Source organism: Juglans regia, chromosome 10 (genome assembly GCF_001411555.2).
Source record: "Juglans regia cultivar Chandler chromosome 10, Walnut 2.0, whole genome shotgun sequence".
NCBI lineage: Eukaryota > Viridiplantae > Streptophyta > Magnoliopsida > Fagales > Juglandaceae > Juglans > Juglans regia.
Window position 1 is genome coordinate 13,459,467 of NC_049910.1, and position 72,089 is coordinate 13,531,555.

The 72,089-nt window shown below is 34.6% G+C and overlaps 3 protein-coding genes across 10 annotated transcripts; 1 reads left to right on the forward strand and 2 right to left on the reverse strand.

Moving 5' to 3' along the window:
• Positions 1-3,814: 3,814 nt before the first annotated feature.
• LOC108981196 (histone-lysine N-methyltransferase ATXR3-like) lies at positions 3,815-17,680 on the reverse strand. Of its 8 annotated transcripts, none has more exons than XR_004802616.1 (23): positions 17,416-17,680; positions 14,896-17,211; positions 14,667-14,732; positions 13,053-14,231; positions 12,035-12,405; positions 11,395-11,949; positions 11,198-11,298; positions 9,723-10,767; positions 9,513-9,584; positions 9,293-9,403; positions 9,093-9,193; positions 8,751-8,850; positions 8,564-8,659; positions 8,072-8,239; positions 7,846-7,971; positions 7,583-7,636; positions 7,174-7,421; positions 6,970-7,078; positions 6,574-6,876; positions 5,817-6,106; positions 5,417-5,563; positions 5,109-5,244; positions 3,815-4,070 (listed from the first exon to the last, which is right to left on the reverse strand). XR_004802616.1 is itself a non-coding variant. In XM_018952288.2 (20 exons), the coding sequence occupies exons 2-20, from the start codon at positions 17,084-17,086 to the stop codon at positions 5,930-5,932; spliced, it is 7,173 nt and encodes a 2,390-aa protein (XP_018807833.2). In that variant the 5' UTR covers positions 17,087-17,211; positions 17,416-17,680; the 3' UTR covers positions 5,681-5,929. The 8 variants fall into 8 exon arrangements, 5 of the variants coding, with proteins under 5 accessions (XP_018807833.2, XP_035550918.1, XP_035550919.1 ...); XR_004802615.1 differs by having other exon boundaries at positions 5,417-5,586; XR_004802617.1 differs by lacking the exon at positions 3,815-4,070 and adding an exon at positions 4,900-4,972 and having other exon boundaries at positions 5,417-5,586.
• A 21,666-nt stretch (positions 17,681-39,346) lies between these two features.
• Positions 39,347-40,169, reverse strand: LOC108983293. The gene is made up of 2 exons (XM_018954881.2): positions 39,787-40,169; positions 39,347-39,631 (listed from the first exon to the last, which is right to left on the reverse strand). The coding sequence occupies exons 1-2, from the start codon at positions 40,110-40,112 to the stop codon at positions 39,574-39,576; spliced, it is 384 nt and encodes a 127-aa protein (XP_018810426.1). The 5' UTR covers positions 40,113-40,169; the 3' UTR covers positions 39,347-39,573.
• A 12,405-nt stretch (positions 40,170-52,574) lies between these two features.
• LOC108983294 (scarecrow-like protein 32) lies at positions 52,575-54,475 on the forward strand. The gene has a single exon (XM_018954883.2). The coding sequence runs from the start codon at positions 52,876-52,878 to the stop codon at positions 54,136-54,138; it is 1,263 nt and encodes a 420-aa protein (XP_018810428.1). The 5' UTR covers positions 52,575-52,875; the 3' UTR covers positions 54,139-54,475.
• Positions 54,476-72,089: the final 17,614 nt, after the last annotated feature.

Below are 72,089 nucleotides of genomic sequence, written 5' to 3' on the forward strand. Positions count from 1 at the left end.
TGGGTCTGATCTGATATATAATTTTGTCCTGATCCAGTGATCTTAACCCCTATTGATCTTGTCTTCATACAGTTTGTATTATTTTAGCCACCACTTTCCCACTCCATATTTCTCTTTCAATACTTTACCTACCTGCCTTCTTTCTCCATTCACAATGCTTTATTCATCATTTATGTTAATTTTGCTCTATTATTATTATTATTATTATTATTATTGGTTCATGTAATTCTGGAAGTACTGTAGATCTAGTGGACGGCCTTTAACTAAATTAGTTATATGATGTTATGGATAGTACTTTGAGGTGTTATATACCGTAAAAATGTTTAGTCTGGCCTTCTAAAACCATTGAATTGATTTTTATAATTATCAATCAGTTTAGGGAAAAATGATAATAACTTGATCTTTGTGGAAATGGAAAGGTTGATGCAGCTTCAGTGCACATATTAGGGGATGATCCCCAAGTCTTCCAACACTAATTTACCACTGAGAAAAACACTCCATGGTAGCTTTGACTTGCTTGTCCTAAACAGTTTAATGGAGATTTGTTTCTTGTTTCATCTCTTCCAAATCCTATTGACATTTGCATTTATTTTTTTATCTTGTTTGTTGACCCACTCATTGGGTGGTATTGCCATTTTTATACTTCTCGATTTCAATTAATTGGAGAGTAAATAACATGTTATCAATACAGAAACAGACCTGGCCAACCTTTTGAAGTGCACACTTGTTTTAGAGATATTATTTGAAGAGACTAATTGATGCATATTTTTCTCTTATATAAACATAAACATATGGGTTTAGAGTCAACAAGCGTAGAAGAGGAAGAAGGATCCATTTCACTTTGAACCTGCTGAAGCAACAGCTGTGAGTTATTATTTCCTTGTTCATGGTGTGCAGATTTTTTTAAGATTCCAATGTATTAAATCGAGATGTATATTACCTTCAAATACAGTCATTCATTTGTTTGTTAACCTTTTATCTTATATTTTGGTTGTAGTTTTCCAAGCAGCACCATTTCAAACTGAAAAATGGAGTTGTTCATGTTTACACCAGTAAACATGGTAAGCATTGAAGTATTTATAGTTCAGTAAAAGTAACTATGCTTTATTGAATACTTGACGATTATCCACATTTTGGGAATCCAATGCTTAATTTATTTTTTTTTTTTTTAATAAGAAAAACATGGGATTGTTTGCTACCCTCACTAGCTAATCCTAAACCATTTCACCTAAATCAAGCATTGCCATAGACCCACTGTAATGGCAAGAAAACTAAATCCCATGTGAAAACAGAGCAAATGAAAAATAATATAAACCAAACAAACAGAGTATTACATAAAAAAGTGATTAAAACTAAATCACATGCGAAAAACAGAAAAAAAAAAAAATCCACTAATAAGGTATCGAAATAAGCTTACAGAGCAATGGAAAATACCTTAAGAGCTTAGAGAGAGAGAATATGGATGGTAGCCTCCGCATGTCTCACCCAGATGCACAAAGCACTTCGAAGTTTTTGTTTCTATGTTTCGGTGAGGTCGAAAGACTTGAGAGAGAACAAAGCCTTGAGAGAGAAGACCAAAACGGATTCGGGGATTGGAAAAATTTGAGAGAGAAGGCCAGAAGGGACTTCGAGACCGAGAGAGAAAGTGGATTCGAGAAGACGTCAAGACGAGAAGGCAGATTCGAGATGACCCGGTTACAGATTCAAGAAGACGAGAAGGCAGATGCAAACCCTAATCGATGCGATGCGAGAAGACGATTAGAAAGGGGCGAATATTTTCATTTTAAATGACCCGATTACGGATAATCGGATCACATAACCAGATCCGGGATATTATTAACCGCCCGGGTGTAATCCGAGCGGATAACCACCCGGATGCACCCGAGTTTCCAGGTTCCAGACTGGACAGGAAAAAAAACCGGTCCAAATGCACACCCCTAGATAGAACCAAACAAACCCCTATTTGTATCAAATCAATCAGGCTAGACATGCATGCATACATCAAAAATCACCTGCTCAATGCATGGTGACATTTAATTAGCAACAACACCAAAAGAAAGAACTAAATAAGTTTTTAAGGATGTTTGCAATTAATTAAACAAAAATGTGTAATTAAGTTTGGAGCTAATTAATGTAATTTTCTAAACAAACATAAAGTGCTTTTGTAAAGGCTTACCATCAACAAAAAATAGATTATTTGAAAATAAGGACAGATCAAAATGAAGGACTGTTTAACCAGAAACCTATATCTTAACAACCCATTAATAATGATACAAAAAATCTTATGAACATTCAAATATTAATATTTAAAAGAATTAACAAATGTTTCTAAGTAAATAATGATTGATATGAAGGCATTCTCAGAGCCAATAACAAGATATATATATATATATATATATATAAACAAAATGTGGCAACACAGAACATAATAGACCCAAATAAAGAAAGTATTGAAGAAATAAGTTTTTCTTCCATTGTTCTCAAAACTTCTATCATTCTTTTCCTCCAAATCACCAAACCAAGTAGAGAGGCACAGTTCTAAAAGCTCCAAAACTAAATACTCTCTTCATTACCTTATTAATATGATCTACGCCATCTCCAAAAATCCAGACTTTAAGCTTAAAAGCAACTTATAAGACCCATATGCAGTCTGGGCACATAGAATGAGAAGCAAGCACACAAAATCCATCTAAACAAACATTGAATGTCACCAATATCTCTCGTGTGTAGGTATAATTTTCTCCAGAAACGCCCAATCCACACCGAGAAATAAAAATAACAAGATACACATGTGCAATAGCGCAAGGATAAAAACTAACCGATTCAATCATAGAGCAAGCAAAATAACACAATAATATGAGGGCAGAAAATGGGGAGTACCATTTCTTTGCGTGCGGCTTTCTTTTGCTCCAACTCTTCGAGGGCGTGGGAGAGGGCACGGCGGGCTTCGAGGGCCTTTGGCTTCAGTTGTGCTTAAGGGAGAGCTTTTTGGCTTCCTTGGCCCTCTTCTTGTGGTGCTCCTTCACCTTCCTTACAATATTGTATTCAGCGATACCATTTTGCTCTTGCTCTCTCTAACAAACAAAAATAAAACCATCTCAATGGATGATAGCGGTTCCATTTTAGCAAGTCTAGAAGGCTCGGATGGATGTCAATGAGAGATGGGTTTGAGAGCTTGATGGGTATGAGTGTATTGGTGGGCGAAGAGGTGTACTGTGATCTAGGGTTGGCTAGTTTGGCCGAGGAAGAGAAGATTCTCAAAGCAAAGCTTCCGCAAGCCACCAGTGAGAGTGTACTCGAATCAGCTACTCCTCTCCAACAAGTAACCATCTAGATCATCACGACGGCGGCTAGAGTTTCATAGAATCGTTGCTAGGCTTGAGAGAGGAGGGGGAGGGGGGAGTCCGGGGTCACGGGCCGAAGGAACGAGATTTTTTTTTTACCTTTTATACAAATCCGGTTATACCGGGTAATGAATACAAAACCTGGGTTTCATACCCGAGTCCGAACCGAATATATCCGGTTTTTATAATATATCCTGTTTTTATAATACGGGCCGGAACCCGATTATCCGAATTCTGGACCAGGCCAGAAAAATTCTGGCCCGGATGAACAGTCTTAACCAATGCCTGCTTCCGCATCATCGAGTTAGTTGGTCGCTTAAGAACAAAGCATATATAGTCCTCTCCATTTGGAAGATGATGGATTAACAAACAAAAATAATAATAATTTCTCATAATGGCCATTGTAAGATTGATTCCCCCCTTAATTACAAGGGGAGGAAGAAAAAAAAAAAGCATTCTCACAAGGACCCTGATGAAAACATTCAATCAATTAATCAATATACTCGTTTCAGAATATACCCTTCATCTTCCTACCTTGATTCTCAACATCAATGAATTGAAAGCTTTTTCTTCCTGAAATGTGTTACACAACCCATTCCACAATTTTCCGCACATGAAGATGAGTTTCTGAAAAAAGAAATTCCCCCTTTGTTCTTTCCTTTGCCGCCATAAACCTAAGCTGCTCAGCCTTGCAGGTACGTTCATGTTCTCAAATTTGCCATTGTCCTACCAAAAAAAGCAAAAACAAAAAAGAAAAGAAAAGAAAGAAATACAAACATTTTTCACACGCCTAACCGCAATAGCCAAGACATGCAAAACGGAACTATGAAGAACTGAACAATTCAATTGAAAGTTTCTAAACATGCATTCTTTCATGCCTATATCAATGTAAATTTAATGTATCTATTTCAAATATAAGGGCCGTAAAAAGAGAGGTGAACTAGTAAAACTGACCAAACCATGGGTCCTGTTCTGATTTCTAATGATCAAAACCGGTTAGAAATCGGTCCGGTCCCGATTTTAATATTTAGAACACCGGTTTGATCTAAACCGGTAGATATATATATTTTAATTTTTTATATTATACATAAAATATTTTTTAATTAATTTTTTTATATTATATGCTAATTACTAATTAATATAACATGAAATTTTAATCTTATTATTCATGTCTATTAATCTTATAACATAAAATTAATATAACATTTTATTAAGATATAACATAAATTAATCTTATAATTTTTAATATAACATTTAAATTTTGATATAATATATAAATTTGAATTTTATAACATAAATTAATATAACATAAGATGAGGGATATGGGTCAATCACTTGCTAAAGTTTTGTTGGAATATGATTTTGTTTATCCAACCGGCCTAGACCAAAACCGGAAATTCTAGTTTCGGTGGTGAATCGATTCTTAAATTTCCAAAACCGATGTATACTAGTTCGGTTATAAAAAATTGTTTAAAACCGGACCAGTTACACTCATAAATATAATAATCATTTTCTTTATCGGTATATCCCACCCCCCAACAATCAGTCAATCATGGGACAAATCTTGAATTACAACCATGATAATTAACCGAAACACATGCCCAAACTAATTCAGCTACCTCTTCCCACTGCCAAAAACGGCAAAACAATAAAAACAAAAACCAAAAACAAAATGAGAGATAGAGAGAGTGACAGAAAGAGATCATAAAACAGCAGATACTAAATCAAGGTTTGTTTACCGAACATGTTAGTTTAGGATCTTACACAAAATAACTTCTGATCCTCGCAAACCAAGCAAGTGCCAGGCTCTTTCCAATTTCCATCGTGCTCATCTTTAGCAGGTCGGGCAAACATATGGAACTTTAGAAGTACAAGGTAAGGGTTAAAGTAGGTTCCTCACCTGTGAACATGACAGAAGAATCATGACATAGCAGATTGGTGCCACCACATCAAGCCAAGTGGTAAAGGCCTTGGTTTTGGTGGTACGCTCTCTACAAAGTCTAATGTTCGAATCCTCGAGTGTAAACAATCTCTAGAGGTCATCGTACTGGGAGTTTTTCTTCTTGAATTACCTGAGATGCACTTGTGGAAAACTCCTTGTCGAAGGCCTGTGCACCTTCGAAATTAGTCAGGATGCTGTTCTTGGACACCCGGTACCAATTAAGAAAAGACAACAGATGGGCGCCACCACATCTAGCCAGATCTCATTCTGTGATGTCCTGTGAAAATTACAAGCCTTACTCTAGCAAGAAAGAAATGCACAAACCAATTTAGAAAGTGGGAGACAAAAAATGTCAATTAACAGCTAATGCCCCAGACGATTTCTTTCTTTTTCATTTTTTCATCATAAATTAGATAGGAAAACAATGCTACTAACTGGATAATGAATTAGAAATTATAGAGGTGAGGAAAAACTGTACACGAATGAGGAGAAAAAACAGTACAAAATGAATGATACTTTGGAATGATTACCAACTTCCCACATTAAAAGGGCAGCTGTGAACAAAAATTGACTAATCATTCCAAAACCATTTCACAAAGTGTAGCCTATTGATGCCTGCTGCTTCCCCAATCTCAGCAATCATTCACCGATCCCACATGGCCTGAAATATGGCAGGTCGGTGCTTCAGCCATTGCACCATTTCCCTGTCTAGTGGAGAATTATTTAGAATGCCATCCAACATCGGGCTGCCAAAAACTTTTGGAGAGCTCTTGAATGACCATATTCGATCCTTGGGCCACGGTCTCTGGGGCTGCTTCTCCTGGAAAACATTAAGATTGCAAAGATAAGCAACCAAAAGCAAGCTGAGAGAAGAACAATTGACACAGGAAAATAACAACCAAATTGAAACATGTTCTGCTAGTTTCCCACAATGATAATCGTTAGTCCACTTCAACCAGTGTTCCCTTCGAGTTCATTATTCATGAAAGCAAAGTATAATTCAAGATAAAGTGCAAGTTAAGTAAAGCCAACAGCCATATGAAACCAATGTAATTACAACTTAGTAGACGTTGCTACTGGCTCCGTTAAGAAGGTATTTTGGTAGCGTCAACTATACTCCAAAAAGAGTCCAACATTCCTCACGATGCTTAAAACATAAACATGCAAATAGGTAGTGTTGCTTACCCAGTCTTTTCAATGGGCCAGGTCAGGGTAGAGTAGGGTCAGATATTATTATGTAATAAAAATAACCAAGTGCTAAAACTAAATACAAGAAATTAAACTCACCATTCTTGCCAGCATAAACCTCAGTGTCCTTGGGCCATAAACGCGATGCCGTGATGGTTTCTGAACCTTGGCATAGAAGGAACCAATCTCAGGTAACAACAAGCAACCCCTACTAGCTCTAGCCAGGCTACAATCTGGCTCCGCATTGGTCTGGTTATACCATAAAATCAGCTGTCCCAAGCAATAATTCTCACCGTAGGTCTTGCAATACTCCTGAAAACCTAACCCCAATTTATCAGCGTACTTGGGGCCCAAGTCAAGTGGACTAATGTAAACTGGTGGCGAAGTTACAGCCTTATATTCCTGTATGTAAAAATGAAATTTACATCAGATCAAAGGAACTACACATGGTAGTTAGCAGAGAAATTCCAAGAGTTCTATATCTGTAAGGCATACCCGTATTCTAAAGAAGCACTTTGTATATGCATAAATATGGATCAAGTCAGCTGCAGCATCATGCCGAGACTTGTAAGTACATGGAAGATTTCGGATCTCATCCCTCAACCTTTAAAATACAGAAAAAAAAAATTAATGTTTTAACAGTTGAATCATCGTAAGTTTGAAACATACTGAAACAAAACACAAGTGCAAGCCACTCGCCATAATAGAGATCTCCGAAGTTCGTTTTGTACATCGTCAGAACCTGATGGATCATGAGCGTGAATCTTGGACTTAAGATCATTTAACATGGATTCTTCCAGGTGAGGAGCCATGCATTGGAGAAGCTCGTCTACAAATGATCCCTGCCCTTTCCAGATAGAGGAAACTACTGCTTCAGGACTCAGCTTCTCGAGAGGAGGTGGTGCAATCTTCGGGTCACCAAAAATGCATTTCATGGCATACCTCACCTTGCATATAGAACTAGAAAGGTTAACATCTTCAATCTAGGAAATCCGAAAATGATGAGTGACAGGGATCTAGAATAAACACAACAAGACATCTTAAACAAGATCAGAAGCTGGAAACAATAACTGATAAGCCCCTTAACAAAATTAGAGAAGATAATCACCTTATCAAGAGTAACAGCCAAATTTTGAAGCCTTTGATTGTACACACCTTCAGCCTGCCTCATGCAAAAATATTATTGACAAGATAAATGATTAATAATGACAACAAAGGGTGTTGCCCAAGTACACAAGATAAAAGTCAATATAAAAGGATCAAACCCCATGAAAAAAAATTAGAAAAATCACACAAGGTAATTGCAAGCCTTCCCAAACACATGCGTCCATGCCCACACACACAATGAGACTAGGGTAGTGAACAACACACCTGAACCTCAGCATCACTCTTCTCAACTTCAAGACATATATCTGAAAAATATTTCCTTTTTTCCTCCAAATTATGCCTCAGAATCTCCTCAGGTAGCTTTGTTCTTTCAAAATTTATGAACCTCACCTTCATTTAAAATGGAAATGTCAGGAAAAACAAAACAAAAACAAAATTACTAGCAAGAATTGTAATTAATGAAAAGTCAGGAGGCAGCGAAAGCATATACCAGGCGAGCCGAGTAGGCTACCACCCAATCAGGCAGCCCACCAAGCAAACAACTGCCTAAACCAGCCCTTCCCAAGTCAAGATAATCCTCTTCAGAGACTGAATTTAATTCGCAAGCTTCTAGCATTAACTGATGACGGTCCAGAATTCCATGCCACTCCTCCAGTACCTGATGGGTGTACAGTGTAAACTACTTAAAAAGAATTGAGGCAACTTTGAGACTTGAGGTGAAAATAGACTAATAAGACTCAACTGGCTGCAACAACTTCAGAAGAACAAAATTAATAATTATCATCAGTGAGGAAATCAGAATCCCAATCATGCTGGCCTTCTGTGATGAACAGAAAGAATCCCGATCACTATACTAATCTGAGATGATCAGATTAGTCAGTCAGACACTAAACAGCCCCTGAAGCTTGATCGGACCTGTTCAGAATTTCAATTTTAATTTGTTCTTTGACATTAACAGTCAGTAATTGCCAAACACCCATACCTTTTCAAAAGCACCTTCGCCTGTCAGATTCAAGTAGCTGCCCCGGCAAACTTGGCTCCCACACAAACAAACTGACACTTCATATTCTTCTTTACTCTAGCAAAATCAATAGACATCAGTCAGTATATATGAAATACATACAGTATCTCCAAACTGTACAGAAGGCCAGTTGCAAAAAGAGACACACCTCTGTAACAGAATTATAATCAAATGTGATCTCCTCGCCATATTTAATATTACGAACAGTATAGATTCCAATCTGGTAATGACCACCAACAGCAGTAACTCTGATTTCATTGATAAAATTATAGGACAATCAAAAGTTGGCTTCACTTAACAAAATTTGACATTCAAAACATATACACAAAATATAGATTAAGTCCGAATAATATACAGAAAGTACGAATAACATACACAATATATGAGAGGGTTGAAAGACAGAAGGTGGTCCCGTGTGTTGCTCTGCACTACTCTATGCAAAACTCTTAAATGCACAAAACAGTAAAAACAGTAGAATAACAGGACTCACTTTGCTTCACAATTAGGTCGACACGAGTGACATATTCGACTTGCAAAGTTTGCCTTATGCATAGCATCGACAACAACCAAATCATAACCATCAGCATCACCCTGCCAGGTCATATAGGATCAGATGAAAAGGTTCCATTAAGGACAGATGGAGAAAGAGGAACTAGCCTACGGCACAAAACTTGTTGAATTGAAGAAAACCTTTGGCCTCTCGAGATAGATGTTGTAAAATTCTGGAGCTGGATCTTTACTATTTTCTTGCAAAGATCGGATCCCATCTTGCTTCTCGAACCATTTCCAAACAGGATAAACCTACAAAAATTATTTTTAGGATTGGGGAGAAGTTCAGCATCGTAAAATCTCCAGGGAAAGATTTTATTAGACCAAGTACTTGGATCCCATCAACAATCGGATGCCTTACCTCTCCCAAAAAATCCACAACAAAATCTTCTTCTCCAAAGCCTTCTTCTTTGTTACAAACAACACCAAGACCCTAACAACAAAAGCGAATATACAATAACAAAATAAGAGAATCAGCATCAAAATAATAGGAGACAACTCAAGCAAGTAAACCAAAAGAGAGACAAAATGGACGTATTATATACATGAAGTATAATGATGATGCATATACCTTTCTGTAAGCAACATATTTGTCATCAGAACGACTATCTATAGCCTTCAAAATACCCTGACACATTCTCACGGTTCGTATATTGCAGTCCTCCTCAGCATCTTTTTCAATTTCTTCAATGACAGGCTGCAATGGAAACATCATTGGAGTGTTTCTCGTCCCAGTGAAGTTCCTAACTTGCTTATTCAAAGTTCGAAGGAGCACATCTTCTATAAACAAATGCTTCTCAAGTAGTGGCCAATCCAACTCCTCTGGCATAGAATCAAGCAAAAGATTGTGAGTATAGGGATCAATTCCATAAACCTCTTGCTCCAAAACCTCAAATCCAAGCTGTTTTCTTGGTTTATAGTCCTTGACTTCAGGAAGTTCCATATCAGACTCCTCAGTGCCACTTTTCTGAGCATGGAGCTTCTCAGTATAGTCCTCTGGTAAAGATACTCGCATTTTCCGTTCCACGCCCTCCTCATCCGCAACAATAATATATTGATCGATGACTTCATATTTTCTAGTAACAGGAGGAACCAGGCTAGCTTTTGTCATTCGAGCACCCCACTCACGATCACTAGTGATAGAATCCAAACCCTCATTTGGCATAAAGTGTCCATCTCCTCTTGACTCTGCTGTCCGAGCCTTGGACCACATATCCAAGTCACTTTCTGTTTCTGTACCAGTAGTCTTACCATCACTCTTGCCATCCTCAGAAGACCTATCAAGGTCCTCAGAAGTTTCACTCTCTGAGTCCCTATATTTTTTATTCAATTTGGATAAACGCCGTCTGATTTCTCGATCAGACGCATACTCTACATATTCCAAACTACCATTTGAGAAGGACGTGTAATTACTCCTATTCGTGTACTTCCTTTCAGTCAAAGGTTTATTGATCTTCTTCTTATACCTTGAGCCAGCAAGTGAATCATCTTCCCAAGACTTTATCATCTCATCTCTTTGATACGAGGACTTAGAATGGTCTTCTAAACGTGTGGCAAGTTTAATAAATAAAGGAATAATCTGATTCATGTCTCCAGCATCACACCGATTCTTTGCTCTGAATACACCAAATGAGATTATAAATAAGCAGAGAGAGAGAATACAATGTTACATGATTCTCAGCAGCGTATAAAGACCGATCATGAAAATACAGCAGAGGAAAAGAACCGAGAATCCAGGATGCAACAAGTGCCTAATTTGACACCAGTATTTATGTAGATCGAGAGGATTTTATGTTTTCAGAATTACATGAAGAAAGAAAATACACCTAAATACAGCATCCCAAAATCCACAGAAAAAACCTGAGTAAAGGCCACCTTAAAAACTTTGATTCACAAGTTACTAAAGGGGGTGATGGCCAAAAAGAAAATTTTAATGCACCATTGATAAGCCAACTCCTGCAGACTTCAACCTAAGAAGCTGTTAACCCACTGTTAATTAAAGCAATTATATTTAAAAAGCACAAAAGAAGGCCCAAAAAAACATACTTTATTGCTTCTCTGCACATTCGACTAATATCCTCCTTCAGGGAGCCCAATCCATGGCCAATGTAATAACCATTTTTAATTCTATCTTCAATTTCAGCAACCTGGCCAACGAAGAGGCAACAAGAAAAAAGAACTTATAAACATATAAAATAGAGATTTTTTTATATGGCAACATACAGAACAAATGATAGAAATACCTTGGGCACAAAGAAATCAAATGTATTCTCTTTCATGATGTCTTTAAGACCAGAAAGAAGGAACTCTTCCATTCTCTTATAGCCATTGTCGGATTTCTTGATGGCCCACCGCCTCATACGGGCATCCCTTGATAGAATGGATGAGGACCTTCTGGCGTCAAATAGTTTTGATCGTTTGTATAAGCTTCGACGGAATAACTGATTTCCAGAGTCTCTTTTATCCACACTATTGAAATAGTCCTTTAGTTCACCAAAATCATCTATATCACCACCCAGACCCTTTCTGGAAACTGATGAAGTTCTTGCAGTGATCTGTTTAAGACTCCTTATTTTATACTGTGATTCCTCGAAGAATTTCGTAACACGTGAAGTTCGGCTCTTGACCCAGTTCATACTTGCAAATTTGAGAGCCAACTCCTCAAATTGGCTGCAACCTCTGATGTCGATAGAAGAGATACAATGAAACGAATGAAGAATCTTTTCAAGCATGTCGGAGGTAATGTTTGTGCAACCCCTGAGAACCATTGAATTTATTTTTTCTTTGCTATAACCACTCTGCAAGCAAACAATTACATTAAGCCTGGTAAAAGCAAAAGAAAAAATTTAGATATCCCGAATGCCAAACAAAATTAAGAATTACCATGACACTTATGAGTATGAAGTCAGTGCAATTAGGGCCAAAACATGAGAGATCAATCTGTCTTGAAATGTCCTTGTAAAAATTGGCCACAGCTCTCCAGTGTTTACAAGTCAAAGAAACAAAGGCGAGGGATTTGATGTCCGATCTCAGAAAATAAAAAACCCGTGCCAGCACATGACCATCCAATAAACCCCAGCTTCCCATTTGAGTTTCAGATTTTGCATTCTCTTCTCTGTAAAAAGTCACTTCACCACATAGATCCTCAAATGTGGACTCGTCCTTCTGAATTGTCTGTGCAGCCTCTTCTATTTCATAATCATCTTCAATCTCATCAAGCAGCCGGGCCCTCTTGGCAGCATGTGCATCACCTTCTGTAGTTGGCCAGCCCCCAACCACCCCCAAAGTATATGATGAATCATTTCAAAGAAAGAATGAATATGTAGAACAAAGCAAAATTCAAACAGAACTTGCATTAAATTCATTAAAGAAGATGCTACCCATAAATGCACTATAGCTGCATAGAAGAACTGAAAGCTCTATGGAATGATGTGGGCTTAAAATTCCTATGAAATTAGGAAACATACAAACATGCATGTGCACACAAAAAAATTAAAAAAGTACACGCACACAAGGGTCCAGCTAGGCATTTTAGTGTAGGATGTACTAATATTGGCAAAACCAGTCACCAAAGAATAGAATTCAAAAGGTGTGTAACAAAGTTCAACGTGTAGCCACATGAATATGAGACCGGAGAAAACCACAGAGATGCTATGAATGAACACATGACAGGAATGACATGGTTTAAGGTAAGTTGCAGAGAGAGAGAGAGAGAGGAGGATGAACTTTGACCAAGGACATACCCTAACAAAAAGATAGAATAGCCGGCTCATTCCTTGAAATTCTGCCAGTTTGAGATGAAAATAAAAGAAAGATTTCTCATACCTAAAGAATAAATAATTCTGATAATTGCTGAAAAATATCCAGGATGCCAGTGGAAATTCAAAATATTAACCCATACCTGATTTTCGGTACATGTGCTTCTCCATCTCCTTCTTTGGCTGTTTAGCATTGATCCATGGATCTAAGGCTTCATTAATGGCTGCAGCAAACTCACGACTCTTATACGATTTCATCACCAATTCGTGTAGCTTCCCACGAGTATAACCAATGAACTGCGGATGCAGGTCACGGGAGAAACTTGCTTTCATTTTAAATTCACCAAGGGTAGAACCTTGACCTTCTGAAACAGTTCTTGAAGAAACACCAGTCTCAGAATTGTTTACCTGATCGCTCTTGACACTGGCTTCAGAGCTCTCTGCAGCAGAGCTAACTGGAACCCAAATTTTATCAAATTTTCTGAACACACTAATATGTTTTTGAATAATGCCTTGTTCTGCTAAGACCTCAAGCTGCGAAAATGATGAGGGCCCTTGTGCATGCCCAGCACCATCAAGATAGTACCAATCACCCAAATACAATTGCAGGTCATCAACTGTGCAAATATGGTCTCTTGGAGGGTTGATAGGCGCCATGATCTTCCAGGAGTCTTCTGAACCTTGATCATTGATCCTTCTTGATTGAGAATCACATTCTGCTGATGATCTCTTGCCATCACTACTCGAAGAGTATGGCCGAGAAGACCTTGAAGAATATCCCTCCTTCCCTTCGACTTTCATGCGGGAATCAGAAACAAATGAACCATGATCCTTAACGACACATGCATTTATCCTCACCACTGGAAGCATTGTCCCTTTCATTCCCTTGACAATAGCAGGCTTACTTTGGACTGGTCTGCCTGTGCCACTACAATCATTCCTCTCATCTGATAAAGAGAAAGCCCAAGGAGGGAGATCAACCCTCTTGCAATGAGAAGGATAGTACAAGTCATCTTTTCGATGCCACCGAGGGTCCTCAGACCCAGACTTTGGCATCTGGCATATCAGGAAACCGTCATTGAGAACAAGCTTCTGTCCAAAAGATCTATCTTGTGCAGCCTCATCATTCCTCTTCCAGTCGCCACCCTTGCAAGACCATAGGCCAGAAAACCAGTCACCAAATTCCCCATAGACACAACCATGATCCTTGTCAGAGGTTGCAATTGACCTTGATTCTGCAGCTTCTTTTAATTTTATCTCAGAAATTCTAGATAATTCATCAGTTTTCTGATCAGAAGCTTCGCTTCTATGCCAAGAGAACCCTGTGCATGTCCAGAATAAACATTTTGGGTGAGATGCATGTCTTAAAGTGCTTCTAACTTTGCTGTATGGAAAACATAACAAACTAAACTTTTTACATCTACGTCACCAATTGCTAGAAAATACTTAGAAGTAACAACTTGATTATCATGAATTATGAATATTAATAAGGTTATGAATAATGGCTCAGAGCAGATATGCAGATATACCTCAATCCTCTGTTCTGGAAAAATAATAATTAATAATAATAACAATAACAATGCTAATAATGACAACACAAAATCCTGAATATTTCCAAGGATGGATCTCGAGAAAGCATTAGTCCATGGAGAAAAATAAATCAATCATTTCCTAGGAAAAAACTCTAGATGCTCAGAGTTTATCCAAAATAAACATAAATTGATGAATAAATAAAAGCAATGAAAAAGGTAGTATACCTTCAGAGTTTCCGCAACCCTCTGGACCCTCCCATTCGGCAAGTTCAAACCTCATTTGCAGAACTTCTGCAAGATCATAAAATTCCACAAACATGGAAAGTAAGAAATCTCCACCAAAAGCAATTACAACTTTTTTTTTTTATATAGGTAATCAATAATATATTAATAGAGATAGGCAAAACCCAAGTACACAAGATGGTATACAAGTAATCAACAGACAAACTAATACCTGCAACAGTTTCAAGTTCCTTGCCAGGAATAACAGGAAAGCCATCTAAAAGAGCGACAACCCTTTCATCAATGTGGAGATCTTCTGCACTGTCCTCAGTGCAAACCACTGAATCAGACAAAGTAATGGATGTTTCCTCCCCACTCTGAGGACCATATTGCCAAGTATCTCCACCATCAGCCAAAAGATTACCAGGAGCTTCAGGAGGCTTCGCCAGCTGAGTTACAATGTCAGACACAATGAACGGGAAATTCACAACGACCAGTGGAGAAGTTGCATTTTCAACAGTTACCCACCTATCACTATCTAAGTGCTTGATCAAGTGATCTGACATTAGAGCCCCTTCTTCCACAAGTGTTTTCAGGTCGCATAATTTAGAAGGCCCACATTCCACGCCACAATAATTAAGGTAAAACCATTTCCCTGCGAATGAATCAGCCACCACAGGGACATGTGGTGGCGTGTCAGATATATCCATATCTTCTTCCATAGATTGCAGCTCTTCAGGAAGAGTCACATCTACTGGACAAGATTCTTTGCATGTAGTGCTTGGACTCTGAGTCTGCTCTTCTTTGTGAGGCTCACAGTTCAAATTTTTCTCAAGATACCCGTTAATATTATAGACACTGCTTGTATCTTGAGACTCTTTGGCGGAATAATGTGAGCCTTTTTGGTTGGAATCCCTGTGGCTGAATTTATCTTCTTTCCCTTTACTAACAATCTGAGAGTTGCGCTTTTCTCCTGTTCCACCTTTACGACTTGCTTCCCGGTGACTACTGGGCCTACGACTATCAATTGGGGACCGCTCCAGATAGTTCGGGGTCTTATCCCTGCGATCATGGTTTCGAGCTCCATTTTGTGGAGACAGCTCTGCATGTGTAGGAGTTCGATTTCTATGTTCACGGTAGCGACTTCGATCGTATGGGGACCTTTCACAGCCGTATGGAGGTCTCTCACGACCACGTGGTGATCTTTCACGACCACGGACAGAAACCCTGTCACGGTGCTCAGAATACCGGACCCTGTCATGTGGAGACCGCTCAGAACGTCCAGGGCTATGTGCATGCCTATCTAAAGCTACTCTTGAAGACAAGAAAGATTCATAACCCCTGGAGGAGTACTTGTGTGATGAAGGAAGTTTCGATGAAGCTAAATTCCTGTAAGACCTCTCCACAGAACGGCGTGAATAATTATCTTCATGGGCAGCGCGGTTGCTGTCATCAGAAAGCCTACGGTTTTTCGAACCAGCACAATCCCCATAATCTCCGTAATACTTGCACTCACTGCTATCTGAGTCGGTACCATACCGCTTAAACCGGTAACCAGAAGAGTAATCTGTCCCATGGTTCTTCCCATTGCTGTGTTCGCCCCTATACAAACCTTCCTCGTCCACGATTTTCGAACTGATCCTTGTACTCCTCTCCTGGCCAGTCTCCCACCTGGGAGTACTTTTGCTAAGCTGACTTCCACTTCTGTTGTACTCTTTCCTTCGGAAACCATCATCCAAAGAATACTTCCCAGAAGGTGGTGTACGCTCGAGCTGAAATCGACTCCCCTTATCCTTACCCAACTCAAACCTGCGTGATTTACAGCAATTGTACTCTTCCCGTGGCGCTTCCCCTTTATGCCACCTATCTGGAATGAACTCTCCCTTTTCAATCTCATCTTTTGTGCCTCTCCGCGACCCGAATTCCTCTCTTTTGGATTCTCCTCTCCTAGTCTTCTCCGGCACTATCTCGTCTTTCTCCACTCCCTCTTTCCTCCATTTCGCATAAGCAATCTCTCCCTTCTGCACCTCACTTCTTCTCCATTTCTCAACAGTCTCTTCCTTCTCAATTTCACTTCTCCGAGACACATACTCTCCATTCAAAGTCCCCAATTCACCCTCTTCCACCTCATCCTTCTGCGCCTTCTCAGCACAATTTTCACCATTTTCAACTTCCCTACTAATCTTTCTTCCTCTATTCAATCCCCGCTCGCTCTTCTCGGACTCCACGTTCTTCGCAAATGGCTCCTTCTTCACCTTCATCTTATTCTTTCGCTCCGTGTTGAGCGACTTGGAACTGAACCCATTGTTGTTGCTATTGCTTCCATTCTTGCCTCCGTTGCCATAGAGCGTCTTCTCTGGAATTGGAAACCTCTCCATGTGATACTGCCGCAAATGCATGCATGCGACGCCTCCATCGCCCATGGAAATCTCCCCAATTCCTCTTCGGCCGAAACCTTGAAAACCCTAATCCTCCCCTCCTCCGGGGCTGTCGATGCTCATGCTGCAATTCGCCTCAAGGTTATCCAATCCTCGCTCCAATTCAAAACCTATTGTTTGCATGAAAGAAGAAAATCACAAATCAAAAGAGCCGAAATGTAGAGTTGCATTTGGGAAAAAAAAAGACACGTTCCAACACAAAGAAGCATAAAACATATCAACTGCCCTCTTGTCACGAAAACCCAACGGTTTGGATTCCATCAAAGTAGTAAAGCGAATTGAGGATGGAAAGAGAGAGAGAGAGAGTAAGATACCGAGAATACTAGGGAACTAACAGAACAGGCGGAGAAAATTCTCGGGAGCTGTGAATCCAACAGCGTGTGAAGACCTTTCCGGTACAGATCGTGTAAGGCCCAGAAAATGGCACCTCAAATTTCCAATCTCTCTGAGAAAATCTGAGTGTTTCTCTCCTCTGTCTCTATATATTTCTCGCTCTCCGATGCGCTATATCTGTGTTTCGCTCTCAGTTGTCGTTGTGTTCTTGGTCTGAAAGATGAAAATCTTTCGTGTTATTATTATTTTTTTTTTTTAACTCTATTTCTTCTCGGTTTTCCGATTTTGACCTGAGTTTATTGGACGAAGTTGTGGATATAGGAAATGACAAAAGCAGCCCCGGGACCTGGCATAAATGTTGGGATACAAAGACGCAGCTCGCATACGTGGCTCAGATAGTTGACTAAGATCGTTGACTGGGACTGGCTCGTTTCTCAGGGACTTGGAGTCTTGACTCTTGGAGGTGAAAGATAAACGTACTCGATTTTGAAAAGAGTCATGCTCCAATTTCTCCACGTTATTTAAAAATATATATTTTTATTTTTATATTTTTATATTTTATATTTTTAATAAAATTATAAAATTATATATTTTTAAATAATGTATAAAATTATCAAACTTGTATTTTTAGATTGTGTTTAGATGTTGAAGTGAATTGAGTTGAGTTGAGATGATAAAATATTGTTAGAATATTATTTTTTAATATTATTATTATTTTGAGAGTTAAAAAAGTTGAATTGTTTATTATATTTTGTATTGAAATTTGAAAAAATTGTAATAATAAATTGAGATGAGTTTGAGATCCAAACGAAGCCTTATTGTAGGCTCCGTTTTTAGCATACGGCCTGACAATGATTCTAACATTTTAGATAAACAAATTTGAATTTTTGAATTTTAAAAAATAAAACGGATTTTAAACATGAAATGATCAAGAGTCTTTTACTTTCAATCTCTTTTTACATAATTTTTTTTAGAAAAAATCTATACAACATCTTACTATTCACACAATTTTCACATATCACATATTTTTTAATTTTTATTATTTTTTTATTTTATTAAATATTTAATATATGAATAATGAATAGAAAAAATAAATTATTTTAAAAAGAATAAACTCAAAAAAAATTTAAAAAAATATAGTGTGTAGAAGTTAGAGAGGTTGTATAGCATTACTTTTTTTTTATTACGACTGAGAGTTTTACATGTCTATCATTCATCAAGGTAACTGAATATGTCTTCACATGGATTTATATCTACTACTGGTCTAGAACTTATATAATGGGTGTCAGGAAAAAGCAGACGAACTAGGCGAGGACAGGAGATGGACTAGCCGGCAACCACACGCTTTCACACCTCGAGCAACCTTGATGCAACCTTGGCAGAGAACTAGATGGCAAATGGAGTGGACTATAGATTCACGGAGACGAGGAAAAGCTACACAATATGACCCAAGCCAGGGAGGCGCCCCAGCTTTAAAATGAGGAACTCAAACAAAACGTTGGGAATAAGGGTACTAGGTCGGGAGGGAGTTGAGATCAACAGTGCGAATAAATAACTGCAAGATGAGGAGTCACAAAGTGGGGGGGAGGGGGGGGACCAAACTAATACAACCACAATGAGAAGAAGAGGATATAGGATAGGCTCAAAGACCTAATGGAGAAGTACGAGGAGATGGCAAGACGGGTGGAAATGCATCTTCAGTGAACAATTTGTTTAATAGCAAAGGCCTACTGTACAGCAAGGAGATTGTGATGGTTCCCCTCCCACCAGAGTTCAATGTCCCTCAAATGCATATTCACGACAGATCTAAAGACCTGGTGGAGGACCTAGATACCTTCAAGATCCACATGATGTTACATGGGTTCCTAAGAGATATAGTATGTCGGGTCTTCCCTTTGAGATCAACAGTGCGAATAAATAACTGCAAGATGAGGAGTCACGGAGTAGGGGGGACCAAACTGATACAACCACAATGAGAAGAAGAGGATATAGGATAGGCTCAAAGACCTGATGGAGAAGTACGAGGAGATGGCAAGACGGGTGGAAATGCATCCTCAGTGAACAATTTGTTTAATAGCAAAGGCCTACTGTACAGCAAGGAGATTGTGATGGTTCCCCTCCCACTAGAGTTCAATGTCCCTCAGATGGATATTCACGACAGATCTAAAGACCTGGTGGAGGACCTAGATACCTTCAAGATCCACATGATGTTACATGGGTTCCTAAGAGATATAGTATGCCGAGTCTTCCCTTTGAGATCAACAGTGCGAATAAATAACTGCAAGATAAGGAGTCACGAAGGGGGGGGGGGGGACCAAACTGATACAACCACAATGACAAGAAGAGGATGTAGGATAGGCTCAAAGACCTGATGGAGGAGTACGAGGAGATGGCAAGATAGGTGGAAATGCATCCTCAGTGAACAATTTGTTTAATAGCAAAGGCCTACTGTACAGCAAGGAGATTGTGATGGTTCCCCTCCCACCAGAGTTCAATGTCCCTCAGATAGATATTCACGACATATCTAAAGACCTGGTGGAGGACCTAGATACCTTCAAGATTCACATGATGTTGCATGGGTTCCTAAGAGATATAGTATGCCGGGTCTTCCCTTTGACCCATAAGGGAACAAGCTAAGGTTGGTTCAGGTTTATGTACACTAGATCGGTTGCAAGCCTGGATGAGCAAGGCCCCTAGTTCCCCATGCAATTCGTGACTAATCAAAGGAGGAGGCGGTGGCCAGCCGCACTACCTCCTCATTGTGAAACGGCGAGAGAACAAGACTTTGAAGGATTACATTTCGTTCAATAAGGAACGATTGACAACCTGCGATCAATATGAAAAGATAATTTTGGTTGCCCTGCTCGAGAGAGTATGGCCCAAAAACCCTTTCTTGTCAAAGTTGGTATGTGATACCCCGTATTTTAGTGTATTTTAATTAAATGATTATTTTAATTAATTTAAATATTGGCTCTCTTGTTTTAAAATTTATTGGATTTTTCGTTGGTTTATTTCATGATTTTTAAGTTGTGAAATCTATTTTGGTGTGCTTTCTTAATATTAAATATTGTTTTGCATTTAAATTATTCTTTAATTTAAACTAGTTGTTTGTGGGTTTTAAAATTATTGTGTTGTTGGATTTAATTATTTTATTTTACTTAGTCTTTGTGTTTAACTTATTTTATTTAAATTAATTTTTTTGAAATAATTTTCATTGGATCATTTTGTGTGACCCAAGATGTGAGGATTGGACCTCATTTCTTTCCCTCACTTTTTCTTTTTCCTTTTTTCTTTTTTTTTCCTCTTTTTCTTTTTTTCTTCTTTTCTTTTCTCCTCTCTCTCTCTTCTCTCCTGCGCGCAAGGCCTCTGTTTCTCCCATCCGTGCTTCCACCCATTGTCGTCGTGCGCCGCCATGGTCGACACCACCCCTCCCATTCTCTTCCTCATCGACCGGCGACCACCCCCCTGTGTTTTCAGCTCCTCTCACGCCACCGTTAACCTCCACGCATGGCTTCAAGTCGCGGCCACCATTTGTTCCAGCGTCGTTTTCGTGCCACCTCTGGCCCCCCATCTCTTCACCACATCACCCTTGACCTCCTAGCAACCTAACCCATCCATCCTCAGCTCCGATCCGCCACCGATGAAGCTCCACCATCCACATTTCCATTATGAGCATTTTGACTTCCAAACACCTCCCACGCCGCCACCCACGGCCAACCACCACCACTATTAGCTTCACCGACATCTTTAAGCTTTTCCCTATTAATCTTGAGTCTTAGTTTGTCCCTGTTCAAAAGTGAGTTTTTGAGACTCACGGCCTAGTGCATTTTGTACTGTTCTGTTGCTGTGCCGCTACCTCTTGCACCTCCGTGATCCTTCGAAAATTATACTATAGCGTTATAAGTATTTTTCCAAATAACTTTTGATATTTAAATGTATTTTTACTCTTACACATATTTACTGTGATTTAGTTAGTTGTGCTGGACTGAGTCCGAGGAGTAAGGGGGTCAGTTGAATTGAAGGATGGAGCTGTGTGATTGGATTATGCTGGATTTTGTTGGCTATTGAATATTTGTGTTATGTCATATACAATGCATTTGCACGTATGTTCATTTTTGTAAATGAAAACTGGGTTTTCGTGTAATTACATTCATGTTCATGTGTATATTTAAAAATTGGATTTTCATGTGAGAGAAAGGAAAGAGACTGTAGAGATGGTGGTAGAGTTTCGCCTGTAATTCTCGCATACGGTGCACGCGGTAGGGATGGTGGTAAGTAGGAATGGTGGTATAGTCCCTCATGTGATTCACGCCTACGGTGCACTCTGTAGGGATGGTAAGCAAGGATGGTGGTAGAGTCTCACTTGTGATTCTCGCTTACGGTGCACGCGGTAGGGATGGTGGTATAGTCCCGCCTGGGATTCCCGCCTACATTGTTCAATAAATGGTTAGATTTTGTGTGAATAATTTTTTGGAAAAATGACAAATTATATTTTTGGGCCAAAATGGGATTTTGGCGTGCGTTGGAAAACATTCATTTTTGGGGAAATGATATTTTGGGTCTGATGCATATTTCATCATATGCATGCATGTTGGTTGCATTAATACACTTTTATCTCGTTGGTTGTTTGGATTATTACTTACCTGAGTAACCATTTTATGGTACCGTAGATTTTGATGCAGATGAGGACGAAGAGCCTGAGGGACGGCTCCGTGAAGGGAATGACATGTGGTTGCTTTTGGATTATGGAATTTGTTTCCCTTTTGCATATGTATTTGACTTTGTACTTTATTTTACGGATAACTGTATAACTTTCTAAAAGCAATTTATTTTGAATATTTATATTAAACAATTCTGGTATTTAGTTGACTATTTTTAATTTATCCGCTACGACTCTTGTGGTGCTCTTGTTGCTTGTTGCACACACTTGAGCACTTATCGTTGGGATGTGTGATCCGTGTTGTCATCATCCCGACATCACGATTCTCGTGTTTCCGTACGTGGGAGTCGAGGCGTCACGTGGCATGAAAGACGCCAATGACATTGCTTGAATTCATGGACAGGGCCAACAACTTTGTCAATGTTGTGGATACGTTGAAGGCAATGACGGACTTTAGAAATCGAGAGGTAAAAGTGTTATAGATTAAAAAAAAAGAAGGCAATGGGGCGAGAAAATGAACGATGACCAAAAGACAACTCCAAAAGGGGTAGTAGACAAGACAATTGAAGAAGAAAAAAGGCCCTACAAACCTTCGCTTGGAATATTAGAGTTGTGCATGCAAACATGAATGTGCAAACCAATAAGAAGCCCTAGAGACTGGTTGACAAGGATCAGAGGACAAGCATGAAAGGTTCAGGCAACTATTATGCCTATTGCAATACACCTCACAACTAGGAAGATTGTTAAATCCTTAGATACCAAATCGAGGAAATGCATAAAAATGGAGAATGCATCGTAGCCAAACATTAGCCCCCACTCCAAAGTATAAACATGGGAAAATGAAAGGAAATTTCACAAAGGCATCAAGGAGGCAAAGTAGAACCCAGAAGAAAGATGGGGCGGCGAAGGCGGAGCCCAGCCCGCAGCAACCACCCCTGGTGAGATTCATACAATCGCCAGAGGCTTTGTTGGCAGCAGCGCGACATCCTTTGCTAGAAAAGTGCAGTGCGACAAGCAAAGAATGAGGATGTATGCACTGGTATGGCTACAAAAGCTCATGAAATTGCAAGAAGCAATTGTCTCCTTTGAGAATGTAGACTGCGAAGGTGTACAATACACCCCACGACAATGCCCTTGTAGTCACACTACTCATGGAAAACTGCACAACCTGAAGACTTTTGGTGGATAACGGCAGCTCGATGGATGTGATATACTTAGGCACTTTAAAAAAGATGGGGATAAAAAAAGACTAGCTGATGTCCACCCCCACACCTTTGAAGCGCTTCATGGGTAAAGGTGGCAATATGTGACACGACCCGTGAATCCAACACGAACACAATACAAATTTTACGATTTTAAGTTTGATATTAATGGGTTCGGATCAAAACAAGTTGACCCATTAATACATGATTTATAAATGGGTCAACCTTCTTAACCCGAAATAAACCCGTTTAGATTTGATTTCAAAATCACAATTTTATTATTGTTAAATTATAATATTGGTATTTATTAATATGCTTATGTTTTTATTGTGGGGATTTTAATTTTGAGCCTATGCTCATATTTATTATTGTAGAGTTTGTAATATTGGTTTTATTATATGTTATAATTTAAAAAATATTAATATTTTTTATTAGTAACTTTTAAGATATTGTGGCTACTAATAACTATAGATTTTAACTTTTATGTGAAATTATGTTAATCAGGTCAAATGGGTCATGGGTGTTAGTTCAACTCATTTACATGAAAATGGTTTAAATGAGTCGTGTTGTGTTGACCTATTTTCAATTAATTATTAAACGGGTATAAACAGGTGACATGACACAATAGAACCCATTATCTAAATTGGTCGGGTTATGGTTTGAAAGTTTGATACGTTTAGTTTAATTGGTTGGATTCCGGTTGACTCATATAGTTTAATGTTCATGACTTGAAACGATGTGAACACGACCAGAAAACACGAATTGCCATACCTATTGATGGGCAAACCAATACAATTGGTGGGCAACATTACCCTACTTGTATTAGTGGGGACCTATTCCCTCACCACTATAGTAATGGCTAACTTCCTTGTGGTGAGGGTTGCCTCCACATACAATGTCATAACCAAACGATTGACAATGAACAAGATGAAATGAGTAACGTTGATAAGAAGTCTCATTCAAAAGCTAGCATCGATGAAGTGCAAGGCAAGCAAGTGTTGACAAGAGAATGTTATATGCAAGAACTAAGGAGATTTGACGAGAAGGTACCATCCTTAGAAATCGATAGCACAGGGAGGAGCCGAATCCTACCCCTACTGGAAATCATTGGCAGGTTGGTCGAGACACGAGACAAGAAATCATTAAAGTAAGGGGAAGTAGCAGAAGTCATAGAGCTCGTGGCCCTATATGATGATCAACTAGAGTCGACGATGAGAATTGGCACTAACATGTCCACAAGTCTAATGGAATGGCTCGTATAGTTACTAAATGAACGTATGGATGTCTTGGCATGGAGTCATGAAGATATGCTAAGGATCAACTCAACTACAAGCAAGCACCAACTCTGGGTGAAACTGGTGACAAAAAAGATGAGATAGAAGCGAATGAATTTTAGTGCAGAAAAATATGTGGTCACAGCTGAAGAGTTAATTGCCTCCTAGAAGCTAGATTTATGAGGGAGTCGCATTACCTTAAGTGGCTATCAAACATATATAGTATTGGTGAAGAAGGCAAACGTTAAATGGCTACTATGCATGGATTTCAGAACCTGAATGACAGTTTTCCTCTCCCAAGGCTAGACCTATAGCAGATTCAATAGTGGGATAGAAAATGCTCAATTTTATGGATGACTATTCAGGCTACAATTAGATGAGGCTATGCAAGAACGACCAAGAAATGACGTCGTTTCATTACGGATAGGGGCCATTATTATTGGGTTTATATCATTCGGCTTAAAGAATATGGATACGACATACAAACGACTAGTGAACCTAATGTTCAAAAAGCATATTGGGTGTGACATGGAAGTATATATCAACATGTTGGTCAAAAGTAGAGTTCATGTCACCTAGTTGATTTGAGGGAGGCCTTTCCCATGTTGAGACGGTATAACATGAAGATAAACCAATCCAAGTGCACTTTCTGCGCAAAATTAAAAAAAAAAAAAAAAAAACATCATGGGATTGGATAGAGGCCAATCTAGAAAAGATGCGAGCAAACCAATAACTGAAATTTCTCTCATTAGTGCACAATTTCAGAAATAGTGCAGAATCAGAAATAACGTAACCCATAAATAACAAATGCTACTATAGAAAAAATGCAGCTTACAAAGATCTCAATGCAAAAAAAACTACGGATGACAGAGTTAATTCACAAAGAACAAAGAAACCCACAAAGAAAAGAGTTATTTAACAAATAAATAAATAAACCTTAGCTATGGATGACAGAGTTAATTCACAAATAACAAAGAAACCCTAGCTTACAAAGATCACAGAAACCCACAAATAAACAAGATCGTAGAAACCCACAAATGCAGCTTCGGATAGTAGATAAAATGGGAGATAAAAAAAAAGCTAAGGTTTTGAGTTAGTAAGAACAGATCTCAGTGCAATGCCATATATAAAAAATTCAAATACATACAACCAGCAATAGCAATCTCGAAATACATACCCTTATAAAAAAAAAATTCAAATACATACAACCAAAAACAGATCTCAGGTAAAAGCATACGAATAACTTTGAGTGTGTGTTGGATTTATGCAAGAGAGAAGGACGGAATCCAGCCATGGAGGAAACCGAGAGTCAGAGATATGAGGACGTACAAAAATTGTCGATGGAGAGGTTGTCGTCGATGGAGGTTGCGTTGCGAGCGAGGGGCAATACAAACAAGGGCACCCAACCGTTGAGAGAGAAGAAGACGTGGGACCAACGATGGGCCAGGAACCAAAATCACAATTGGGGATGTACAATGGTTCCCCATATTTAATATGGGGAAATAATGTAGTATCTGAAAATCTCATCCCTAATTTAGGGATCCAAATGGTGGGAGATTTTGGGTGCAAACCCTAAACTTTCTCCCAAAATATAGAGATAAAGGGCAGATGCGGAACCGGATGGGAATGCTCTTAGAAGTGCAGTAAAGGGCCAGTTCTTATTAGATTTCACTGTCAACTTCAGTACCTTTCAAAAAAATCCCCTGAAGCCCCAAAGGAAAAGTCATGGTGAGCATAGGTAGATAGCTACCTCGCAAATCCACATAGACTTGAGGTTAGCCATGTCATCAAATTGGCATTTGAGGTGGCAAACGAGGTAAAGTATGAAATGTTACTGGCAGGGTTCACTATAGTGCGTAGCTTAGAGGTGGCTGAAATCTAAATCCACATAGATTCTCCATTAGTGGTAAATCAGGTGGCACAAAGTTACATGAAAAAATGTGACAAACTAAGGCAGTATCTGTAGCAAGTGTAGGGGTGGCTGGACAAGTTAATACAACAAATGCCCCAAGAGAAGAAATGGTTAGAAAACAAGTTAGCATGGATTGCCTTGGGGTTAGGATAGCCCTTTCCCCTGGGAAGTGACAATGTAGGTATTAGAAGCCTCATTGGTTGGGATTGAAGTCTCAATGGTAAGAACAACCGTCCTAGAATGGTCCCAGGCCATAGTGGAGTACCTCACATCGATAACATTGCCAAAAAAGTGGAGTGAAGTGAGGAAGATAAGGTTTAAAATGCCTAGGTTCACATAGATAGACAATGTGTTTTACAAGAAGGACTTCTCACTCCCACTCTTGAGGTGCATGAAGAAGGAAGAAATGCAATATGTAGTGACAAAAATCCTCGAGGGAATAAGTGAAAATTGTACCAAAGGCAAATAAGGATGGCAAGCCACAATATGTGGGACGACCCGTTAACCCAACACGACCATTACATGAAATTAACATATGTAGGTTTGATGTAAATGGAAAGAGTCAAAGTGGGTTAGCCCGTTAAAACATGATTAATAAACAAGTCAACCTGCTTAATACGAAATCAACCTACATAACCCGTTTAAGTTTTAACTCAAAATTACAACAATACCATTTTAACCCTAAAAACTAAAAAGACCCTAACATATCTCTCAATCTCACTCTCACACCATCCTCACTCCCCAGTAACCCCACCTCTCAAGGTATGATGCCAAGCCACAACCCAAGTATAAGATGTGTGGAGTTATATACTTAGCAGCAAGAAAATATGAGACCAAAAATTTGAAGCGACACATTGAAACGTGCCCTATAAGAAATTCATGAGATATTGGTTAGTTGATGTTATGTAAAATAGTGTATCTGTGTTTGTAAGCGCTTCTAAATTTGACCTTGAGAAATTTAGAGAGATTTTGATAGGCGCAATTTTGAAGCTTGAACCTCCTTTTTAAATTATTTAATATTCTGATATACGAGTTGCATTACAACATTTGTGTTTAGATGTTCCACTTACATCTAGAAATACTACTAAGACTGATTTGGTTAAGATATATCAACGAGAAACAAAAAGAGTTAAATGCATGTTGAATGATGCTCTTGGTAGAATTAGTTTGACCTCTTACTTGTGGACTTCTATAACTAGTAATGGTTATATGTGCATTACATTACTTTTTTTTATAAGAATTGGGTCTTACAAAAAAGGGTATTGAATTTTTCTCTTATGCCGCCCCCATATAATGGCATATCTTTGTCCGAAAAAATTTCTAATTTGTTATATGAGTAGACAATCCTTCTTCTAATTATATTTTAATGGAGATGTTAATAACTCAATTGAGGAACAAGAAAGCCCTTATTTGTCATGGTGAGTTCTTTCATCTTCATTGTTGTGTTCATATATTCAATTTGATAATACAATATGAGTTAAAAGAGATTGATTCTGCTATCCAAAAATTCCATGAAAGTATCAAATATGTAAAGGATCACAAATAAGAAAACAAAGATTTTTAGATTCAATCAATCAAATTTCTTTGGATAGTAAGAAAAGGATGAGACATGATATCCCTATTAGATGGAATTATACTTTTCTTATGCTTGAGATTGATCTTTTCTATCATCATACTTTTTTCGCATTTGGAGTTTACTAGTTTAAACTTTAAAAATTCTCTACCCACATCTGAGTACGATAAAGTGGAGTAGATAACACTTTTTTGGTTGTTATGATGCTACTTGTGACTTTTCTAGAACCAAGTACCCCGTAGCCAATTTGTACTTTCTAGCAGTTTTGATTATTTATTTGACATTAAAGGAACATGTGACCTGAACCTCTTCTTCTTCATATTCCTCTCCAAGAAAGTTTTAAGATTTTCTCATAACAAAATGATTATTCACTTGCATTAAAACATTGTCCACAACTTCTTATTTTTTTCTTCAAAATAGAATTAAACTAGATTATGAAATGAGAATATGTTATCAAACCTCATCCCCCTTTCAATACCATTATTTTCTTAACCCGCTAAGTCTTTGTCAAGTGGTGGGAAAATATAATTATGATCACATCATAAAAATATTTTCAAAAATTACCAAAGCCCCTGAAGTTCTAGTCAAACGGAATAGATTTCAGGCGCAATTAGTATCCATTACTAGCAAGAAGGGCTTGAAGAAATTAGTTGAAACAATGTCACAAGTCTCAGACAGTGATGATGAAGAAGACTCGCTGGATCAAGTCAAGTTATCTCGAACACAATAAGCCACATCATCTCAAGCTCAACAAGTCTCTCCTTCTCAAGCTCACCAGGCCTCTCCTTCTCATGCCAACTCATCTTACCATCCAATAAATATAATGGATTCTCGAAGATTAATTACTATCAGATTATGACTCTAAAATTATTATGTGATTTGAGAAGATTATTGTTTTCTCAATTATTCAACATGATAGTCACTTTCAGACAAAAAACAGAAGCACTATTGATTACTGTCAGAAGCATTATCTCTCTAGATCCACCAACGCATAAACCCAAGCAACTTTAGACATTATCAAATTACTATTCAATTCCACTCATCCGGCAGCATTATTGGTTCCACTATCCGTCGACTCATGAAGACAAAACTTTAAAGCGTCCATTATTGATTACTGTGTAAAAAGTTACCATTCTAGTGTCTATAAAAGGAAGTTTGTAAACAAAGGAAGGTATTCAGAAAAATCTCATTTGAAGTCATCCATTTTCTCAATTCTCACTTCCAAAATACTTTCTTTGTATAAAACTTCATTCATGTCTTTTGCTTCCAATCGTTCTGAGAATTAATCTTCTTATAAGTATTATATTTTTAATGAAGTCAAATTTATCAGTTATGATTTCTATCTTTTATGTTTATATAATTAATAATCATGCATATGGTCGATTATACCACATGTATATATTTTTCATGCATTGGCTGGTTACACCATCTATTATTATTACAAATTTATTATATATCACCTGGGATGTGTTATTAATTATATATTCGAAGCATGATAATTTCTTAACATGAGACTTAATTTGTTTTATAATATTTGTATGATTTTCTGTCTATAGAGGTGAATTGTTTTTTAATCTTTTGAATAATAATTTACATAATGGCCTGAGAGATTGATAAAAATCTGTAATATAATTAAGGTTTCCCAAGAATCTTTGTAATTTTAGCTTATGTATTATTTCATCAAGAAATTTATTAGCAAATTCTATTACTCTACTAATTGGTGTAATAGTTCCTTGATATATGTCATGTCCATGGAACCTAGTTTTATTTTGGAATAATTTTATTTTTGGTGATTAAATAACTAATCCATTTTATTTAATAATTTGGACAAATGTATTTAAATATTTCCAGCGTTGTTGAATAGATGAGAAAAAAATTAATACATCATCTATATAAACTACTGAAAAGTGAGTGAAATGACTAAATATTTCATTCATAATATTTTGAAATTCACTAGAAGTACTTTTTTAATTCAAATGGCATAACATTTCATTCATAATATCCTAATGGAGCTGTGAATGTTTTTATATTGATCTTTTTCAACAATTTTGATTTGCCAAAATCTTCTCTTCATGTCATATTTTAAAAATACAGTAGTATTATAAAGGCGAGATAGTAAATCTTTCTTCTTAGGAACTTGATACATAATTCATTGTAATACTTTATTTAATGGTTTGTAGTTGATAACTAATCAAAGAACTCCTCGTTCTAATTTTGTCTGTTTTTTAATATAAAAGGCAGCATAACTTCATGGTGATTTACTTTTCCTTACTAATCATTTTGTTAATAAATCATTAATTTCTATTTTACAAAAATCTAATAATTCATTGTTCATTTGAATTGATTTAGCTTTAGTACGATTTTTTTCAGAAAATTCTTTATCATAAGACAATTCAACTATATGTTTTCTACTCCAGAAAGCATTAGGCAAGCTGAAGTATACTTCTTTTTCAACTATAGTATTAAAGTTATTAAATTTTTTTTTTATTAATAATGGATCTTTTAGTTTTTCTTCAATTCTTTCCTATTTTAATTCTTGGTTTGCGAAATATATTTGTTTTTCGTTTCTTTTAATCTTATTTTTTGTTAAAAAGTTAATTTCTTTAGTTAATAAAACTGCTTTTAGAGAATTTATTTCTTTTGAAATTGAGGAAATGAAAATTTAAATTGAATTTCTTATCCAAGTATTTTTTGTAAAAACTTCTTCTGTTACAGAGAAAGGGTAAAGTGGAAGGAAGAAATGGATTTCCCAGTATTACTTTAGTATTAATGTTTTTTACTAAAATAAATGTTGTTTTAAAGAAAATACTATTATTACATATATGTGCATTAAATAATTTATAATTTATATTTAATTTTGTTCCATTAGTTTGGGATAATATTTCTTTTGTTTTTTCAAAATATTAGGAACGTATTAATCCATCTTGGATACAATTTAAATCTGTTCATATATCTAATAGGACAATTGTTGTAAAAGAAAATTTTTTATTAGTAGAAACTGTTACTTCAGTATACCATTTTTGAAAATTTATCATGTCCAGGATGTTGAAGAAATTATCTATCTCATCCTAAATAATTATTGTCGAGCATTCTCCTTATTCTTTATTAAGGGTATTAATATTTTTATTTATTTTTAACAAATTAATTTCTTGTAATAATTGTTCATTTGAAACTATTAATTTAATTTTAAAATTTTCAGATTTTTAACCTTTTGTTTTATTTCATTAATCTCTTGTTGTAAGTCTTGTGGTGTGACTTTTTGTTTTTCGGTTTTTAATTTACTTACCATTTCTAAAAGATTATAAGCTTTTGATGCTGAAGTAGTATGATTAGTAAAAGGTTTTTTTGTTTTACTAAATAATATTTTCTTTCTTGTGGATTATTAGTTTTATCAATTAATTCTAAGATAATATCCTCTTGTTTTGAAACAATATTAATGGTTTTGTTGTAAATATAATTATTTTTATATAGACAATTACAAACATAAGTTTCATTTTTTCTCATTCACTATCAGAGATTATTTTGATAGGTTTGATTCTTTTAATTGATAATTTTCTTCCGAATAACTTTCTTCTTCTTCACTTGATGGTACTATAAAGATATTTAATAGTTTTTCTTTTACTGTTTTAGGTATATCTAATTCATTAATTTGTTGTTTGACTCTACAATTTGACTTGTAATATCCAATTTTTCCACATTTATAACAAATAATTTGTTTTTTGTTTTTATTATATTTTTTTGATTTTATATTGTTAGAATCTTATTTCTTTTTCCCTTTTTATATCTTCTAGAAGGAGGCAATAATAGATTATAAACAAATTGTTCACAAAAGGTACCCAATTCTATCTTAGAAAATCTATTTTCTTTCTCCATTTGATTTTTTAATCTTAAATCATTACAGATAATTAAACTAGTTCTATTAATAGTAGTTATAACATCACCATAAGTAAGATAATAAAATCAATTGTACCATCGGATTTTACTAATAATTCTCGTACCTTTTAGGCAAAGTAATAAGAAAGTCTAGCTATGAATTTTTCCTTCCATTATGATTGTTGGCAGTCATTTTGTATCATAACTTTAGTTAGAAATACATCTTTATACCAACGAAAATTAGATAATTGATGACATCTTAAATTAATTAACAAATCATTGGTTCTTTCCTTAAATTGAATAAGATCACCAACAAAATGTTTAGTAAATATGAGTATTAAAGTATTAACAACATCTTCTAATGGTTGGTCATCTTTTATTATATTTATTATTTGCATTCTTTCATCATATTTATATTGGTTTAATATTGTACTTCTTTGTTCTTGAAAAATAATGATCCCACCAACCTTTTAATTGGCCAGTAAAACTTGTAATAATAATGTAAGTTACTTGATGATCTGTTTTTTCATTTCCTTTATAAACATTAGCAACCATAATCATTTTTAAAAATGATTTATTATTTCAAATTCAGATAATTCATCTATGTTCTATTCATATAATGCATTTGGTGAAAAAGCATATCATACTATATGTTCTCTTTCCTCGAATTACATATCTGATGGGGTTGGCATCAGATACCAATTACGAGTAATGGAAATAAGTTGTTTAGAATCCCTAAGAATACTATTTACATGATCTCCTCTAATCTTGTTTATTTGTAAATCTATATTCTTAAACTACTTTTCGAAATTGCTAATTTCATAATCAGATAAAATAGGTGAGTCTGTCTTAGTTAATACATTAATATGAGGTTGTTTTGAAGTAGAAGCAGTATTAGTAATATTTAATTTTTGTAATTTATTAGAGATTTGTTCTAATAAATCATTTTTGTTTTTAGAAAATATAGTTTTTAAATGGGATGAAATTTCATGGAGAACAAATAAAGGAGTTTATTTTGCTTCTTTAACAGTAGGATTAATGAGAGATAATTGTGTCTCAATTCTCTCTAATTGTTTACTCATAATTTTTAAATATAAATTAGTATAATTATTTTATTGGATTATATTATCTATATTTTTAATTTTTGTCATAGAATTATATTTCTTTATTGGTGATGCTAAGATTTGAGTACCTCTTTGGTTGCACTTAATGGCTTCAGAAAGGGAATATTCTGCATAAACAATTTGATCACTTTTCTCCTTAATCCATTCATTAGTAGTCCTATTTATGGTTGATAATTGGTTTGATTTATAGATTTCAAACCATATAAAGAAATATATATTCCTTGTATTTCTTCTAAGTATTTATAATATTTCTCTTAAATATAATCTCGTTCTTTTTTTAAAAAGGTTGGGAAGAATAATAATAATCTCTTTTGATTATTTTCTTTTTTCATATAATCTTTTTTAAGATTTTATTTATTAATCTTGAAATCTTCCTTACTAAAGGTATATATTTGAGCATTATCTCTAACTACTTGTAAATATGTTGGAGAAGAATGTTATTTTAATTGCTCAGGATTATAAGAGGTAAATGGTATACTAAGATTAACAATATATACAAGTGTGTCAATAATGTTTCCAAGAATAATTTTCTGGATTTAGGTGTCCAGATTCTTGGATTTGGTGTCCAAATTCTTAGATCTATTCTAAGAAGCTGAAGTCAGAGCATATCTTGGTGTGTGATAACTAGAGGGTGCTGGTGAAAAATAATATAAAAACAATCTTCTAAAATGTTAAAAAGTTATTTGGATTGATTCGTCCGTCTTTTGATCTATGAATTCTAAATCATCTATAGCATTGTTTTCTATTTTAGATAATGGAGTTATATTATCTAACTTCCCTTCATTAGGAAGAGTAATTTGATTCCAATGAATATGTTTAAGAATCTATACTAGAATTTGGTGTGCTAGATTGTAATAATAATGTATAACATTTTGGACTGGTAATAAGAGCTTGTGGTTCTAGTGTTATTTTCATAAGTTTATAATAGATCCTATATACAACAGTTAAATGATGTGATCCTTTCATAATATGATAACAACTTGTTTAAATATTTAATGTTAAAACATATAGAATATTAGTATCAAATAATGAAAGAGAATAATTAGGATGACAGTTTAAATAAACCGGCCTTTGAATAGACTAGATTCTACCATACCAAGTATTGAGTCATGAAATTTATAATGTTTTCCGTCTCTTAGACAGAGTAGTACTGAAGCATTTAATCCACTTCTAGTGAGTGGTTTTATATCAACTTGTACTAATCCAATATGTATGAAAGAATATTTATGTTCCTTATAATGTTTAATAGCATCTTTGGTTCATAATTGTAGTGATTCATAATCATTGTTTAAACTAATAGTTTTTTCTACAGCCTTAATAGTATAATTAGTAAGAAATGATAATTTTGAATAAAAAAGTAGATTGTTTATAGATTTGATTTTTTGGAACATTAGGAATTGTCCAATCTTGTAAATTTCTTTTTATGTTTAATATATTATAATTTTCTTGATTGATATTATCAAGCTCTATAGGTATACTAGCCGAGGATTTGGATGAGTCTGATCTGAATAAAGAATTCATTGAGACAAAATTTTTAAGCAAATATTTCCTATATTTAAAGAGAATAAGTAGATTAAGATCTCGTGAGAACACCATCGAGATCACCCTTAAAGTTCTCTAGCATAAACGGGCTAACTAATGGGATTTTCATGGCTTACCAACACGAGACTCTCAATATACTCATTTTTCTTTTCTATAGTCTATCATTATTAAAAACCTATATTTTCTACTTTTCTTTTATTATAAAGCAATAATACTCAAATGATTCCTTACTTTAAATTTCATTTTTTAAGAAATTACAATGATCATTCCATTAATCTATTGCTGCTTATCTACTTTTGAATACCCAATATCCATTAATCATTAATTCCTTATCTTGTTTCATTATTTGTTTTTTTTTTTTTGTTAAGATCATGTACTCTATCCATCATTATTTATAATTCAAGCCTTGTATTATAATCTAGACATTAGAAATCATAAAGATTACGATAACCAACACTATGAGCAAAATAATATTCCATAACAATATAAAATAGATACCAATATCAATAGCCAATGGCTCCTATATCAATCATGTATCCCATGTAATATATAATTAATTTATATATATATATATTATAGAGTAGTATATTGTAGTATATAGTATATAGTTAAATATTATATTATATAGTATACTTATATAGGCAATCGAACAGAGTATAGGTCTGTTCGAACAGACTGGAATCATGGACACAAATCAATCGTCATATTTTATTCTGGAAGTTTCACAAATCCACGTGTTCGAACGGGGTCGTACATAGTTCGAACAACTAAAACCTCTGTTCAAACGTCCAAATTTCTATTCAAACAAGTAAATTAAAGCATATATCTCGTTCAAACTGGAAAACACGCTTTCAAATGTGACTAATCGATACAAAATACCTAGTTCGAATGTTGAACGGTTCACATTCACACAGACTGCCGTTCGAAGCCCCTTCTCCGTCGTACGCCACCACCCGCCACCAATTCAGCCGTATATCAACCATTTTCTGCCATCTAAAAGGTATGACACATCACACCATATCTCTATATGCTTGAAATTTGAATAAAATTAGTTGAAATAGGGATCGGATTTCGACTCCAATCCAACCCCTTTTTGGTGTTTTTCGACCACCACACAACATTTGGCTGTAGAAATTATGGAGTGAAGTCTAGGTTCACTCTATGTTAATTGTTTTCCTTAAAACCAACGATTCTTGATAAATTATTGGTTTCCACGTTCAGTTCTGAGTCGACTCAGCCATGGATCTTTATGGATTATCTCGTTCGAACGGCTTCAAAGTTGTTCGAACAAGCATTTTCCAAACATACATTTTAGTCTTCAAATGTGAAACAACACGTTCAAACGTTAAAATCTGAGCTGACGAAACGTTAGAATAGTTTTTACTCTCCGTTCGAATGGAACATTTATGTTGTTCGATGGTCATAGGATTTATATTGTTCGAATTGCATAATTATCTGTTCGAATCCGTACTAACCGTTCGAACAGGTTCCAGATTTTTCGAATGGGTATAAATCGTTCAAACATGGATCGATAGTGTTCGAACGATATTATTTAGCGTTTGAATTAAATACTTGGTAGTTCAAACAAAGTAGTTCTTATTCAAACGTAGTTGTTTCTATTCGAACACCCCAGTATATAATATAATTAGAACTTTCCATTTTATTTATATTGGTTGTATATTTTTTTTATGAACAATGAACTAATGATGTACATTGGAAGAAAACGTGGAAGAGAGGGCCAACCTAGCGATGAAGCTAGTGAGATGAGGAGGCCGATATTTGTAGAGTGAGAGATCATTAAAGACTTCCGTGATTTTGTCTGGGATGGGTGGAGCTTGTTTTCTATTATTAGCGATATAGGATGGGGCCCGATTTGTTAGCAGAGGGGGTGGCTTATCCTGACATGGTCAGTGAGTTTTATCTGGCCATGGGTCAGATGAAGGCTAATGAGGAGTCATTCTCGTTCGTTATTCGGACAGTGAGTATTACTATCTCGATAGATATTATTGCTAATTTTCTTAGGATCCCCCTTGAGCTTGGTGCATACCTTGTACAACAATCGACTGCAGGGACAGATGGTGAAGATGCCATCGAGGATGAGGCTCTAGTATATGACGGTCCCACACAATGAGATTCGTTAGTTGATGCATGACAATTCGGCTCCTCCATATGATGGCAGTAAGGTGATCAAACAAGTTGATTGTACCACATTTTTTCAAATGTTGAATTTGATTGTCTCCCATAATAATGATTCGAGGAAACACAATTCAGACTTTGGCATCGAACAGGCTCGATTTGTTACGGATAGCATGAAGAGAGCCAATTGATCTACCTTTATACTTTCTCATTCGCATCCGATTTGAGTCACAGTATTCGAGTGGAGGTTGATGTGCTAATGACAGAGTAGAGACAACCACATATCCGATCCCTTAACAAGATCACCTTTAGTAAGAGCGATGGCCATTTGCGAAAGGCTCATATTAATATTCCAGTGGCACAAGATAGTGGCACGGAGTGTGATCCAGGTTCTACTGATGTCGGTGTTGATAGATAGGCTGTAAGGGCTACTACCACGGAGATGTGATCCCTGCTTGATGAGCATCGCACACTTTTGATCTAGGACAAGGAGAAGATTGTGGAGAGGATCACTGCACCCATCATGGTTCGACTGCAAGAGATTGATAGACACATTACTGTCATCTAGAAGGACTTGGATAGTCTTACACAATAGTTTTATTTTTATTGGACTTTTTGTCTTGTAGCGAACGTTGTCGATTTAATTACTATATTGTTTTTATTTGTTATATATAGCAAGGTTGTGTCTTACCAAAAATCATTTTCCTTATTTTACTTACTAGATCATGATGATATAAAAAATGACATTCCTGTGAGGTAATGTTTTTTTAATTACAAATTCTTTTTTACCACAACAAAAGTTGTTAATTAATTTTTAAATTAATTATATAAAATTCCTAGAACAATATATATGATATATTTTAATTTATCATAAATAATCATAAATCCGTATAGGTAGCTTTTTCAACTTTTAAAAATGATAATTAATAGACTCAAATAATATTTATTTTTACAATATTTGAATGTCTTTCAATAAATTTCTATAATTAAACTTATTTTGATTGTCTACGCCACCATTCGAACGCCTCTTATGAGAATTCAAACGGTTTATAACTCCATTCGAACATAAAAGTACCATTCAAAGGATACAACAACCAACCCCATCAGATTTATTTATAACTTTTCACAAAAAAAATTATTTGAATGATTAAATATAGCTTTTGAACGGGTTCTCACTTTCCCCAGGCATAATTGTGTTTATGTTCCCGCCACGATTATTATCGAACAGTTATGTCAACATAAGAACGTGAATTAAAATATTGTTTGAATGTGTATGAGAACATTTGAACAGTATAGCAACCATCCCTGCTAGATTTGTTTATAACTTCCCACCAAAAGTCAATTCCAATGATTAAATATCTCGTTCAAACTGTTTCGACCTTCCTCCTGCACAATTGTATATACTTTCACACCACAACTATTATTTGAATAGTTATGTAACCATTAAAACTTGAATTAGAATACTGTTCGAACGTGTTTGTGAATGTTCGAAGGGTTTTTTTTAGACATTATATTTCGTTCTAGAAAATCTAGTTCGAACCAATATTTGTCTGTTCGAACACATAAAAAACCGCATCCATGTTTTGAGACAAAATTTAATTTACGTCCCAAATAAGTACTTTTAGGGACAAAATTTAATTTGTCCCTAAAAGATTTTGTCTCTAAAGATCAAATTTCTTGCAGTGGATAGAGAGCAGAAGTCATGAAATATTTTCTAACAAGACTAAGCTATGAATGGATTAGAAAAAACTATGTATTAATGAGAGAACTTAAACAACATATATAGATAAATAACTTCGAAATATTGATGAGGCTCTCTATATATGTCACTCAAATTCAAAGTGACATATATAGAGTCTCGTTTGTTTTCGTAGATGAGATGAGTTGAAATAAAAATTGAAAATTGAATAAAATATTATTAGAATATATTTTTTTAATATTATTATTGTTTTGAGATTTGAAAAAGTTGAATCGTTTATTTTATTTTATGTGAAAATTTAAAAAAGTTATAATAATTAGATGAGATAATATATGATGTGTTGTGAAAACAAACGAGGAAGCTACCCCACGAGCCACCAGCTTATTTAGCTAAAGCAAAATCATTAATATGAAGTTTTGCCCAATTGCGCCCAAAATCACAATTTTGGCCGATTTCTAAATTTTGTCGATTTGGAAGAGAAACTGACTGGTTTATGGTTCGAAACGACGCGCCCAGCATATACATGTTGCAATGACCATGATGTGTGCATGCATGGAGAAAAATTGTCTGAATTGAGGGTTATACGCACAATTCTGATATACATAATCAAAGTTAATTACAAACAAAATACTACCATATTTGAACCCCTTTTTTTTTTTTTTTCAATCAAAGTATTCCTGCAACATGATCATCACTATGAATTTAACATTAACCAGCTTGCATCATCGAATTAAGGACTAAAAGGAAGAAAGAAGAAAACTTATTTCCTATATATATATATACATCCGCCAGCTTCCATTATAAAGAATTTAGGAGAATGCTTCGTGTTCACGGCAATTTTACCGTCTCAAGGAGCAATAGATTCACCTGGACCTGTCATGTAATACTCAGGTTTCAAGAAATATGCAAAACTCGCAGAAAAATAATCATTAATCCGAAAAATCCCATTAGTTATATATATTTGCCCAATCAATACATGAAAAATACCCAAGAAATTAAACAACAGTTATAAATTTGATTCTTTCTCTGTATCAATCCTTCCATCCAGTACGATACAGACCAATATACAAGTTTTGGATGAAAACAACAAAAACAAAAGAAAGAGCTGCTATCAGCTAGCGAACAGTACTGTAATTAATGGAATTCAAAACATAAATGGAGTTGGTGAGATTGCCAGAAAGATCATCGACATGGAATTGTCCCTGCAGGAAACAAACCAGAACAGAATTAACCAAATAATTCGGCAAGATTATGGAAGTAATCCTTGTAAAAGTCAGTTCGATCGTGGAGCAAGGGAGGGAGTAGTACTGTAAGAACCCAAAATACTAAAGAATCCGAATCACACGTATGTACGTACCTGGACTCGTCATTGCTGTGAGTTAGGCAGGGAGACTTGGCCGACGATATTGATCTTGATTTACAAGACACGTACGATTGCTTTTCCGAAACCCAACGTCCACGGCCGCTCTCGTCGACGGCTTTGTCCTCGGATATCATGGAAAGAGCCGGCCTCCAATTCTTAGCAGATGCAGTCTTGGAATGTCCTGCAGTACTAGTCAGCCTCTTGCGCCTTGAAGAAGAAGAAGGTGCCGTCCGTGACATAGTTTTGGTGTTGTCTTCCTCCTCCTGCGAAGGCGCAGGGCCGGTTCCACCGGGACGGTAACATGACCTGAAGAACTTCATATATTATTGATTAGAGGTCGAGAAAAAACAGACTAGTGGAAACGTTTTGGGACTTCGGAGACAGCTGTATATATATATATATATGTGTGTGTGTATGGATGCATGCATGCATGTATGTATGTAATTGTGCTTGTGTTTTTGTTGCGTGTGCGAATCAGTGGGCCGCGTGTCTGTCGAAACTGGAATCTTCTACGTGATTTACGTTTGTGGTGTTTCTTGGATGGAAAATGATATGGATGCTCATGATGGGTCCTAGATGGTTTCGACAGTTTTTTTTTTTTTTTAAATGATATTGTGATTTAAAAAAATAAATAATTAAAAAAATAAAAAAATACGTGTAAAAAAAATAAAGAAAATACACATCAAAAGAATTCTGTCTTTATCCATCTGCGAAAAATTATTATACAGTAAGAGTACTCAATTAATAATTTTTTTTATAATTAAATTGCGTCAATTTATAAATTTATTTTTTATAAAAAAATTTTATAACACTAGAAATTTTTATAGAAATTAAAATGAGGATTTCTTCTACTTCGTTTTAACTTGTAATTAAATCTTAAATAATGTTTTTTTACACTATGGGTTTATAAATTAATCATGTAAAGTATACTATATACACTAATCAAAATTAGGATCAAAACCAAATTTTCATTGGAGTTATTTAATACTAATTGAAGCCAATAATTAAAAGCATATAATTAATTACCAACTCAATCAATTAGCTTATAAATAGAACTACATATATATATATATATCATTGATCAACAGCACAACAAGATAGTATGGTAACGTACAGATGCATATACATGAATCCTGAAAAAAAGTAGACATGCATATACAGGAGGAGACAGGTTGAAATCAGGTTTACCAAAATACCGATCTTCAAATCCCTTTAAAGCAGCAATCAAACGTGACCAGCATTAATTTAAGGAGTTCATGACCAGGCTGGATTTATCCATTAACTTTCCACTAATTTTCATTGTTTCTCATCTGTTTTCTTGTTTATGGATTTGCTAGATCGAATAAATGATTCCTCTTTATTTTAATATATATAAATTTTTATTGGAGACTGTAATACAAGCTTAAGTAATTTTACCTTTAAGATTTTTCAAAATAACAAAAATATTCCTTTTAATAAGATTCTTTTTCTTATTTAATAAAAGGTATGTCTATACAATCCTTAAGTGAAGACTGTAAATATATAGAATTTCTCATCATTAAAATGCCATATCAATTATAATTGATATTTATATATATATTTTTAATTACATGCATATATAGCATGTTGTGATGATCAGATTAGAATACTGCATCATCCGTACTTCAGAATTATCTAATAATTTTTCTAAATAAAGAAATATGTAAAGCAACTGAGATTTAATGTTTAGTGAACTATCTTGTTGTATTGAAAATATTTATTATTGAACTAGAATTACATTCAAGTGCTTCTTGCTAGTTTTACAAAATAATATAAATATATATAATATTACAACAACTATCGAGATCTTCGAAATTGTATTAAAAAAAAGTTCAACGTTTGCATACCCAATCAATCAATACCAATTAGTTTATTATATAAATAATAAGTATCAATTAGTATTATTGATTTATTGCATTAATTTATATTCTTTTTCTAGTCACATTCACATATAAATAGGAAAATATATTATATATTCAAGAAATATTGAGAATAGCAAAGACATAACCCTCAATATATGTAATTTAAGAAATCTCCATATATAGCCACTCATTTTAATAATTTCATACTCCCTATTAATGGTTTTTTTGGGCTCCTTGTCTATTTAGGCCTTGTTTGATTATATAGATGAAATAAGATAAGATGATAAATTTGTAAATTGTAGTTAAATTATTTGAGTTAAGATTTTGATTGGATTTTGAAAAAAGAAAAAGAAAAAGTTGAACAAAAAATTATAAAGTTAAAAAAGACTTAGAATATAATTTTTTAATATTATTTTTATTTTGAGGTTTGAAAATTTTAAATTATATTCTGTGTTTTGTTTGAAAGTTTGGAAAAGTTGTAATGATTAGATGAAAATTTTAAAAATTAGATAATTTGAAATTAAAAAATATTTACATGATTTAAATAGTGTTTAGATGTTGAGATGAGATTGAATGAAATAATTTGTGAAACCAAACCATCTAAGGCCAATCGATCACATGAATAGAAAAATCTAGATTAAGGGAACAAAAAGACAAAAAGAAAGAAGAAAGTAGTTGATGAATTAAATACGACGCACCGCTGAGGGAAGCCAATGCATCCATCTCGACCACAAATGTTGATACGTGCAACAAGAGGGAATTCATGTATGATCCATCACTATTTTGCACTCTGGCTTTTTGTCTAATTTCCCACGGAATTCTTGAAACAATGAAAGCTAAACGTCCAAAACACAACTATCATGGTAGCCAATGAATTGTGCGATATTATTGGATATTATATTCCCAATATAAGTTTCATGATCCGCATGCATATGCGCTATCAAAAAAATAAGCTTTAATTTTATATAGTAATTATTAAATAATTTTAGAGTACATACATATATATATGTTGGGAATAACTGTATATCTAAGACTAACTCGAAGTATAGTAGCAGAACTAAACGAAAGAAAAGATGACAATCACACAGAAAGAACACCAAGAATTAAGTGGTTCGACTCAAAATGAGCCTACGTCCACTGGTGGGGTCGGTATCGGAGATTTCACTATCAACAACGATGGAGTACAGATGAATACAACAAAACTTCACAAGGAAGTTATCTCTCAAAACTCACTCTATAACTTCTCTCTCAAGAAAACACTAAAAACAAGACAAAAAGTGATTTTCTGAAGTTCTAAAGGGAAGTGGGCGCCGTTTGGTATTTATAGGAACAGTAATGTTCACTTCTGTGAACATTGGCTCGAGCGAACACTCGAGCAAGTGTCGAGCGAACGTAGGTTTTCTGCACTTCGCTCGAGCCAACACTCGAGCGAGGGTCGAGCGAAGCTCTCGAAACTCTCTGACTTGAACTCGCTCGAGCTGGGTGTCGAGCGAGGGTCGAGCGAAGCTCTCGAAACTCTCTGACTTGAAATTGCTCGAGCTGAATCTCGAGCGATGCTTGAGAGAGACTCTCTGTCTGACTTCGCTCGAGCCAAGTGAGACTTCGCTCGAGCGAACCTACGACACATGCACTGTTCCATCTGATTCAAGCCACCTCCTAACAAATCTCCACCTTGGCTTGAACTCTGCCAAAAAACACAAAAAATCTCTGACCACAAAACCAATCCCCACCACCAAATCCCTTACGGGAATAACAAAATGCAAACACCAATCAAGTCCAAACAAAGTTTGAACTTGTATACTGCAATTGGCTAAGTCATCATATCTGTTGGATTCTCTGTAGTAGCAATCTTCAGAATCTGTATAAGACCCTCTGTAACAATCTCTCTGAGAAAATGATACCTGACATCAATGTGCTTCGTTCTCTCATGATACATTTGATTTTTGGTCAAATGTATTGCACTCTGACTGTCACAAAATACTGAGATCCTATCTTGCTTCAAACCCAAATCATTGACCAAGCCTTTCAACCAAATGACCTCCTTAACAGCCTCTGCTGCTGCCATGTACTCTGCCTCGGTAGTTGATAAAGCAACAGTGGATTGCAGTGTTGCTTTCCAACTAATAGCTGACCCACACAGAGTGAAAACATAACCTGTCAATGATCTTCTCTTATCTAAGTCTCCAGCATAATCAGAATCAACAAAACCAGTAACTTTGGAACTGAGATCGACATCTCTATCAAAAATTAACCCAAAGTTCATGGTTCCCCTCAAATACCTGAGTATCCATTTCACAGCCTGCCAATGAGTCTTACCCGGATTAGCCATATACCTGCTAACCACGCTCACTGCCTGTGAAATGTCTGGACGGGTGCAAACCATTGCATACATGATGCTGCCAACTGCGCTGGAATAAGGAACACTAGCCATGAACCGTTCCTCTTCATCTGTCTGAGGAGATAGGCTAGCTGAAAGCTTAAAGTGCGTAGCAAGTGGTGTACTTACTGGTTTGGAATCAAACATTCCAAATCTCTGAAGCACTTTCTCAATGTACTTTCCCTGGGACAAGTACAACTTTCCAGCTTTCCTATCTCTGATGATTTCCATTCCCAAAATCTTCTTCGCAGCACCTAAGTCTTTCATTTCAAACTCATTTCTGAGTTGGGTCTTTAACAAACCTATGTCAGATATGCTTCTAGCAGCAATAAGCATATCATCAACATATAATAGCAAATAAATGAAAGACTTATCAGATAATTCCTTATGATAAACACAACTATCATAGTTACTTCTCAAATAACCATGATCAATCATAAAGGAATCAAACTGCTTATACCATTGCCTTGGCGACTGCTTCAAAGCATATAAATATTTCTTCAATCTGCACACATGATCTTCCTTGTTTTCAACAATGAATCCCTCTGGCTGATGCATATAAATGGTATCTTCAAGCTCACCATGAAGGAACGCTGTTTTAACATCAAGTTGCTGCAGCTCTAAGTCATACAATGCTACTATAGCAAGTAGCAATCTGATCGAACTGTGTTTCACCACTGGAGAGAAGACTTCATTGAAGTCGATGCCTTCTCTCAGACTGAAGCCCTTAGCAACTAAGCGTGCCTTGTATCTTGCATCGGTATCACCCTGGATTCCCTCTTTTCTTTTGAAGACCCATTTGCAGCCAACAGTCTTCACCTTCTTTGGCAACAGAACCAAATCCCATGTTTGGTTTTTGTGAAGAGACTCAATCTCTTCAGTCATAGCTGCGCACCACTGAGCAGAATCTGCGCTCTTGACAGCTTCTGAATAATTGGAAGGCTCTTGACCAACAATATTATCTTCTGTAGTAAGAGCATACATCACCATATCTGCATGAGCATATCTCTGAGGTGGTCTAATCTGCCTCCTCTGTCTACCAGTCGCTATACTGTAGTCTTGCTCATCTTGTGCGCTGCTACTCGGATCAGAATCATGCTCATCTGCAATAGCATGATCTTGGGCGCCACGAGGCAGCCCTTGTGGTGCTTCAACCTGAAACTCCACCTGCTTTCTGACATCCTGTTCTTGTCCTGTAGACCCAGTAATCTCCTTTCTCGGAATAAGCATGAATTTTTCATCAAAAGTGACATCCCTACTAATCACAAACTTGGGTGATTTGGGATCAGTACACCACAACCTGAATCCCTTCACCCCACTGGCATACCCAATGAATATGCCCTTCTTTGCCCTTGGCTCAAGTTTTCCATCATTAACATGGAAATATGCAGGACAACCAAAAACTTTCAAATTCGAATAATCAGCAGGAGTATCAGACCATACCTCATTCGGAGTCTTCAAACCAATCGCTGTGGCTGGAGAACGATTGACCAAGAAACAGGCTGTGTTGATTGCTTCAGCCCAGAAATCCTTACCCAAACCTGCATTAGAAAGCATGCTCCGGCTCTCTCCAAGAGAGTCCTGTTCATCCGTTCAGCTACTCCATTTTGCTGTGGAGTATGTCTAACTGTACGATGTCTGGCAATACCCTCATTCCTGCAGAATTCATCAAACTCACCTCCGCAGAACTCCATACCATTGTCAGTGCGAAGTCGCTTGATTTTCTTGCCCGTCTGATTTTCAATCAAAGCTTTCCACTGTTTGAAGTTAACAAATACATTGCTTTTCTGCTTCAAAAAGTAAACCCAAACCTTCCGTGAGAAATCGTCAATGAACGTAAGCAAATACTGAGCTCCACCTTTTGACGGAACTGAAGATGGACCCCAAAGATCAGAATGAATATAGTCCACAGAACTTTTGGTTCTGTGAACCCCTGTAGAGAACTGAACCCTACACTGTTTTCCAAACACACAGTGTTCATAGAAATCCAGTTTCCCTATCTTCTGATTACATAGCAAACCCTACTTACTCAAAATTGACATCCCCTTCTCACTCATATGACCCAAACGCATATGCCACAAACGTGTGACATCTGAATCCGGATCATCTGAAACAGACACTGCAGCTGCACCTGTCACCGTAGAGCCCTGAAGGAAATAAAGACCATTTGTCTTATCTCCCTTCATCACAACCATAGAGCCCTTACTGACTCTGATAGCTCCACCTTCACCAGTGTACTTGTAATCCAACGAATCAAGTGTGCCCAAAGAAATAAGATTCTTTTTCAAATCTGGAATGTGTCGAACATTAGACAATGTCCGGACAATTCCATCAAACATCTTAATTCGGACCGAACCAATTCCAGCAATTCTGCAAGCCATATCATTCCCTAACAAAACGGAGCCTCCGTTGACCGATTCATAGTTAGTGAACCAGTCCCTCTTGGGACACATATGGAAAGTGCAAGCTGAGTCCATGACCCACTTGTCACTAAAGCGACTATTTGAGTCGCTAATTGCTAGAACAAGGTCTAGGTCGTTAGACCTATCATCAGCAACACTGACGGCATTAGATGAACTAGTGCCGTCCTCTCTGTTTTTCAATTTTGGACACTCATTCTTGTAGTGACCAAACTTATGGCAGTAATGACATTTGACGTTCTTCTTACTGAACGTTGTTTGTGAACTGCCCCTGGATTTCCCCTTATTCTTATCTGAACCCCTGTCATTTGATCTACCCCTGCTTGAGGACCCCTTAACAAACAAGCCACTAGCTTGTTCATTAGTGTTCTTCACACTCAATTTATTTCTCAACTCCTTAGAATTCAAAGCAGACTTTACATCTACCAAGGAAATTGAATTTCTACCATATAACATGGAATTTACAAAGTTCTCAAAAGATGTGGGTAATGAACATAAAATAATTAACGCTTGATCTTCTTCTTCAAGCTTAATATCTATGTTCCTAAGATCCATAATGATTTTGTTAAATTCATCTAGGTGTTCAGTAATAAGAGTACCTTCCTTCATTTTGAGAGTGTATAACCGTTGTTTCAAATACAAACGGTTAGTGAGAGATCTCTTCATGTACAGATTCTCAAGTGCCGACCAGAGACCAGTTGCAGTCTCCTCGTCAGCAACCTCTCTTAATACTCCATCAGATAGTGACAAAAGAATAGCACTGTGTACCTTTTCTTCTTCTTCTTTCGAAGGAGCCGGAGAATCTTCGGATATCGACACTTCTAATACTTTTGACAAGCCCTGTTGTCGCAGTAAAGCCTTCATCTTGATGCGCCATAAACTGAAACTGTTCTGACCGTCAAATTTCTCCACTTCGAACTTAGCCATAGCCATCCCTCCAGATCTGTTTGAGCCAAGCTCTGATACCAGTTTGTTGGGAATAACTGTATATCTAAGACTAACTCGAAGTATAGTAGCGGAACTAAACGAAAGAAAAGATGACAATCACACAGAAAGAACACCAAGAATTAAGTGGTTCGACTCAAAATGAGCCTACGTCCACTGGTGGGGTCGGTATCGGAGATTTCACTATCAACAACGATGGAATACAGATGAATACAACAAAACTTCACAAGGAAGTTATCTCTCAAAACTCACTCTATAACTTCTCTCTCAAGAAAACACTAAAAACAAGACAAAAAGTGATTTTCTGAAGTTCTAAAGGGAAGTGGGCGCCGTTTGGTATTTATAGGAACAGTAATGTTCACTTCTGTGAACATTGGCTCGAGCGAACACTCGAGCGAGTGTCGAGCGAACGTAGGTTTTCTGCACTTCGCTCGAGCCAACACTCGAGCGAGGGTCGAGCGAAACTCTCGAAACTCTCTGACTTGAACTCGCTCGAGCTGGGTGTCGAGCGAGGGTCGAGCGAAACTCTCGAAACTCTCTGACTTGAAATTGCTCGAGCTGAATCTCGAGCGATGCTTGAGCGAGATTCTCTGTCTGACTTCGCTCGAGCCAAGTGAGACTTCGCTCGAGCGAACTTACGACACATGCACTGTTCCATCTGATTCAAGCCACCTCCTAACAATATACGTAGTATTAATGTTCTTTCACAAGATGATAATTAAGTTATTAAAATATATATATATATATATATATAAAATTTATGTAAGCAACTTTGATAGAATAACATTCTGTAATAAAAATATGAAAGAAGCAATATTTATTTAAGAGAAGTTCTACATATATAGAAGTTCATTTACAGCACACACCTCTACCTAATCAATATGTGATTTGTTATTTTTATTCTTATATCTTAATGTTTAAATAGAATGATAAAAATGACAAATCACATATTGGTTAAGTGAATGTGTGTGATTTAAGACTTCTTTATAGCATGTATTTATATATATAGCATGTGTGATTTAAGACTTCTTTGTATTCACAATTCATCTCAGTTCATCTCAACTCATCTCACTACTATTCATTATTATTCAATAACTTTAACTCATAAATTTCATTACTATTCACAACTCATCTCATTACTATTCACAATTTATCTCAACTTATTTCAAGTCATATTCGAATCTAAACATCTCCTTAATAATTTTTCATGTGATGGAATCTCAAAATCCAGTGCCAACCGTAGATTGGAATTTGAATAGTTAATTGAACGTGGGACAAAGCATCGCGAGCTAGGTTGAAGCTGTTTGAATGTTGAGTTGCTTTCTAAGCGCTCAAGTCTTTTGATTGTTGGTGTTTTTGGAAGGGCTCTATTTAGAGGTAATTACGTTCGTTTTTACGGATGAAATAAGATGAGATGAGTTAAGATAAAAGTTAAAAATTATATAAAATATTATTAAAATATATTTTTTAATATTATTTTTGTTTTTTTTTAATTTAAAAAAATTAAATTATTTATTTTATTTTAAATAAAAATATTAAAAAATTATAATAATTTGATGGGATGAGATAAAAATTATCGTGCTAAAAAACGAGACTTTATATTTAAAGTTCGGAAGATGGATTGATGTGATGTAAGGAACCCATTGAGTCATTGCATTTTAACCCATGGTTTACTTAAGAGCCAAGACTCAACTATCCAAGATACCATATGGCATATATACGCCCAAAATAAGTACTGATTATATGAATTAATTCACCCATCATTTAATGCCAAACTGCTTCTTCTTCTTCTTCTTCTTTTTTAACTTACCTTCCGGTATCATTATGATTTCACTCTTCGAGACGTGATTATAAAAAGAAAACTTATATATCTACGTGCTTTTTCATCTGTATGTCATTTTTATTAAAAAAAATAAAAATAAAAAGAAAATGATAAAAAAACTACATGTATATATATATATATGTAAATTTTTTATAAAATTATTTTTGAGTATATTTAACATTTTTCTTGTAGACAATATCTATCCGGTGAAATTAGCCTCAAGGATAATAATGCATGCATTAATTAAGGTGAGGTTTAAATAGTGAGTTGAAATAAAAGTTAAAAAATTTAATAAAATATTATTAAAATATTATTTTTTAATATTATTATTATTTAAAAATTTAATTATTTATTATATTCTTGGCATTATTACTATTATTAAGCACTGATTACATGGGCACGTTTTCAACAAGGTAGGCTTATAAGACTGGGCCTTTCCACAATAGAATTGTATATGTGAATGGGCCTCTTTAAACATTACCATTAATGTAGCCCAGCCAAAAAAAGGAGATCAAATTTGCAATCAAAGAATTTAAGAAAGTTGAGTAATATTTAAGGTCTTATTTGCATTCAAAATTAACATCAATTCATATTAATTTATTTTATTTTATCATTATAATTTTTTTAAATTCTCACACAAAATTTAATAAATAATTTAACTTTTTCAAATTCTCACACAAAATATAATAAATAATCTAATTTTTATTCTACTATTTACAAACCATCTCAACTCATCTCAACTCATCTTTGAGTTCAAATCATTCTTAAGAGCCTCAGAATTACAATTCTTTTAGAGTAAAATGTATAAAAAAAAAAAAATTGATAGAGTTCTGAGTTACTACTTGTACACATTCGATCATGGAACTTGAAATTTGTTTCAATTAAGACCTTCTATCATAATTATGTTAAAAATCCCACCAAAATCAGACTTATAAGCTATATATAATAATTAGACACGTGGCAAGAAAAATTAAAAGCTTAAATATAATATAAAAAAAGACTTAAAAATGGTTGAACCGCTGAATGAAGATGCCGAGGTTGCATGTAATGGTTTGTTTGAATATAGTGATGAGATAGATAATTTTTAAAATTTTATTTTTAAATATTATTAAAATATAAAATAATTTTATTTTCATATTTTTTATTTTTTTTATTTAATCATTATTCAAACACAAAAATTATTTAATAAAAGTATATTCAAATAATTTTATAATTTTTTATTTAATTTTTTTTTATTTAATTTTTTCAAAACTCAATAAAATATCTTCATTTAATAATATATTTGACCTCCAAACAATTTTAATCATACATGAAATTCTGTATGAGTGTACGATCATGGAGACAAGACAGTAGCATGAACATAGAAAAATTTCTTTTCACCTGCAGAGGGCCGGATTGTACAATCTAAATCACAAGATTTTCGTCGGTATATATACGTGTCTTGCCAAAGTGATCGACTGTGACATATCTTCGCATGCAGCAAAGCGCACAGCTCTGCAGTGACAAATGATTTGAAACAAACGTTACCAAGACGGATGATGGTTCAAATCAGCTGGATGGAAACGCCTCCTTTCTTTTCTTTCTGGTATATGATCTTTTGCTTTCTTGTTATTTCAATAATATGTTACCAAGATATATTAGAGCTAGGCACCGTCGATTTTGATTGAAAATAGCATCTTGTAACAAAATATGATCAGTAATATATATATATATAATCGTATTTTGAAAATATTTAATAATTATAAAAAATATTCTACAATATAATTATGTAGTATGCAGTACATGAAAGAGAAGAGAATAAGGTTATGTTTGAATATCAAGATTGCCTCAATCTATGTCAAATTATTCATTGATAAAACTCATTATTTTTTTAACTTCTCATAAAATTTAAAACAAATCTTAACCTACTTCATACATTCAAATACATATCTTAATGGGATATATAAAATATTATTATTTACAGATCAATCAAATCATCTGAGATCACTTCAACATCTAAATACAACCTAAAATTATTCAAGTATCTCTTTAAAACTCTATTTATATCTCAAATGTACGTAAAACTTCTCGTAATATTCCATTCCATTCCGCCAAAAGATGTCTAATGGGAAGATATTGATCATGATGAAGCTAATTTGAAATATGCAATGATATATATTCATGTGTGGTCTTTATTCAACACATAGGAATCACGACATTCTAATGAAATAAGTAACTAATTTGTCATGGCGTAGAGATGTCTAAATTGTCTTACATGGTGGCATCAAATAGCACAAGCAGCCAAGTCGTCTTTTTCTCGTATTATTTCACGTCGAGTGTGTGTATATATATATATTATATATATATAGCCATCAATCACTATAATTAATAAAACACCCTGAAAAGATAAGATTAATTATTAAAAGTACTAATGATATTTGTTTCGTCCCAAATAACATTACGTAATTAAGCACAAACTCGACAAAAGATTGGCCGGCTGGCTGAGACAGCTTTCTTGACTTACTCATGATCATGATTACCCTCTGCATGCCCCCTAAGAGTTGCCAGAATCAGTAGCATATATAGTGAAAATTGATCCAAAGACACGTAATTATTAGCAATATGCCAAATTAGCTTTGAAATAACTCTAGCGCTATCCCAATTAAACTGTGCTAGGTTTTGTTTTATTTTCATGCATTAATATTAATTGCAGTTTAATTGTAAGGATGAACTTGGGAAAAAACCCTAATTTTTGCTGCCTAGTGTTAGGCTGATCCGTTTGGATAATAGAGTCTTTCGAGAATACTCTATTATTATTTATTATTTTTACATTATTTTTCATTTATTTTTACTAATTTTTACTATTATTCTATATAATAAGGTATTCTTAGATATTATATGAATAGTAATAAAAAATAAATAATAAAATATTAAATAGTAGCGAATAATAACAATAAAAAGTTAATAAAAAAAATAATAAAATAATAAATAGTAACTATGTATTATATAATATATACCTTAGACCTTACCCAAACTTCAAGATCAATATGATAACCATCGATCAAAGCATGCATCAGTCTTTGAATTTTGGCATAATTTGTACATGATTGCAAATAATTCTCTTTTGCTATATATATATAAGACTTTGGTCAGATTAGATCGTCCCAAAAAGAAAATTATCTCAAACAAAACACTAATGTAATAACTCCAGGGAAATCATGTGGTAAAGTTAGTACGAACTCGATCGATCACGGTCGATTTAACTATATATTTTTGGCTTCATACCATCTTGATAATCATTCAACAGCGACCTTTCTCTAGTATATTTACGGTTCAAGTAGCTAGAAGATAAACTAGGACGTCTTGATTCTTTGCCTCTCTCGCTCAAAAACACAGAACACACGATGCAAATAGATTTTCAGCTCCCAAGACCTCATATTCCTTGCATGCAAATTCATATCAATTAGCTAGATAAAACCCTACCTCTGATCTTCAATCCCACCCACCAAGATCTCACACGCGTGTGAGATGAAGATCACCCATTTCCCAGCTGGCCTCTCTTGATCCGCTCTCTTCCCAGACCACCATGCACGTCGAGGCGACAAAATCCTAGTTTTTTCCTTCACTTTTTCCTATAATTGATTGTCAAAGCCATGAAAGATGAACTCAGAGGGAATACATCTATCTCTCAGGAGCCTCGATGGAGGGTGTTTGGAGAAGCTTTTACTTCACTGTGCGAGTGCCTTGGAGAGCAACGATGTTACTTTGGCTCAGCAAGTGATGTGGGTGCTAAATAATGTCGCTTCTTCGGTTGGAGATCCTAACCAAAGGCTCACTTCATGGTTGTTGAGAGCACTAATCTCAAGAGCCTCTAGGGTTTGCCCCGCTGCGATGAATATCGATGGAAGCAGCACCATTCAAAGAAGGTTAATGTCAGTGACTGAGCTAGCCGGGTACGTTGATCTAATCCCTTGGCACCGGTTTGGATTTTGTGCATCGAACAGTGCCATTTTGAAGGCAATTCAAGGAGTCCCAAGGGTTCACATCTTAGATTTTAGCATCACTCATTGCATGCAGTGGCCTACTCTAATAGACGCATTGTCCAAAAGGCCTGAAGGCCCTCCTACGCTTCGAATCACAGTGCCTTCTTCTAGGCCACCAGTCCCTCCCTTGCTTAACGTTTCAACTGAAGAAGTTGGCCTCCGTTTGGGGAATTTCGCCAAGTCTAGAGATGTTCCTTTCGAATTCCATGTCTTTGATAACTCACCTTCATGTACGGTACCTGATGAAATTCTGTGTAAAGGAGCACCTAGCTTTCACTTCGATTCACTGTTGGGGCACTTGAATCCTTCCATGCTGAACCTTAGGGATGATGAAGCTTTGGTAATAAATTGCCAACACTGGCTACACTATCTGTCTGATGAGGAAAAAGGGATTCCTCAAGGTGCTTCATTGCGAGACATCTTCATCAATACAATTAAAGCCCTTAACCCTCAAATTATAGTGGTTGTAGATGAAGATTCTGATCTGAGTGCATCAAGTCTCACATCCAGAATCACAACTTGCTTTAATTACCTATGGATACCCTTTGATGCCTTGGAAACTTTCTTGCCCAAAGATAGTAGCCAAAGGATCGAATATGAATCGGATATTGGCCATAAAATTGAAAACATCATTAGTTATGAAGGGTTTCAAAGAATAGAGAGGTTAGAATCCTGCATTAAGTTGTCCCAGAGATGGAAGAACGCCGGTTGTACGAGCATTCCGTTCTGTGAAGAGACAGTAAAGGAAGTCAGGGCCTTGCTTGATGAACATGCTGGCGGATGGGGCATGAAGAGGGAAGAAGATATGTTGGTGCTGACATGGAAGGGTCACAACTCAGTCTTTGCCACTACTTGGGTTCCAAATGGGTTAGAGGACTAAAAGAGAGTGGACTTGAAAAAGTGTATTGGAATTACTGCACATAAAATCGGTTAATTGGACGTGTCTTGGAATTATGGGAGTTGGGGTTTTCTTGGGGGGTCCAGGTAAGAAGTGACAAAACTTGTTGCTTTAATTTTTTTTCTCTTCGGCAAAAGGCTGCAATGGGCATCAGGCAACAAAAAAAATGGGCAGCTGGCCTATCGAGAATAAGCTAGCTTTCGTGTAGTCACTTTGTACTGGAGCTCTAACTATATATATGTCACATGAAAGGCAAATAGATAATTGCATGTACATATATAATTGTCTCTGTAAGAGACAAAATCTTCATCACTGTGTTTCCCCATGCCTGTTGATTCTTGTTCCTCTCTCTCTCTCGTTTTTTTTTTTTTTCAAGGAAGATGATGAAACGTCGAAAGTAACTTACTAGCTAGCTAGCCCTTTCATATATAGTTTTACATAAGGTAATTTAAGTGGTATTGAAAAACCTCATAGTTGTATGCAAGCATATATAGTGTGTCTGAAAAGTTTGAGATTGAATCCAAAATTTTATCATAGATTGAGTTTTTGTGACAAGTGAGTTTCAGTAATTGCTTAAAGAGTAATGCGACTCTTCATTCTTGATTTTATCATCCTCACTCACATTTATTGAGGTGATATATTTCAAGTGGCTGCTCATTTAAGTGATTTGACATATAAAATACTTTTAATGTGCCATAGAATCAATATGATTGAGATGAAAAGACAAAGAATGAAGAGCATCATTTCTCATTGTTTAATTACCTAATTCATAAAGAGATAAATACATTATGTAGGTCTTATAACATTTAATGTTATAGTTTTGTGTTCCAAATAATCTAAACCCAAAATGCATGCATTTGTTTTTTATTGCCACTGTGTGTTTAGGAACAAAGTCTCCATTGATTTTGATTGTACACATGCTCTCGATGAGAAATTTTTTGCAAGTGCATTTCTGATAATTTAAGAGGTAATTTTCCAATTTGATGGCCTCTAAAAATTATTTGCACCGGTTCAAATCTTAGACTTGGCGGTGGCATACCATAAACCAAAACCCTTACCACTTGAGCCAACTAGGGTTGTAATGAAGCTAAGATGAGCCAATCTTTTGATTGCTAAGCTCGATTCCGATAATCAAGCTCGAGATTTTTATCTTATTTTTGTTCGAGCTCATCTCAATAAGTGGAGTTTCCTTCTCGAGTTCAAGCCAAAAACAAACGTGAGCCGAGCCAACTCAGCTTGAGTTGTTTATTTTTTTTAATAACATTTAATAATTAGGAAATTAGAAAAACTTAAAATAAAAGTAAAGTTTAATGAAGCTTTTACAACTAACAAGTGGACTCTCTATGAATTAGAAAACTGCAAAAGTATATAAATAATTCAAATGTAACTAGTTGATATTTATTCATAATAACCATATATTATATGTTTTTACAAATAACTAATACGAGACATATAATATAATAGTATATATCAAATTTTCATATATGGTCCCTATAATTAGTATATTATATTATTAAGTCCTACAGACCAACTATTATACAAATTATAACATAGTTACTATAATTTTATAATATATATAGGGGTGTGTATATATATATATATGCATTAATTGATTATGAATAAGTTTTAATCAAGTCGAACTAATGAGTAGAGTTGAGCTAAATTTGGTATGTGTCATTTACTAATCGATCGAGCGGATATATGCTAATTTCACAAGTGAGTCCCCCCCCCCCCCCCAAAAAAAAAAAAAAAGTTTGATTCGAGTTTAATCAAATGAATATTGGGCAGGCTATCAAACGGACTGTGTAACACCCCGAACCCGGAAGAGTCGGAGAATTACTACTTGTCACTCACAAACCTGTCTCCCAAAGTATTTAAAAAATTCAAAGATTTTATAAATAGTATGCAATCTCATATTTTCCAAATAACAATCATGCAAACTCCATAAGTCATCATTACAAAATAACATAAACCAAGGAGGGTCAACAATCTCTCAGTAATCTCAACATAATAAAACGATACATTTTTAAGTTTCAATAGATTCAAATAACATAAAGTATTTTAAATACTCAAGTTACATCTTTCTACTAACAATGGTACCCTTAGGTACACGACCTTCTATCCATATCTAGTCAAACTCCAATTTCTATTCCTAGCTCTCAGCTGGGTCATCAATATCATCTAAAAAATATTGAAGGTAAGGGGTAAGTTATTAACAACTCAGTAAATAGAAAACATATACTAGTATGTAAATATGAGCTATTTTTAGAAAGTTTGGTAAGCAAAAACAAAACATTTCATTTTCATACGCACATCTTAAAACTTATTCTCAGGAAAATAAGAGTGACTTTTCAATCTTTTCATATTCATAAACTATTTCCATATTCAAAAACGTTTTGACATTACATAACTGAACATCTTATCATATCATATCATATCATATCATATCATATATTATATTTAACCCCCTGGTAGGATTGTGCTATCCCCGATGGTCAAACCAAGTATTATCATATTGTAAAACTTTCATTTTTTTCAATATCGGAGCCCTGAGTATGCACACAGGAAAGAACACATAAAAGACCACTTTGTTTCCAAAGTGGGTGCACTCATATCATATCATGTTGGTACCAACTATGTCACGTGAACCAGTATCATCATATCATAAACATTCTCAGAATCAGAATTAAAACACATAAGTATGCCAAAGGTTTTTCATATCCATATCATATCAAAACACGTGTTAAACGTATTCGTATTATTTCCATTTGATCAAAAACATATTCAAATAATTTCATATCACATGAATAAAAATCTCAATGATATCATATTCGCTCTTTTGCATATTTCAGAAACATGTCAAATATTGCTCATGTCTACACTATTCCTGTCAAAAACATTTATTTTCTCTTTCATACATATCTCATGAGTGAATGCAAAACATATATTGAGATTGTTTTTCACCTTTTTTTTTTTTAAAACAACATGCACATTTTTACAAACCAATCTCAATTCATTTCTTTTTATACAAATATAGCATAGGAACCCTGCTTACCTGAACTTCCTAGTTTTTCAAAAATTTCCTAAAAAATGCCAAAGAAATATTAATCTTCACCTATAACATAAACACGTAATTTTCATAAATTTCCAATCGAACACGTATTTCAATATTTAAACCTAAGATGCTAAAATAACTTATTTTAATTCCTAAAAAAAATCTAAATTCACGAAATCCTAAAATGTTAACACTTCCCAAATTCCAACTAAATCCCTGACTAAAGTATTAAAGTCTAACTTATTTACTATTGAAAATCAAACTATCAAATTTAATACTACATAACATAATTATGTCAAAATTTCTTTTTAAGTTATACATAAAAATAAAAATTATTTAACAAACTAGATCATAAAAAAATTACAACATTATCACCTACTTTTGAAATAAGCTTGACTTAAAATAAATTTAACTTACCAAAATCATTTTTGTAACCATGGAAAACTTAGAGTTTACAAATGCATATTAAAAGTTTAAAACACAATAATGTAACTTGTAACTCAAAGGTAATAATGTAATTTTATTTATTTATTAGACCAACTATGCAATAGATTCTATAATACTTCATCATTTGAAAACATGATCAAAGGGCATAACGATAATAACTCCTATTCTATTAGGTTACAAACTTACCCATAAATATATATATATATATATGTATATATATACAACTCCTTAAGTCAGCAACATGAAAAACAAAAGAAGTGAAGTGTAGTGACATGGACTTACTACTAAAACTGAGATATGTGTGGAGGGGCAAGGCGCGACGGGCTGGGATGGAGGAACTATGGTGGCGCGGCTGGAGCGTAGAGGAGGTCATGCGGCGGCGAGACTACCTACTTTGGGCGGTGAGAGCAAGAGAAGCAGAGAGAGCACAGAGAGTGAGAGATGAGAGAGAGAGAGCAACCGAGAGGGAGCAAAATACGGAGGAGAGTCAATGGGCTCACCGATCGGCACAGGGTGACGGGTACGTCACGACGGGCAGTTCCTATGGCTTTTTCGATGCTTTTCAGTTCGAAAGTTGGTGGTTTTGTAGTGGCTTACGATGGAGATCAGTAGGTGCTCCATTTTTTATGCGGGAAACAGGGGCATTCCGTGAGGTGGGGGGTGGCTCCTGGTTTTGTGTGGCTGAGCAGCGGCTAAACAAAGGCGTTATAGTGCAAACATTGGACGTGGGTGAGCCGTGGCAGGTGGCACCGAGGAGTTGGGGTGGCTGCAAGTGTGGCTCTATTTCGGGTCTCTAAAACAGAGGAGTGTCGTGGCTTGCAACGGAGGCGTTGGGCGGCGGCTTCGTGTGGCTGGGCACAGTGGTGAGGTATGGACTGAGGTCCACAATAGAGGGTGTGATATGAACCCGTGGGAATGAAATCTCTTAAATCCACAATCAATTTAAAAACACCCCAAGAAAACCAAAATCAAGTCAATGGATGGAGAACCTAGACCCGATCATAACTCGTTTCAAGAACCTAGATTATATGAAAATTTAGACCCGTTGAATAACCTATCTCAAGAACTCAGATTACAAAGGAGGAACGCCACAAAGGTTGTAATTTACCTTTGATAAGTTCAAAAGTTCAATTAAGAACAAGAGGAGATAAACTCAACTCACAATAAACAAATTCATCAAATTTCATAAACTGATTAAAATGAGGCTACATAGAGTATTTAAAGCAAAACCTATTGAAACCCTTGCCAAAGTAAACCTCCATCTTCCAAGAGTGCCCTTGGATGAACAATGCCACGGCTACAGTGCGGCGCTACAGTAACTCGGCTATAGTAACCCTAACCCTAGTTCAATAAAATAATAACTTTCCTAACATGCCCTTGCATAGGCCCCCTTAAGTGCTTCCCATAATAAACTCAATTATTCTAAACTAATAAAATAAGTTCTTTAAATGAATTAAATAAGTTGAAATCCTTCAAGAGCCCAAAGCCTTTAAGTCTTGTTGTTGCTCTCTTCCATTGCTGATCAAATGAATCAAAACTGGATCTTCATCCTTCAAGCCCCATCTTGAATGTTGGGCTCTTACTAAACTCATCCCAAGCGGATTGCATCAATCCTTGCATTGTCTCCATGATCTTTAAGATTAGGCCCATCTTGGTTCCCATTATTCCCTCTCTCCTCAAAAGGATTCGACCTCGAATCTCCACCTGTATCAAAGGGAAATTGGTTAGTAACATTGAAAATAGTAGAAACATGATACTTACCTAGAAGATCCATTAGATATGCATTTTTATTAATTTGTTCAAGAATTTGGAATAGTTCATCCAAGCTACTCCTATCATCAACTGGTAAAGACTTTAAATCTAAAGGAGGAAATGGATTAAGTCTATAAACAATTTCAATTGGTGAAAATTTAGTAGTAGCATGAACACTCCAATTATATGTAAACTCAATGAATGGTAAATAATACTCCCACAAATGTTCATGAAGCACATCTAAAATCTTCCTCGAACCAAAATGACCACTCCAATATGCAAACTCAATGAATGACAAATGATACTCCTGCAAACATTCATGCAATAAGTCAATGAATGGCAAATGATACTCCCACAAAAGTTTATGCAACACGTCTGAAATCTTATTTTCACCAAAATGACCACTCTAATAATATGCAAACTCAATGAAACGCAAATGATACTCCCGCAAACGTTTATGCAACACGTCAATGTATGGCAAATGATACTCCCACAAACGTTCGTGCAATACATCAATGAATGACAAATGGTACTTCCACAAATGTTCATGCAACACGTCTTTAAATGGCAAATGATATTCCCACAAACATTCATGCAACATAACAAAAGTCTTCCTTACACCAAGGTTACCCAACAAACCACTATGTCTATAACACACAAGCAACTTACGCATAAAACTACTAGGCATACAAAGTCTATTCTCTCTAAACAAGTACCAATCTAATTTATAGAATTTTCCAAACGATGCTTTATCATATGTTCCATACACATTAGAAAAGTCATCATCATTAGCATATAATTCCTTATCATTTCAACAATTTTGCATTTAAAATGAAGACAAGGACATACATTCTTGCTAAAGTATCAACCACAAAATTTTTCATACTTTGTGTGTATTTGAATACATGAGGAAAAATCTCAATATAGTCCTCCCACTTAGCATGCATTCTATTCAACAACTTACATTGTCCCTTTAAGTGTGTCAATGACTCATGTTCTTCAAATAAAGGTAGGTTAGGAATTGTCGCACTTGGCACAAGATCAATGTAGTACTCTATCTTCCTAATAGGAAGCAATTCTCTAAACACACCGCTAGGAATCACGACCTCATATCCCTACAACAAATAAACAACAACACTTGGCAAAGGGTCGTTAAATTCGTTAGCATAAAAGCTTGCCTTAGCATAAAAATGCACTTTTGTATTTCTATTTCTCTCTACAATCTCTCTTTCTTTTTCTTCTTGTGGTTCCACTCTTTTTTCTTGACTTTCAACCACCTCTAGATTTTGTTTTTCTCTCTCTCTTTCTTTTGATGTTTCGGCCTCATTCTCTTTTTTCCTCTCACTCTCTTTGATCTTTTCACTCTCTGTTTTTCTTTCAGTCTTCTCTTTTTTTGAACTATCGGCCTCACAATTTTTTTTCAACTCATTCTCCCTTTTTCTTGAAGTTTCAGCCTCATCCAAATATTTTCCCTTTGGTGGACCGTGGTTCGGTCTTCCCCTTTGCTACAGCTTGATCATTTTTATCCCACTTTGGTTTTCAATGAATACTAGAAACCGAAGTATACCTTGATGTACCCTTTCCTTTTAGCCGTCTCTCCACCTTCATAGCCATGTGCACCATATCCTCTATCTCCTTATAATGTTGCAACTCAACTACATTGGCTATCTCCCTATTCAAGCCACTCAAAAATCTTGTCATTGTGGCCTGCCGATCCTCCACTACATTAGCCCGAATCATAGCCACCTCTATCTCCTTATGGTAATCCTCTACACTCCTAGACCCCTGTGTAAGATTTTGTAGTTTTTGGTAGAGGTCTTTATAGTAGTGGCTAGGTACAAATCTCCGCCTCATGATAGCTTTCAACTCTCTCCATGTTTCTACAGGCCTCTCAAGATTTCTCCTCCTATTGGTCACTAATTGATCCCACCAAATAATCGCATAATCAATGAACTCAATTACAGCCAACTTCACATTCTTCTCCTCAGAGTAATTATGACAATCAAATACCAACTCTATTCTTTTCTCCCATTCTAAATAAACTTTAGGGTCAATTCTACTTTGGAATGATGGTATTTTCATTTTAATGCTACCAAGGTCTCTATCTACACCATCCCGACCCCTTAGATTCCCCTCAAGTCCTCTTTCATACCTAACTCTTCTATTTCTACCTGACCCAACGTCAGATGCTAAGTCTTCCTCATCCTCACCATCTCCTTCATTCTCATACTGATTTTCAACTCTATGCTCACGTCGCCTCCTGTCCGTCCCACATTGTAAATTTCTAATCGCCGCTTCTTGATAATCCATTCTATCCCTCACTTCACCCAACACCAAGTTTAACCCCTCAAACTGTTGTTGCATGGCTTGTAACACAAAAGATGAGTTATCTGCTCTCCCCCTTGGTGATGCGCTACTCTGATGAGATATTATTAGGTGCTACACAAAAGAATGTTAGTGGCAAAAAAAAGTAAACCTCACATACTTCCTTACGTGTTTACACTCGAATAATGACACTGCACTCGTGTTTCACTCTTAATTGACTTTTTTTTTTATAATAGTCTCAAACTCTCTTGCCTTTTACTTCAAGAGTTTTTCCACTCAAATTCTTTAAGAACTAATTGACTCAATCAAGACAAAGCAACCTTGTTTTATCCCAACTATTAATTAGGTCCAAGAAACAAGAACAAGAGAAACATGGAAGGAATGACAAAAAAAATTACACGTGAATCAAGGAAATTATACGAATGAAACAGTAACTATAAGACAAGATACCAACTAGAATCACCCCCTTTGATGATAAGGCTCAAGAAAAAATCTTGGAATTTTTTTTTTCTTTTTTTCACGATTTTTTTTTTCTTTTCCTTTCACCAATTGATTTAATCACAATCAAGAATAAGCAGTTGAGAAAACTCTAACAATAACTCAAAAAACCCTAGGGCAAGTGATATACAGCAGCCCCTAGAACAAGAGATTTCAGCCAACAAAAACCCTAGAACAATGAATTTCAGCAACACTAGCCACCACTATTTTTTTTTTTTTTTTTTTGTAATCAATCCTAGAACAATGAAGCCTTAGAATGAAATATGCAAGAAATAAAAGATAGAATCAGACCTGATTGAAAACCTTGCTCTGAATACCAAATGATATGAACCCGCGGGAATGAAATCCCTTGAACCCACAATCAATTTGAAAACACTCCAAGAAAGCCAAAATCAAGTCAATGGATGGATAATCTAGACCCGATGAGAACTCATTTCAATAACCTAGATTATATTAAAATCTAGATCCTTTGAAGAACATGTCTCAAGAACCCAGATTACAAAGGAGGAACGTCACAAATGTTGTGATTTACCTTTGATAAGTTTCAAAGTTCAGTTAAGAACAAGAGGAGATAAACTCAACTCACAATGAACAAATTCATCAAATTTCATAAACTGATTAAAATGAGGTTACATAGAGTATTTAAAGCAAAACCTAATGAAATCCTAACCAAAGTAAACCCCCGTCTTCCAAGAGTGCCCCTGGATGAACAGTGCCACGGCTACAGTGCGGCGCTACAGTAACTCGACTACAGTAACCCTAACCCTAGTTCAATAAAATAATAACTTTCCCAACATGCCCTTGCATAGGCCCCCTTAAGTGCTTCCCATAATAAACTCAATTATTCTAAACTAATAAAATAAGTTCTTTAAATGAATTAAATAAGTTGAAACCCTTCAAGAGCCCAAAGTCTTTAAGTCTTGTTGTTGCCCTCTTCCATAGCTGATCAAATGAATCAAAATTGGATCTTCATCCTTCAAGCCCCATCTTGAATGTTGGGCTCTTGCTAAACTCGTCTCAAGTGGATTGCATCAATCCTTGCATTGTCTCCATGATCTTTAAGACTAGGCCCATCTTGATTCCCATCAGGGTGGATGCTCAGAAGAGTTTGGATGGCTAAGGACGTGAAGAGAGGGCAGTGACATTGAATCTAGGATAGAGAATGCTTAACACACACACACACACACATATATATATATATATTTATATATATACTAGTAGTGAATTTACGTGCGATGCACGTTTTCCCTGTATTAGATTATTCTAAAATATAAACATCTAGTGTAGAAGAAGAGAATTTAATGATAAAGTCTATGAAAATAATATAAACAATTGTTTAAGCAAACTATAATTGTTTAAGGTCTCTAATAATAGATTTAAACAAACTATACGTTTAAGCAAGTCTGGAAAGTGAATATTACATAATTGTTTCTTTTGTTACTGAAAGTAGAGTCTAAAACGACTAAATATTACATAATTATTTCTTTTGTTACTGAAAGTAAAGTCTGAAACGACTAAATATTACATAACTGTTTCTTTTGTTACTGAAAGTAAAGTTTCCGAGCTATGGATTCAAAGTGGTGTGTTCTCCTCATTCACAGCATTTATGGAGAGAACATTGAAGTTTTTGTGACGTTGTTTTTGAAGTTGATCTAAATTTGCACCCAATTGTATGATCCATTTTTTGGTTGAACATACTTTTGCAATATTTTGGATATACGGTAAATGTTCCTGTATGGTGAATAAATATAATGTAAAAGATATTTTTAATAACTTCCTATTTGAATATCTAAGATTAAATGTTTTTAAAATATAAATTGGAATATGAATAAGTTGGTTACCTTTCCTGTATGTTCCATTAGTTCGATTGCTGTGCAACCTAGAGCTTTTTCTGCAATTTTACTGAACATGACAGCCCCCAGTCGTCCATTACCATCGTCAACGTCGATGTAAGCTCGACAGCTATATAAACAAACTATATTTTTTAGTCTGAATGATTAAGCAATAATTTGGATATAACATAAAATTGACTAAAGAAACATTTACGACGTAAAATATGAATATAAGATATATACCGTGGTTGTGCATTACTCATGTATTTGCAATGATAACATTGAAATTTTTCATTTTGTTCATATCCAGTCCCCTTCTTACACCCAATGCAGGACATGTAGAAGAATATTTGATAGAGATCAACCACACAAATAGTTGCTTTAATCCAAAATCTTGCTTTCTGCATTAATTTTGGAACAGATATATATTTTTAATGGTTGTAAATAGTATGTAGCCTTAAGATAAGGTTGTATTTATTTTGAAAATGCATGTGTAAAATTTTTAAAAGGCAATATATATAAAGAAAAAAAAGTTTAAGAAGACTGTAGAAATGTACCGTCATTGGTTGTAATGATTTAAGAAAACCAGCAAGATCATCAAGCTTAATTATGTCTTTGATGTCAACATTTGATGCCGATGCTGATGCTGATGCCGTCGTATGATGTAGATTTTTTTCGACGATTTCTTCAAGCAGTGCATGGTTTAGCATCGTCCTAAATATTTTTAGAATAATTTAAAATGAATGAGAGAAATCATGGAGGAAAAGATACAATAGGTGCAGATTGTATATATATATAATAAATTAAGAAAGAATTACCATTGACATAATGGAGTTGCAGGAGGGATGACAGGATTTAAGGTAAATACACTTGTTGGTTGAGACGAAATAGAAAGACCTATATTGTAAAGAAAAAAAAATTGTTAGTAGATAATAACATTCTATTTTTAATAAATGCTGATATTATAAGTTGTATAATATACCATTGTATGAACCAACTTTTATACGTATTGCGAGTAGAGTTGGCTTAATTTCAATAATATCAGAGATTGTTCGGCATTCACCATCCACAAATCGACTCCACATAGTTAACCATATGGGCATTAGGCTGTAAAATTTAGGAGAAAGTATTTAAAAGTGTAGCACGATGAAATAGTATTGAAAACAAGTTAATTAAAGAATTTATTAATATCACATATATAGTTGAGAAATCTTTTTTACTTTTAGTCGATAACATATATTTTTTGAATTTTTGTTGGCCCATGTATTGAGGTAATTTCTCTAGGAGGTTTCATGTATATTGCGATCGCCAGAATAGCAATCCAATTATGTTAAAAAAAAATTTTGTGAAAACTGAATAAGAGTATCAAGATGTACGTTAAATATGTTGATGTGATATTTACCTATTTCAGTTCCAGTGTCTTTGTAGTCATGCAGATTGGTGAATGGGATAATATCATATTCTGGTGGTTGTAATTCCACTTCATCATCTGGAAAGTTTTCGATGATTGTTCTTGAATTTAAGATCCACTGGTATTCATGCGCTTCAATTCTATGCCTGAGATCTAAAGGCTTAACATAAGCATTACTGATGTAGTAAGAACGGAAGATGTGTAACATGTCATTACGTTGGTCTATATCTTTGCCAAAATTGTTGCTTGTAGTCGGTTGCCCTGCATAATATTGTATAAATGAATAGTTATTTGCATTCAATTGATTGTAAAATAGTATTTGTTAAATATATATAAGATTTAATTTGGGAATATAGTTAGAATGAATCTATGTTGTAAGGGGAAAACATATTATTTTGGATATATCATGTGAAAGAATATAATATAAATATTAAGTATATTCTTGCAAGTATGATAATGATGTCAATGTGTTACCTCAAGGTCTATCAATGTCAGATTTTGATATTTTGTCGGTGAATGTTGTGCAGTACGTTTGGGAGATTTGTCTAACACAATCATCTTGATGCTCCAATTTCTTGTACTTGGAGTAATGTCTTTAATTGATGTATAGATAGTCCGCATGTTGAAGCCTACTTATGAATGAAGAAAAAAAAATATTAGTCTAAACAATTGAATTTAGGTAAAACAATTTTAATAAAAGAAAAATAGGAAGTCGTGAAAATTACATAATAGAAAAACAAATTGTATTCAATTGAGAGGTATATATTGAAATTTGATTACTTACAGAAGTTTATGATGGATATGCTAGTGTTAGTAATTGAACCACTTCTCATTTTTTTTTCTTCGGTTGGATTGCTTCAATTTATGCAGTGAAGTACTATCACTATCATAAAAATTCTCCACATCTCTTTTCACTTGTTAGGTGCAGAAATTGAGTTCATAAAAAATTCTCTATATACTACTTATTTTACTTATGATTACGTTTTTTTTTTTAACCCAAAATATATTTATATTTTACAAAGTAAGTTATTTTTTAACCTGGTAAAAGAAGAAAAAATTGTTTAGTAGTAAAACAATAGTAGAAGAGGTATGATTAAAAAATTATAATTTAAAAATATTTTAATTTTATAATAATTTTTATTCAACTGTTATGTTTCATTTCTTAAAATCTAATAATTATTTAATCGGAAACTACATCTCTATTATTTACAAACTTTATTATTAATATTCATAAAATTTTTATTTCATTTTGTTCTTGAAGCATCTTTTAAAATACAAGTTTATGCACAATATTATTTTTATTGAATGTGTACTCTATTTTATCAAATTCTTTAATTAAATTTTTGATTTTTAAAAATTTCAACATTTTAAAAATTGATTAGGTGGGTAAAACTGTAAATATTGATGTAAGTATTTACATATAGAAATAAATTTGTTGGTAAAATTTTATGAGCAATTTTGTAAAATTTTTTTTTTTTATAAACATGCATATATAACTAATAAGATATAACATTTAATTATGTGGGAATGTTAGTTTATAAGTTCACAACTTTAAGAAATTGATATTGCTTGATGATAAAAATGAACTCAAAGAGCAAAAGAATGTCAAATTTTATAAAATTAAATTTATTTTTAATTAAATTATATGATTATATTGATTGATTCAATTAATTTTATTATATATTATGCAATAAGAATGAATTCTGAGGTTTTTAATTCAGATATAAATAGCAAAAGGAAAAAAAAAATTGCTTAGTAGTAAAATAATAGTAAAAGATGTATAATTACAGAATTATAATTTAAAAATATTTTAATTTTATAATATTTTTTATTCAACTGTTATGTCTCATTTTTTAAATTCCAATAATTATTTAATCCAAAATTACATTTCTATTATTTACAAACTTTCTTATTAATATTCACAAAAGTTTTATTTTATTTTATTTTTCAAGCATCTTTTAGAGTATAAGTTTATATACAATATTATTTTTAATGAGTATGTACTCTATTTTATCAAATTCTTTAATTCAAATTTCAATTTATAAAATTTTAAATATTTCAATAATTGATTACGTATAATTATATAGGTAAAACTGTAAATATTGATGTACTTTTTCAAATGGCAAATGTATTTTGATTGAAAATTTCAACATTTTAATAATTGATTACGTATAATTATATAGGTAAAAATGTAAATATTGATGTAAGTATTTACATATAGAACTAAATTTGTTGGTAAAATTTTATGAGCAATTTTATAGCAATTTTGTAAATTTTTTTTTTTTTTGATAAATATGCACATATAACTAATAAGATATAACATCTAATTATGTCTGAATGTTAGTTTATAAGTTCACAACTTTATAATTTAAAAATATTTTAATTTTATAATATTTTTTATTCAACTGTTATGTCTCATTTTTTAAAATCCAATAATTATTTAATCCAAAATTACATTTCTATTATTCACAAACTTTCTTATTAATATTCACAAAATTTTTATTTCATTTTATTTTTCAAGCATCTTTTTGAGTATAAGTTTATATATAATATTATTTTTAATGATTATGTACTCTATTTTATCAAATTATTTAATTCAAATTTCAATTTTTAAAATTTTCAATATTTCAATAAATGATTACGTATAATTATATAACTAAACTGTAAATATTGATATAATTTTTCAAATGGTAAATGTATTTTGTTTATTTTAAAATTATAAAAGAAACAAACTTATAGTTTAGAGTTAATTAAGACAGGTGGAACTAATTAAATAAAATATTGTTAGTGAATATTTTAAGCAATTTTATTTCATTAAATAAAATATAGTATTATTTTTATATGATTTATCTTAAAATATGTTTGGATGTAAATGTGAGATGAGATCTTTTTTTTTTGGAAAGATAAATGTAGTAGATTCTCTTTTATATAGAAGCTGTTATATTTGTAAAAGACTCTAAATAATCTACAGTGCAAGATTTCAGGAAAAGTCTTCTTAAAATGTAATATTATTTTTAAATTAATTCGAAATTATAATTTAAAACAGCTCAAAGTTCATGCAAAATAATTATTGAATAAATGACATTAAATAAACGACTTAAAAGATGTTAAAATCAGAAAAGTAAAAAAGATTATTTGAGTTATTAATTCACAGTATGAAACTAAAAAGTTAAATGATTTATACTTTCGACACTTTTATATATAGCTAGTTGTTGGGATTTCTTGTTTCCACTTTCAACTTTACAGAGTTCAACCTATGTAAAAAATTCAACAATGTAATATTCTAATAAAGATAAAAGCAAAGTTGTAAAAAAAAAAAAAATTACTAATATTTAATATTTTTCAGATGAGGAATTGTATATTACAGGAACATATATATATTTTTTTGAGTACTTTTGTAGGAAAGACTTTTTTTCCTAATTTCCTCTCTCTTGTAGCCGATTCTCCCGCACGGCCACTTCTCGTATAGCACAGCCCGGCGCCGCCGAGCCCCGGCCATGATCACCGCCACCATCGGCGTGTTCCCCTCACGCCGACGAGCATCCCTGCCACCTCCATCGTTCCCCACGCGCAGCCATGGTTCTCCCCCGCGGAAAGAGAACCGAAATGGGTTTCTCCCATTTATGTGATCTCGCGCCGCCGTGGGCCGCCGTGCGCCACCACTGAAGCTCACGACCACCACCAAGGAGTCCCCCTCAAGGCCGCGACCAACCCAGCCACCGTTGAAGTCCCCCACGCGCAGCCCTCCCTTTCCCCTACGGAAGTGGAACCGAAATGGGTTTGACCCATTTGTGCCATCTTACGCCGCCGTACGTCGCCACCGAAACTCACGACCACCACCAAGGAGTCCCCATCAAGGCGGCGACCAACCCAGCCACCGTGGAAGTCCCCCACACGCAGCCCTCCCTCTCCCCCACGGAAAGTGAACCGAAATGGGTTTCACCCATTTGTTTCACCGAATCTGCGGCCGTAGGCAGCCACCCAGGCCACCGCACCTCCACCAGTTGACACCGACGACAACCTCTAGGAGACCCAGCCACCACGAGGTTCCGTTTCCCTCTCTGTCGCACACTGTGATTTGCACCCAGAAACCCATTTGAGGTCTAGAAAGAAAAAAAACATGCGAGAAACAAAAAGAAAGAAAAAAAAAAAAGAAAAAAGAAGAAGATGCAGAAGCTAGAGATGAGTTTGTAAATTTGAGGAGAATTGCGTACCAACGGCGAGAAGAAATCTGAAGAGCACGGGAAATTTTTTTTCTTCCTCGAGTTGAGTTTGTAAATTGTTCTGTAAATGTGAATCTAGAAAAGCAAGAGATGTTGAAATATACCATTATATCAAGCAGTCATGTGTCTGGATATCATTAAATTACAAATTACATTAATCCATTGATTAATGAAGGTTACATCAACATAATTACAAAAGCATTACATCAAATAAACCATATTTTTATTGCGCCGTCAGCCAGCCGTTTGTCTAGACGTTTGTTGAGCTTTATTTAAGTACGTACGCTGATATAATTCATTTAATTTAACCCTAATTTGTCTACCCTAAACGTAAAATATATATTATTCTTAAATATTTTTAATTACATTTGCCTGAAATTAAGTTATAGATATTAATATTAATTATGTTCATAGGATAATTTTATTCACTATTCCCCTAATCTCAAGGGAGCATCAAGAATGAATGTTCAGCAGTACTGTATATATGAGAGTCAGACAACCACGTCGCTTCCTGCCGATAGCTAATTGGGGAGTTAAAAAGGTTGATTGGGTTATAAGTATTAGGACAGGATCTTTAATCCATCGTCATTATGATTATGACATGATTATAAAGGTTGATTGGGTTATAGATTCCTAAGGGATCATTCATCTTATTTTTTAAAATATTTCATTAAAATCTATTTTTTCTATTCTATGTATTGACTTTTACAATATATCATACATCAACTTATCTATTTTTGTATTCATATAATTTAAATATTTTAATTTTTAATTTTTTTATTCATTTAAAATATTTTCTCTAACTATCAATAATAACTTTATATCTTTTAATATTTACAATATATCCTCATATACAATCTCATATCATATGTTCTATTTTAAATCAAACTAAACATTGATTCAAAATATAACAAAAAAAAAAAAAGAGAAAAAATTATGTCTTATTTTAAATTACTTATAAAAAAAAACATAGAAAAAATTGAGAAATCCAATTCCATTTTTCATTACACTTTAGTGGATTCCCTAGCAGATAAATGCAAAGAGATAAGCAACTATGACTGGCCAATACCACATAGGGCTGATATGAAATTAGAATAAAGGGAAAAAGGAAATTCAAAGGAAAGAGAAATAATTAAAAATATTTTACATGTATGAATAGTAATCTATAAATGTAGCGGGATTATTGTAGTTACTTGGAAAATAAATATGATTTATAACATTCATTGGATTCTTATTTTGATCAACATTCTTCATATTTTAAAAAAATATGTATTTTAAAATATCCATTGAGAGTGCTCTAAGTATTAGTATAGATTGTAGAAGTGCAGTTTTTTTTTTTTTAAAAAAAGATAGTGAGATATATTATTAAAAAATAACAACTGATATTTACAATCGTAGAATGTATAAGAACCGCCTGATTTTTTTGAAAAAAGTAAATAAATATAATATTTATATGATAAAAAACTTTTTTTTAACAACTGATATTTGCAATTGTAGAATCCTAATTTTTTAACCTTGTACATTTTATAACTGTATCTAATATTATTCTGAGCATCGATTCCGGTTTCGAAATGATTCATTATCCGGTAGATTTTTCAATTCATTCCATTTGCCTGGAGTAAAAGAGGGTTTTAGATAGTTAATGTGAATCACGTGAGCCCATTTTCAATTTAACTACCCTCAACAATTCCATCGTGATCCATTGATATTGTCCGAGTGGATTAATTCATGTCTGTCGGATTGAATTTAATGGAGCAGGACGTTATGAATGTTTATGTGTATATCTCCCTCTTCTATTTTTACTTTAACTGATCTTAAAATTCATGCATATATTGAGTGTTTAAGCTTGTTATTTTCACATAAATCTTACCTAATGAAATTTATAAATTATTGTGACTTAATATGTTATGTTTAAAAATAGATCCGATTTACATGAGTTACATCGATCAGTAAATTTACTGTATATACCTATCACTTCTTGAGTAGTCTTTTATTTTACAGGCAAATGAAGCTCAGTGGTCTCTGGTCACAGACAACAACTGTTTTCACAGTACTCCTTGCTCTTCAATCTTCTCAATCTTCTTGTCTTGTCCACCTCGTTGCTTTTCAACACTTTTTCGAGTCTTGTCTTTGTACCTCTGTCGAGAGAACCACGTTGCTTCTCCACCAATTTGAGTCTTTTTCGAGCACTGCTATTCCTACAGAAGTTTTCCACCGAAAACTTCTACCGAAAGGCAAAAGTTATTTTTTTTTTTTGTTTTTTTTTCAATCATTTTTTTAAACACTTTAAATATTTTTAAAAAATATAAAAAAATCATAAATTCATTTAAAAACATTCCTTAATCACTAAGTAAAAATAAAAAAAAAATAAAATAAAATAAAATAAAATA

Excerpts from the sequence above, each read along its gene's own strand:
- LOC108981196 (XM_018952288.2), bottom strand. The coding sequence starts at position 17,086 with ATGGGCGATGGAGGCGTCGCATGCATGCATTTGCGGCAGTATCACATG. Across the intron at positions 7,079-7,173 it reads CTTCGGAGATCTCTATTATG|GTTGAGGGATGAGATCCGAA; the intron begins GCGAGTGGCTTG and ends TGTATTTTAAAG. Across the intron at positions 6,877-6,969 it reads AGTGCTTCTTTAGAATACGG|GAATATAAGGCTGTAACTTC; the intron begins GTATGCCTTACA and ends TTTTACATACAG.
- LOC108983293 (XM_018954881.2), bottom strand. The coding sequence starts at position 40,112 with ATGAAGTTCTTCAGGTCATGTTACCGTCCCGGTGGAACCGGCCCTGCG. Across the intron at positions 39,632-39,786 it reads CACAGCAATGACGAGTCCAG|GGACAATTCCATGTCGATGA; the intron begins GTACGTACATAC and ends TGTTTCCTGCAG.
- LOC108983294 (XM_018954883.2), top strand. The coding sequence starts at position 52,876 with ATGAACTCAGAGGGAATACATCTATCTCTCAGGAGCCTCGATGGAGGG.